This window comes from Pelobates fuscus, chromosome 2 (assembly GCF_036172605.1).
Source record: "Pelobates fuscus isolate aPelFus1 chromosome 2, aPelFus1.pri, whole genome shotgun sequence".
Classification (NCBI taxonomy): domain Eukaryota; kingdom Metazoa; phylum Chordata; class Amphibia; order Anura; family Pelobatidae; genus Pelobates; species Pelobates fuscus.
The window spans coordinates 386,552,689-386,624,777 of NC_086318.1; the positions used below are offsets into that span (position 1 = coordinate 386,552,689).

At 41.8% G+C, this 72,089-nt stretch overlaps 1 protein-coding gene across 1 annotated transcript; it reads left to right on the forward strand.

Moving 5' to 3' along the window:
* Positions 1–8,225: 8,225 nt before the first annotated feature.
* On the forward strand, positions 8,226–55,410 carry HHIPL2 (HHIP like 2). Its single transcript, XM_063441868.1, has 11 exons — positions 8,226–8,369; positions 8,430–8,717; positions 23,158–23,810; positions 28,089–28,232; positions 36,916–37,247; positions 38,812–38,938; positions 43,471–43,616; positions 45,106–45,187; positions 53,061–53,143; positions 54,648–55,177; positions 55,384–55,410. Exons 1-11 carry the CDS (start codon positions 8,226–8,228, stop codon positions 55,408–55,410), a joined length of 2,556 nt encoding a protein of 851 aa, XP_063297938.1.
* Positions 55,411–72,089: the final 16,679 nt, after the last annotated feature.

A 72,089-nucleotide genomic window follows, 5' to 3' on the forward strand; every position in this document is an offset into this window, starting at 1 on the left:
TTGCAAAAACTGCTACCGTACCTGTATGGGCGCCAATTTACAGTGATTACTGATCACAAACCCCTACATTGGTTACATAGGGTGGCTAGGACAAATGGGAAACTCCTCAGGTGGAGTCTAGCTCTCCAGTAATATGAGTTTACCATACAGCACAAGAAAAGAAGTACACATGGCATGGTTTGTCCCGCCAGGGCAAAGATTCCACCTAATACGCAAGGTCGAGGCATAGGATACTCCTACATTTGGAATGTGATAAGCTCCATCTTCTAAACAAGCCCAAACATGACTGGCATAACTTAACCATAGGGGAAGGAATTGTGATGTCTGCTATATTGGGTCACAGGTAAGAAGTCTGACATGTCTATGGAATGGGAAAATAATAACACATTTTGTAGATGCAATTATTATTCTGTGGCAAGCACATAAATGAAGATAGAACCAAATATTTCCATTTGGATTGATGTGGGTCTGGTCACTCAGTGGATCTATAGACACTAGTATACACACAAGCAAGTACGTCCCAAAGATTAAAAGCTGCTCAACACACCAGTGAGGTATCCCCTTCACCTTCACAAATACAGTAATATGATACAACAAAAATAGGTGGAGCAGAATGTAGCAAATATAAATACTTCCCTCTCTTCAAAATTACAGCCAAAACAATGAAACTGAAACAGAAACAGAGGGAGATACAATAGTGTAAAACTGATAAAATGGAGATAGGTCACTGTGTCTTTAAATAGCACACTCACAAAAGTAGAGCCATAAGATAACCTGGCTCTGGTCTGGATAACAATAGGATCCTTAAGGGAGATCCAAATCCCACTCCAGCAGATGAGAAGGATAAAACAGGAACAATAAGTGCTTCTAAAAAATTAATTTATTCCAGAAATAAAAGAACGGCATAAAACAAAGTCCATATAGTCACCAAAGTCACCAAGACGCGTTTCGCCTAATAGGCTTCCTCAGTTGGTGAATACTTGATGTGTACAGTCTCTTTCCTCTTAAATATGTTTGATTTTGGCGCCTTTTTCGTCCGTGGAACGCACAAATTCATCAGTGGAACGCATCACTTCCGGGTCGGTGTTTGCTTCCTGTATTGTCCGATCACGTGATCGGGCTGTTTTCATGCTTCCTGTATTGTCCGGTCACATGGTTAAGCTCTTAGATGTCTGTGGAACGCACATGCGTTCCACTCCTCCCCACATAACATGGGGAGGAACATATCCTCACCATCGTCTGGGAGTAGGGACATACTGAAATAATAATAGACATTGTTGTATACAAATAACTTGTTTATCATATATTGTTATATGCACTGTGACTATTCTTTGTTCATAATAAACATTCATTTATTAAGTTCTGCCTTTGTCTGGTTAAGAATCACATTACCTGAAGAGACTAGTTAGTATTTTTGCAGACAAAAATAAATAATTTGCACCAAGTGCAAAAAAACTCTTTTGGCTACAGAAGAATAAAATATACAAAAATATAAATACCCTTTAAAAAAGGAAGTGCGAAGACTCCTCAAATGTCTTCAATAGCATAAATATAGAATAATAAAAATGCACAACCTTTTTCTCAGAGTCTCAGGCTTAACTGCATCCTCTCTCCCAGTATTTTTGTAATTCCTTAAATATTGTACTAAGTAATATTTGGTGGGTTTTATTGTTGATTTACCTGGGGGACCAAGGCATCCCATTTATAAATTGTCTTGGTGGTGGCAGCGTTAAAATAGTAATAGTTAAATTATTATGTTTAAGTGTGGGTGGTGTTAAAAAAGGGGATTTTGTCATTATTTCCGGTCTAGTGAAGACAAATAGTGTACTTTAACCCTTTCACCACCACAACTACGTCACGCACACTCTTGGAGTAGGGTGCGTTCGTGACAAATTGGTGGCATAGCGGTGGGATAACTAAAATATTTTTCATCTTTTTATACCAGATTTTAGTGTTGCTGGATTTGTTGGTTAATCCAGGCACTAAAAGAAATTGTCTCAATTTCCAAAGGCTGAACTCAGTGCATATATAATATATATATATAATATATATATATATAATCTGTTTTTTCTTTGCTATCTTTTATTTACCAAATGGAGTACCAGGCGCAATCCAAGGCAGCGCTAGACCAGCTTTGCCGGGAGAGATCTATTCCCTGTCGGGGAAAAACAAAAGAGGAACTATTGCAAGCACTGGTGGACTATGATATGCAACAAGAGGTGCAAAGTGATGCCTCAAACTCTGCAGAGGAGATACCTGTAGACTTTGTCCGTGATGTACAGAGATCTGGAGATCCTTTGGATTGTTACTTACAAACGTGTTAAAATATGTGGACTCAGCAGACGCAAACCAAAGACTACAGCTTATCCTTCAATATCAGGAGGCTAAGAGAGAGAGAGAGAGAGAGAGAGGCTGCTGAGCACCAGGCTGAGAGAGAGAGAGAGAGAGAGGCTGCTGAGCGCCAAGCTGAGAGGGAGAGAGAGGCTGCTGAGAGGGAGAGAGAGGCCGCTGAGAGGGAGAGAGAGGCTGCAGAGCGGCAGGCTGAGAGAGAGAGGCTGCGGCGCGACAAGCTGCCAGAGAGCATGAGCTAAAAATGGCTGGAGAGGTTGACTGCCTCCCTTATAAGTATTAATTCCAGAGACTCTTCTGCACCCAAACCACGTGCAGAGAATTTTCCAACTTTGGACAAAGATGGTGATTTGGATGTTTTCCTGCGCAGTTTTGAAAAAGTTTGCAGGCAGTACCAGCTACCAAAGGACCAGTGGGCAAAATACCTCACCCCTGGTCTCAGAGGTCCTGCACTGGAAGCATTTGCTGCGCTTCCAGCAGAATTTGACCAGGACTATGATGTGATTAAGGCTGCCTTGCAAAAACGGTACAACCTTACTCCTGAGGTGTACCGAAAGAAATTCAGGACTTTGCAAAAGCATCCCACAGAAAGTTATGCAGCAGTTGTGGGGCACCTGGCGACAGCATTCCGACAGTGAACTACAGGGCTGGAGATTACCACTTTGGAAAGTTTGCAAGACCTGTTAATAAAAGAACAGTTTTTGCAGCTCTGCCCAGCCGATGTACAGGAATGGTTGCTGGACCGGAACCCCAAAACGGCATTGGAAGCGGGTGCGCTGGCAGATTTCCATACTGCCAATCGAGCAACAGTGGACCGGAGCAGAGGTTCTGCCAAGGGAACATCCAGCTGGAGGACCACACCACCACGACTCCCCATCACCAAGCCTAGCGGGCCATCTTTTGTTTCAGCTCCTACCTCAGGGAGAGGGGGAGCTAGTGCCATGTCTGCGCAAGGAGATAGTCGCAGATGTTTTATTTGCAACCAAGTGGGGCACATTAGTGTTGCTTGCCCTGGGAAACGGCAGCCAGCATCATCAGCTGGGGAGGGACGCTCCTCAGAACCAACTTCCTCTGTGTTGTTTGTAACCAGATCAGAGGGCAGCAACAATGTGAATCTGCAACCTGTGACAGTTGGAAGAGAAGTAACTGTGGGACTCAGGGACACTGGGGCAGATGTGACTCTTGTGCGTCCAGAGCTACTGTGCTCTGAGGACTTAATTCCTGGCAGGACTCTAGCAGTTAAAGGAATTGGGGGGATACGGCTTGTAGTGCCAATGGCACGGGTTTATTTGAATTGGGGAGCGGGGAAGGGTTTCAGAAATGTGGGGGTAGATGAGAATATCCCTGCAAATGTATTACTTGGTACTGACTTAAGTAGATTGTTATCCCAGTATGTGCCTGAAAGTAATGTGTGTTATAAACCCAAACCTCATAGGTGCCCTACTGTGCAGAGGGCAGTATGTACAAGTGTACGTAGACTACCTTGCTGGGAGGGAGGGCAGAATGTGTGTCAATCTGTGCCAGAACCAGGGATGTCCGTGGAAACTTGTGAAAATGTATGCAGACAACTGTGCTGGGAGGGAGGGCAGAATGAGCATGTGTGCAGGTCTGTGCCTGAAGCAGAAGGGTCTGTAATATCATATGAGAATGTGCCAAGACAAAGTTGCTGGGAGGCAGGGCAGAATGAGCATGCGTGCCAGGCTGTGCCAAAACCAGTTGTCTGTGGTACAAGGTGAATATTTGCCAGGGCAACTTTGCTGGGAGGGAGGGCAGAATGTGTGTCAATCTGTGCCAGAACCAGGGGTGTCCGTGGAAACATGTGAAGGTGTATGCCAGCAATTGTGCTGGTAGCGAGGGCAGATTGAGCAAATGTGTGTGTCTGTGCAGGAACTAGGAGTGCCTGCAAAAACATGTGTGATTGGGCAAAAACAACTGCACGGGGAGGCAGGGCTGGATGAGCGTGTGTTCCTATCTGTGTCAGAGCCAGGTTTGTTTGAGATGCCATGTGAAAACACAAGTGGATCAAACCATTGGGAGTCAGGGCAGGATGAGTTGATGTGTTCACCTGTATCTCAGTCAGGAGTATGTCATGTGCCAGAACAAGGAGGAAGTGAGTGGCTATGTGAGATTTTGGGAGGATGGCCTGGCTGGGAGAGGAAATTATGTGAGTGTGTACCACATCCTGTGCCTGACCAAGGGGTGTCAAAGGTGTCATGTGACAATGTGCAGGAAGAAAATTCTCGGGACAGAGGGCTGAATGAATATGTGTGCCAATATGTCCCTGGAGCAAATGTATCAGATGGGTTGTGTGAAAGTGTGGAGGGAAAGCATGGCTGTGAGGGAGGGCAGAGTGCATGTGAGCTTTACTTTGCACCAGACTCTGCCAGTTTCCAAGGTTCTGTATGTGTGAGGACATGGAGTGAAAGTGAGGGAGAGACAGAGGTTCCATCGGTAGAAAGGGGGACCCGTCCACGGCCTGCCCAAAGTGAGGGGCAGGGACAGACTCAGCCTGTGGGCCCAGGGAGAATGGCCGCAGGGGAGCATACTGATGGGGGAATCAGGAACCTTGTCAGCTTATCACAATCACACCTCACCCGTACACCCAAGTCAACTCAGGAGCAGGAGCCTGTCTCTAAGCAACTTTTTGATTCGGAACCAAAGGTTCAGAGTACAAAAGTGCAACGAGCCCAGCAGGCAGACCACAGAATAAAAGAAATAAAGAGTGTGGCTACATCGCAGGTACCCTGGGAGGGTCCTCAGACTCATCTTTTGTGTGCTTACAGGGGAGTTCTGCAGAAATCGGGTCACTGACCCCTCGGAAATTGACTCAGTACTGGCAGCACTTGACCTACCGCAACGACAGGAACAAGGTACAACCGAACAGAGGCCAAAATCCCATCACACCTGGGATGTAGCAAACGTAAGACCGTTTCAACCCGCAACCACCAACGCTGCGCCCTCCACTGCTTATAAGGCGCAACGGGTAAACCGACACCAGGCGGACACTTGAGGGGATAGGTACCCGAACTACACCAAACCCCCCGGCAGGACTAATGAAAAGTTGTATTTGGATTTTTTAATTGCTGACTTACCCCCCACCTCTTATGAACACGATTCCCTGACAAACTTTACAGTGCTCTAATCGCACCGAGAAACCACCACCGGCAGAAGATGGGCACAAGCCAACCGGACGCCCCTCGAACTTAGCAACATTGGAGGGCAGTGGATCGAGGCTAGCCCCGCACCACCCACAATAACTCTACTATTAAGCTTATACAGAAAACCAGTTAGAGTATCTGTCTTCTTGCCCAGGTCTTCGACCTGCGTTGAACCCCTTGTTTTGTTCTGATTTGTTTTATTATGGCACTCATGTAGCCCTAATTAGATGCTAGAGGTATTTTTAAACTTATATGAAGTTGCAGTCTTATACCAGTCAAAAGTGACTGAGCGCCGCACACCCTACTGACTTCGCTAGGACAGATCTGAAGTCAGTAAAGAGGTCTCATACAAACACCCCAATGGCCCATGCTAGCATACACTGACAGGTAAATTTCTGTATTTCGCCACACTGCAAGGTCAACCTGGCCAAAAACACAGTTAAAATGAACAAATGTATTAACCTTGACAAAGAACACGGTATTTAGGTGTAACCCCACCTTAGGTTTAAGACCGAGCAGTGCTTACCACCATGTCAAATTGTGCATTTATGTACACCATTAATGTAAATACCACACTAACCGATGGGCTGGCGCTGTCACCCGCAGACGCGGGCACGACAAGGCGAAACCATCAGCCTATGGGCCTCCATGACATAGGTCTATAGAAAAGGACTCACTCATACCACACGCAGGCGCCGGCCACAACTAAACGATACGCTAAAATAAGAGCACGAAGCAACCAAGCTAGCGTAACCAACCACGGCTACATCACATAACACATACTTACCACTACTCTGAGAAAAATGTATAGACAAGCTTGTCACTTCTATATAACGAAGGGTGCACTCAAACGCCACGACTCACTACTTCAAGGCGACCTCTTTGTGGCATAGGCTGAAATTAGTCTGTCCAGGATGAGACCATAGTGCAGCTAAGTCTGTCCTTTCTCTGTGCCCTTAGCTTAATACCCAGCGGCTACTAAGCTACTGAATAGATTGAGAATTACCTTTTTATATTTACTCACTTAGTGTCAGGCTACAAAGCATGTCCTCATTAACCCTTATGCATATTCTTTTGCTGACACATCTTGAGATCACCTGTTTAAGGTTTCAATAGCATGTTACCTTACTATATTTACTCACTCAGTGTCAGGCTACAAGCATGCCTCCATCAACCCTGATGTATACTCATTCACTGACACATCTTGATTTAACTTGTGAAAAAAAAAAAAATGTGCAGTTATCAATTACATGCCATACTATCCTGTCTCTTGAAATGTTTATGTCTGCCGTTGTGGCATAACAAGCAGGATTGTTAATCTTTTTGCGCAACAAAAATAAAGAATTAAAAAAAAAACATTCCTGGCTGTCTCATTGACATCCAGGTAGGTGATTCTACCCCAATTACAAAAGTTCTTTGTGTGTGTGTGGAGTGTTCCTTTAAATTACGGAGAACCCAGCACGCATACATATTGTTTCTCCATTTGAAAACCTTCATACTTGCGTAGCAACGTAAAAATAAAATAAAATTAATGTTTTATCTACACATGCATAAAATATAGGTAATAAAATGCCATATGAGTGCTCCTATTTTGGCATTTTGAAATAGATCAGGACATTTTGTTAATAGCCTGCTAGACCCTGTAAGAGGCTCCTGTATGTGATTAAAGTTCAATTTAGAGATTGAGATACAATTATTTAACGTAAATTACATCTGTTTGAAAGTGAAACCAGTTTTTTTTTTCATGCAGGCTCTGTCAATCATAGCCAGGGGAGGTGTGGCTAGGGCTGCAAAAACAGAAACAAAGTGATTTAACTCCTAAATGACAGTGAATTGAGCTGTGAAATTGCATGGGGAATGATCTATATACTAAAACTGCTTTATTTAGCTAAAGTAATTTAGGTGACTATAGTGTTCCTTTAAGCTAAAGTTGTTCAGGTTGACTATAGTGTCCCTTTAAGTTTTTTTTGTTTTTTTCGTTTCCATATCTGCACACTATGCTGGCGCGATTCATTACGTGGCTGGTATAGACTTTATTTCCAGGGCTGCTTTTCATTCCCAGTCCGGCCCTGTTTTGATGGTAAAAATCCTATTCGCCATGCAAGCACAACAGACGAGGAGGCAGAAGAGCAAAGAGGATGAGTGCTGTTTAGAGCACTTCGGAATTAAACCATTTGCAAATGTTTTAAGTCCTTAAGGTAAGAACTCCAGGCACCATAACAACTTAATTGAGATCAAGTTGCTGTGGTACACAGTATCTTATTTTAATACAAACACCCTTGCATCCACACACACTGACAATCTATGCTACAGACATGCTGTGAATCAAACACGTTATGGCCAATAACATTTTACTTTTAGGTCTGGCTAGTGGTTTAGGACTGTGTCTAATCATAAATAAAATGTTTTACATGGCAAACTATGTGCCTTTAATACATGCAACAGTTAGGTATTGCTCAGTGTCAGTGGATTGACAGAAGTACAGTAACACGCTCAAACAACTCTTGTTGGTGTTTGCATTTACACTGTGTTTATACTGCATTCTCTTTGCTGCTATAAGACGGTCAGATCGTCTCTCTGGGGATGCTTTCAGTATATTAAAGAAAAACGGTGAGATTTACTCCAGATCCTTTTGTGCTCAGCCTGCAAGCTGGTCGTACAGTGCCAAGAAGCAGGGACAGAAAAGTCTATAAATTATAGAAAAGGAGGGGGGAAGACATGGATGTGCAGAAAACAGAACAACAGCATCGAGAGAAAGAATCAAAAGAGGAGGATCAGAAAGAACATCCTCGCAAGGATTGGATAAGGGCAAAATTTGTGGGAAGTATGAAAAAGAAAGGAGGTCAATGGACAACTGTAAAAGTAGGTGGGGTACAAAAATCTGGGATAAAATCACTGAGCACACATCACTCCATTGCATAGCACAGTAGGACAATATGCCCGCTATGTGCCAGGCTCTCTTTTGTGATTGTTCTGTACCTGCTTATTTCCAAAGCAGGTGTTAGTCTTGGGCACCCTCAATGTTTGGACTATGGACCTCCTTTCAAACCTGCTGCTAACCTGGAGTTTTGTTCTCAGTATGGCACCTTTGGATGCTGCGACCGACAGAAAGACAATACCTTAGCTGATAAATACTGGTCAATCATGGACCACCTTGAGATTCAGGCGCTCGAGCTGTGTGGGGTCTATATCAAAGACATCCTGTGCCAGGTAAGTACGTAACATTTGCATATATAATATTTTCATTACTACTGATGTATACAATTTTTATTTGACTGCAAGTGTATATTAACATTTTTCAGTGACCTGATGCTTTTAATAAAATTTGCAGAACGAGCTAACATTTTATTTGATAGTCAGAAGGATTGAGCAATGGTTTTGTTTCCACTAACTTATTCACATATTACACAAACTTATTCACATGCCTTATACACATAATTCAATATCTTATTGAGATTATGTCTGCTGGTCCCTTTGTTAGCTCTGACTGATACTTTTATGTTGTAATATTTGCCTGGAGATTATACAGAGGGATATGGCAAAATGACCACGTTAAAAGGTCAAAAACCCAGTACAAAATATCTAGCATTGTCTAACTTAAAGGACCACTAATATCACCAGGACCACTTAAAGTGACACTATAGGCACCCAGACCAATTAACCTCATGAAGTGGTCTGCGTGTATTTATCCTGTCATTTTAACTGTTTTGTAGAAACTATAATGTTTACATTGCACGGTCAAATACACCTCTATAGGGATTTTTTTTTCCGACAGCCACTAGAGGCGCTTCCTCCTCCAGGACCGAGTGAAACTCAGTCCTGTAATCAAAATGTTGTAATATTATATTCCTAACGCGAGAGTTCTGAGTTAGGGGGATAAAACATGTAAGTCTAGTTTATTTAGTGTACTATATACCAGATAAAAACAAACATGTTTTTCTTTTCCTAGTGTATATAATTTGTAGGTCAATACATATGGTTTATATTTAGTATATTTTGCCACAGTAGATCTATTGCTCCGTATGTATGTAACTTAATAATATAAAACAAATATAATAATATTATAATATATTAATAATAATAGCGATATATATTATGCAATATAATAATGGAGACTCAAAATTAATTTTATGACAATTTCAAATGGGCTAGCCACATCTATTTGTGAACATTGGAGCCTTGTCATTTAGTTTCCATTTAGCTGAGTAGAATTTTGTTGTTGACTGAACTAGCTTGCATCACTGGTGTAACACTGTAATAATCATTTTAACAGCTTATTGTGAAGGCCGTTTTTGCTTTTGATGCTGAATATACCTGATTTTTAAAGGTTAGCTGGTACCCATAAAGTCCTCAGCATTCCTTCCGATCATACGGGACAACTTTTTTCAGCAGGAATGTGAGACCAAAACGCGTTGCTGTGTAAAGACTGCACATACGTGTCTAGTAAAAATCAATGTTACAGCTTGAAACCACATATGTGGACATCTTTTTATAGCACCATTTTCCAGTGAATCTAAAATCTTTGAAGCTGGAAAAGCACGTAGACAATTATTTTTTTTTTTTTGGGGGGGGGGGAGACATACACATTTATAGCAAAATCTTCTCCAGTTTTCAACATCCTACTTGAAGTTATATAATTGCAGACACAATTAGGATGCTGGGAAACATTTGTTTGAAATGGTATTGCTGACATGGGGGAAAACAAAGTCACTCGGTTGATATTGGCAGGTTCTGCGTCATAGGTCACATGGTTCCAGAAAACTTGACATATGGAAATTTTACATAAAGTATAACATATGCTGAGATACTTACTGGAATACAATGATTAGGGTTCCTGTTCTTGTAGCTTACGTTTAGATATGTATACATTAATCTGTATAGCATATGTCTCTGTTTTGCACATGCAAATATAATATTGAAGTCTCACAACAGAATGAACTGCAGGACCTTTTTTGTGGGATATCCTTTTTATCATACTTAAAGGGACACAACACGCAGAAAGTCACCCTTAATATTGTATGCATTATAAAGGTATTGCATTGAAAAATACACAAATACTATATTAAAAAAAGAAAGAAAAATAAATACTTGCTTTTAAACATCCTGCAATGACAGCAGCTGACAGACCCCTCCGAAACCAGTCATAGTCAGGAGTATCTCCCCCCCCCCCCCCGACAAAAACCCTTTCTGTGTGTGGCAAACCTAGCCACTTCTAGGATACTGAACTTTATATAGCCAAAAGGTTGCCTGTAATTACTGATATGCTGTATGTGTAACTTAGATGCGTATTGGGCTGCCCATAAGATTCGTATGCTAGCAGCCGTAAGCCACTAGCATTCATATAGTTCGTTTCACGAACAGCGGCTGTACGGGCTGTTCGTGAAACGAATGCGGGCCCCCCTGTTAGACCACCCATTGAGGGACGTGTGGCGCTCGTTAACCGATTGCAACATTGTTGCAATCGGTACTTAAAGGCTCTCCTGGGTGGCCGTCGTTCGACTACCGACCACGCGGAGGTCGGCCATCTTGGATCCTTTGTCTCACCAGCGGTGTTTGGTCGTCGAGCGCCTGGAACTGAAAACGGCTACTCGACGGCACGAACACCGCTGGACTTCCAGGCCGTTCGGGAGTTCCGCCCGTAGCACATGGGATCTGAGCGGTATTCTCACGAAATGTGACCCCAGCTATCTATCGAACGTCCATTCGTGCAAATAGAGTGAATTGTATGGAAGTTATGGATTTAAATGTAAAATGCCGGTTCTGCAGCACGGAGGGATAATCCACTTAACGGTATATTCCAGTGGGAGTGTCCCTCTCGTGCAGCAGTGCCTGACGGGAGAAATGCTCTGTAATTTAAGTTTCCCATGTAATGTGATGTGACTCAGGAAACCCCTTACATGGGGAATTGCATAAATATGGAAGCATGTGAATAAAGACCTCAGTTGACTCCCAAAACTGTGTTTCGTCAGGTTACTGGGGGATTTGGGATATTGCCTTACTTTTCAGCGCTTGACTGTGGATTACCCTCTTTACCAGCGGAGATCGTGGATTTTAATACTGCAGCTCCGCTACACGGTGTTTACCTGTTTCCAGCACTGGTCTACCTTGACACTGGGTCGACACTCTGGCTCCTGCGACTACACCCAGTGGCGTCTCTAGGATTCATTTTTAGGGAGGGCACATGGTGGGCCAGGGACAAAAGTAGGGGGGCACATTTAACCCCGCCCTCACTGCAGTTTGAACCTGCCCCTGCCGCATTTTAAGCCCCGCCCCAACACATGTGTTGTTTTTTTGTTTTTTTTTTATAATTCCTGGTAGAGAATTCATTATTTTCCACCAAGGATTATTAAAAAACAAACACATTTCCCTTTATACAGTCCATACACACACACACACACACAGACTGCTGAGTCCTTACACACATAGAGGCACAGACTGCTGACCATATACACACAAACACACACACACACACACAGACTGCTGAGTCCATACACACACACATACACACAGACTGCTGAGTCCATACACAAATACAGACTGCTGAGTCCATACACACACACTGCTGAATCCATACACACATACAGACTGCTAAGTCCATACACACATACTGCTAAGTCCATATACACACACACACACACAGACTGCTGAGTCCATACACACACACAGACTACTGAGTCCATACACACACACTGCTGAATCCATACACACACACATACAGACTGCTGAGTTCATACACAGACACAGACTGCTGAGTCCATACACACACTGCTGAGTCCATACACAGACTTCTGAGTCCATGCACACACACAGACTGCTGAGTCCATGCACACACACAGACTGCTGAGTCCATGCACACACACAGACTGCTGAGTCCATACACACACACACACACACACACACACACAGACTGCTGAGTCCATACACACACACACACACACACACACTGCTGAGTCCATACACACACACACACACACTGCTGAGTCCATACACACACACTGCTGAATCCATACATACACAAACTGCTGAGTACATATACACACACACACAGACTGCTGAGTCCATATACACACAGACTGCTGAGCCAATATATACACAAATTTCTGAGTCCATATACACACAGCCTGCTGAGTCCATACACAGACTGCTGAGTCCATACACACACACTGATGAGTCCATACACACACACACACAGACTGCTGAGTCCATACACACACACACACACTGCTGAGTCCATACACACACACATACAGACTGCTGAGTCCATACACACACACATACAGACTGCTGAGTCCATACACACACACAGACTGCTGAGTCCATAAACACACATACAGACTGCTGAGTCCATACACACACATACAGACTGTTGAGTCCATACACACACATACAGACTGCTGAGTCCATACACACACTGCTGAGTCCATACACACACTGCTGAGTCCATACATACACACACACATACAGACTGCTGAGTCCATACACACACATACAGACTGCTGAGTCCATACACAGACACAGACTGCTGAGTCCATACACAGACATAGACTGCTGAGTCCATACACAGACGCAGACTGCTGAGTCCATACACACACATACAGACTGCTGAGTCCATACACACACATACAGACTGCTGAGTCCATACACAGACACACTGCTGAGTCCATACACACACATACAGACTGCTGAGTCCATACACACAGACTGCTGAGTCCATACACACACACATAGACTGCTGAGTCCATACACACAGACTGCTGAGTCCATACACACAGACTGCTGAGTCCATACACACAGACTGCTGAGTCCATGCACACACACACACACTGCTGAGTCTATACACACACACGCATACAGACTGCTGAGTCCATACACATACAGACTGCTGAGTCCATACACATAGACTGCTGAGTCCATACACAGACACAGACTGCTGAGTCCATACACACAGACTGCTGAGTCTATACACACAGACTGCTGAGTTCATACACAGACACAGACTGCTGAGTCCATACACACACACATAGACTGCTAAGTGTATACACAGATACAGACTGCTGAGTCCATACACACACACATAGACTGCTGAGTCCATACACACAGACTGCTGAGTCCACACACACACACACACACTGCTGAGTCCATACACACACGCACATACAGACTGCTGAGTCCATACACACACACATACAGACTGCTGAGTCCATACACAGACACAGACTGCTGAGTCCATACACATAGACTGCTGAGTCCATACACAGACACAGACTGCTGAGTCCATACACATAGACCGCTGAGTCCGTACACACAGACTGCTGAGTCTATACACACAGACTGCTGAGTTCATACACAGACACAGCCTGCTGAGTCCATACACACACACATATACTGCTGAGTCCATACACAGACACAGACTGCTGAGTCCATACACATAGACCGCTGAGTCCATACACATAGACCGCTGAGTCCATACACACAGACTGCTGAGTCTATACACACAGACTGCTGAGTTCATACACAGACACATACAGACTGCTGAGTTCATACACAGACACAGACTGCTGAGTCCATACACACACTGCTGAGTCCATACACAGACTTCTGAGTCCATGCACACACACAGACTGCTGAGTCCATGCACACACACAGACTGCTGAGTCCATGCACACACACAGACTGCTGAGTCCATACACACACACACACACACACACACACACAGACTGCTGAGTCCATACACACACACACACACACACACACTGCTGAGTCCATACACACACACACACACACTGCTGAGTCCATACACACACACTGCTGAATCCATACATACACAAACTGCTGAGTACATATACACACACACACAGACTGCTGAGTCCATATACACACAGACTGCTGAGCCAATATATACACAAATTTCTGAGTCCATATACACACAGCCTGCTGAGTCCATACACAGACTGCTGAGTCCATACACACACACTGATGAGTCCATACACACACACACACAGACTGCTGAGTCCATACACACACACACACACTGCTGAGTCCATACACACACACATACAGACTGCTGAGTCCATACACACACACATACAGACTGCTGAGTCCATACACACACACAGACTGCTGAGTCCATAAACACACATACAGACTGCTGAGTCCATACACACACATACAGACTGTTGAGTCCATACACACACATACAGACTGCTGAGTCCATACACACACTGCTGAGTCCATACACACACTGCTGAGTCCATACATACACACACACATACAGACTGCTGAGTCCATACACACACATACAGACTGCTGAGTCCATACACAGACACAGACTGCTGAGTCCATACACAGACATAGACTGCTGAGTCCATACACAGACGCAGACTGCTGAGTCCATACACACACATACAGACTGCTGAGTCCATACACACACATACAGACTGCTGAGTCCATACACAGACACACTGCTGAGTCCATACACACACACACATACAGACTGCTGAGTCCATACACACAGACTGCTGAGTCCATACACACACACATAGACTGCTGAGTCCATACACACAGACTGCTGAGTCCATACACACAGACTGCTGAGTCCATACACACAGACTGCTGAGTCCATGCACACACACACACACTGCTGAGTCTATACACACACACGCATACAGACTGCTGAGTCCATACACATACAGACTGCTGAGTCCATACACATAGACTGCTGAGTCCATACACAGACACAGACTGCTGAGTCCATACACACAGACTGCTGAGTCTATACACACAGACTGCTGAGTTCATACACAGACACAGACTGCTGAGTCCATACACACACACATAGACTGCTAAGTGTATACACAGATACAGACTGCTGAGTCCATACACACACACATAGACTGCTGAGTCCATACACACAGACTGCTGAGTCCACACACACACACACACACTGCTGAGTCCATACACACACGCACATACAGACTGCTGAGTCCATACACACACACATACAGACTGCTGAGTCCATACACAGACACAGACTGCTGAGTCCATACACATAGACTGCTGAGTCCATACACAGACACAGACTGCTGAGTCCATACACATAGACCGCTGAGTCCGTACACACAGACTGCTGAGTCTATACACACAGACTGCTGAGTTCATACACAGACACAGCCTGCTGAGTCCATACACACACACATATACTGCTGAGTCCATACACAGACACAGACTGCTGAGTCCATACACATAGACCGCTGAGTCCATACACATAGACCGCTGAGTCCATACACACAGACTGCTGAGTCTATACACACAGACTGCTGAGTTCATACACAGACACAGCCTGCTGAGTCCATACACACACACATAGACTGCTGAGTCCATACACACAGACTGCTGAGTCCATACACACAGACTGCTGAGTCCATACACACACACAAGCTTCCTCACTAGCACACAGACACATTCACACACACAGGCCCATCACTAGCAGGCAGGCAAACCAAGCAATTGCTTGGGGCCCCGAGCTGGCGCGGGGCCCCAAGCAGAGCCGGTGTTTCCTATAAGGCTGCAGCCGCCTGAGCGCTCTATAGAGACTGCAGCACTCCTCTCTCGTCCCCTCCCCTTTCCTGCAGCATGGCCGAGCTCCTCTTCCTCCTGGCTGTCAGTCTGCCGGGTACCGCGCGGTACAGGAGATTCCGTTTTCTGTTCCCGGCTGGACTGACCGGAAGAGCACACTGAGTGTTCACTTCCTTTCAGTCCGGCCGGGAACAGGAAACTGAATCTCCTGTACCGCGCGGTACCCGGCCGGACTGACAGCCAGGAGGAAGAGGAGCTCGGCCATGCTGCAGGAAAGGGGAGGTAACTGAGAAGAACATAGGGGGTGGGTGGTTGTAAAAAGAACATGGGGAAGGAGGTAGGGAGGGAGGGGGTAGTAAAAAGAACATAAGAGGGAGGGGGAGTAAAAAAACATGGGGAGGGAGGGAGGGAGGGGGGTAGTAAAAAGAACATAAGGAGGGGGTGGAGTAAAAAAACATAGGGAGGGGGAGTAAAAAAAAAAAGAACATAGGGAGGGGGAGTAAAAAAAACAGGGAGGCAGAGGGGGGAGTAAAAAAAACATGGGGAGGGAGGGAGGGGGTGGAGTAAAAAGAACATAAGGAGGGGGTGGAGTAAAAAAAACATAGGGAGGGGGAGTAAAAAAAAAAGAACATAGGGAGGGGGAGTAAAAAAACAGGGAGGCAGAGGGGGGAGTAAAAAAAACATGGGGAGGGAGGGGGTAGTAAAAAGAACATAAGGAGGGGTTGGAGTAAAAAAACATAGGGAGGGGGGGCGGAGCCTGACCGCCAAGCTGTGCAGACATGTCTGGCACGAGCTTCGGTCTGACCAGCAAAATCCGGGACAAAAGCGGGGGCTACATGGCCCAAAAACCCTTGAGGGTGCCCCACCCACGTCGGGGGTGCCCCCCTGAACCAATCGATGCCACTCCGGGTCCTGTCAGAGCCAGGAGAGCGGACAACCGAATGCGGCCTACTGGGGAGAAAGCCGGGGAGAGGCGGCCGCTGTCCTCGGCGCAGAGCCCCGTAAGCAACTGCACCACGGCATACCCCCCCCCCCCCCTCTGGACCGGCGGGGGTCATCCCGGTCCCCACTGGACACATCGACCGCAACGGAAAGCAGGCATGCCGACTACGCGGCAAACGAGGGCAACAGGCCACAAAGGCGCACCCAAAATGGCTACCACACGGAGGGCTAAGGAACGAAGCACACTCCACCAACCACCCATGACTAACCTGGGGCTCCTTGATCGGCTCTGCGCTATCTTCCAAGAAGCCGCGGAGTAACCTACCGTCGGGCAGAACTAACGGTAGCCTCCTGGATCCGACCAACGACGCGCCGCCGCTACTACAGGCGAGTGCCCCTGACATCCAGAGAGGCTGTCCGACGGAGCAGGTACCTGAGATCTTCAAGGAGGGAAAAGGCGCCATGTTCCTCCAGTGCACGCTCCCACTCACTGACCGACTACAAGGGAATTGCAAACCGAGCGACACATATGAGCACTTCACCCGGCCAAAACCAAGGCATCCGATATCACAAGATTGATCGCCCTTCAGACAAAGCTACAAAACCTGGGGCTGTGCGGCAGAACCCCCCACAGAGCTCTACCGGAGCTGCAGCCCGACGTAGAGAGACCATGCCCAGGGGCAACACAGGAGGGGAACCCAATGACAGCAACCGGGACTTACCAAGCTTGGGCATAGGCTGAAGCAACCATCATACTGCCGTATAAGGGTATACTTAGCCTGGAAAGTTACCAACCACCATTACGGTTAAATACCCAGAATCTGTTAATGATTGTTGCATGTTTATACTGCTCCTATGCTCATATTAACCCTTACTTGCAATGGTGTATTTCCTGTTAAAATGTTACTCCAGTGGTATATTAAGCCATTTAGTGATACATATGTTGTCACCTCGCTAGTTATTAAATCTTTCCTTTTTCTTCTTTAAACACAGGGCTATACCCTGCCACAGGCCTTCCACAATGCTAGGCCACACAGCAGTACTCGACCAAGCCAGTTTAACTTGCTTACCTCATTGCTTGTAACTTAACACTCCAGTTATTACGCTCCGTTGTTTCTATATTGTTTTATATGGCTCTCTATGATTACTCTATTGTGTTCATTATCACAGATAGTTAAAGCTGGACAATAGGTGTCAGGGAATAGTGCTATAATAATTCTGGTGTGTAACCCCAACACGATCAAACAAGACACTCAACCAGATCTACTGTTTAAAACGATAGCTCAGCTTGTTATGTAAAATGTATCATTTGTTTATCAAGACCTAGCAACCTAAAACCTATGGTCACATATTTGTTACACTGAACCATACCGTTTCCATGTTTTAACACACTCAGCAGGCCTGCATCTAAACGACCAGCGTGCATAACTGTAGAATGTACCCTAGGCTCGCCTAATAATCAGCAAATCTATTTACTGTGCCTTTTAGACCCAAACGACACACTACTGTCTTCTCTTGTATTAACCGGCGGAAAACACACTAACATAAGTAACGCTACAATATAAACCACACTATTAGCACAAACCGTACTATTAATATAATTAATCTAGAACTGTTAAGCGTTGACCGTCCTACTTTATTTTATTTTACTATTGCTAATTTCATTGTTTAGCTATGCTTAAAATTGTAAAAAATGTGCAATTCCTCATGCCACTGTCAAACTCTTGTACATCTTTTATTACGCTGATGTGGCGTATGTCGCTACCATGTAACACCTGGCACAACAAAAATAAAGAATTAAAAAAAAAAACAAAAAAAAACATAGGGAGGGGGAGTAAAAAAAACAGGGAGGCAGAGGGGGGAGTAAAAAAACATAGGGAGGGGGAGGGGGGAGTAAAAAAAACATAGGGAGGGGGAGGGGGGAGTAAAAAAAAACATAGGGAGGGGGAGGGGGGAGTAAAAAAACATAGGGGGAGTAAAAAAAACAGAGAGGGGGAGGGGGAGGGGGGGAGTAAAAAAACATGGGGGAGTAAAAAGGACACAGGGAGGGGGGAGTAAGAAGGACACAGGGAGGGTGGGAGGGGAGTAAGAAGAACATAGGGAGGGGGTAGGAGTAAGAAGAACACAGGGATGGGGAGGAGTAAGAAGAACACAGGGAGGGGGAGGAGTAAGAAGAACACAGGGAGGGGGAGGAGTAATAAGAACACAGGGAGGGGGGGAGTAAGAAGAACACAGGGAGGGGGAGGAGTAAGAAGAACACAGCGAGGGGGGAAGGAGTAAGAAGAACACAGGGAGGGGGGGAAGGAGTAAGAAGAACACAGGGAGGGGGGGAAGGAGTAAGAAGAACACAGGGAGGGGAGGAGTAAGAAGAACACAGGGAGGGGGGGAGTAAGAAGAACACAGGGAGGGGGAGGAGTAAGAAGAACACAGCGAGGGGGAAGGAGTAAGAAAAACACGGGGGGAAGGAGTAAGAAGAACACAGGGAGGGGGGAAGGAGTAAGAAGAACACAGGGAGGGGGGGAAGGAGTAAGAAGAACATAGGGAGGGGGGTGAGGAGAAGCGGAGATGAGGAGAACACGGGGGGGAGGGTGAGAAGAGACTGGTAGGGGATGGTGGGGGGAGAGGAAAGACCACCAAGAGGCAGGGCAGAGCTCTAAGGGACAGAAGAGAGCTCTCTAGGACAGGGGGCAGGACAGGGAGCTCTTTCACACTAAGTGCACAGCAGTTATAGATAATTTGCACATGTTTGTGAGAACTGAAAAACGTGTATGTATGTATGTATGTATGTATGTGTGTGTGTGTGTGTTTTTAGTATGTTGGGATTTAGTTATTGTGCACTTTTTTAATTTATATTTGATTTTATGGTACAGTGGTGTTTTTTGCAAATGTTCAATTGTGAAAAATGTTCAAATTTTATGCACATTATATACAACAGCAGTATTTGCACTGTAAACCTTTTTTATTTATATAAAGTGTGGGTGAACTTAAACTGTATGGCTATGCTGTGGTTCCTGTAGGCTTTGCGTATGTGCGGGGAGTGTTGGGGGGGCCTCCATGTCCATTTTGCTTGGGGCCCCCAAATCCCTTCAAACGGCCCTGCACACACACACACAAGCACATTAAGCCTACCTGTCACTGGAGGATGTTGCTGGGGGTCAGGCAGCCATGTTCCATCCTTTCCAGCAGCAGCATGGTCTGCTGCTTAACGGCGGGGGCGGGGCTTATGTGCGGGAGGCGGGGCTTCATTTGGGGGCGGGGCCTGTGCCGGGGAAGCTGCTGGGTGCTGAAAAACCCAGCACTGTTTCAGCTGCTCTACCCTGCATTCCCTCGGGCAGTAACAGACTGTTACAGTCCTAGCGAATAGAATGTAAGCACATGGCCAGCAAGTAGCTGGCATTTTGGGGGGGCGGGACCCAAGGGGGGGCACAGCATTATGTAGGGGGGCCATGGCCCCCTCTGGCCCATCCCTAGCGACGCCACTGACTACACCTGACAAGGGGTGCTAGGAAAGTATGCTGCAATGCTTTCCTATGAGGGTTTCATTGATGCTGGATATCCTCATGCAGAACGTGAGGATGTCCAGCGTCAGTTGGGCAACCACAAGCCACCTAGCAAGCAGAAAGGGCCTCTACTTGCTGTCTGATTGATAGCCACTAGAGTCAGCCTTAGTCGTCCTGTAATGTAATTGTTGCAGTTTCTCTATAACTGCCATATTTTACATTGCAGGTATCAGGGGGACAGGGATACTGCACTTCAATGAACTTAAGTGGTCTTGGTGCCTTAGTGTCAATTTAAAAGGACAGTCTAGGCACCGTAATCACTTCAACTCATTGAAGTTGTTATGATGTCTATAGACCCCTGAGCTGACAATCTATTGCTGGTATGACATAAGGTGGAGCGTAACTGTGACTTAGCCATTGCACCAGAGGAGGCTGAGCTGCGGATGCCAAGGTACCCTTACTCAGTGTTAAGCTGTCCAATTAGTTGAAGTGGTTATGGTGCCTAAAGAGTCCCTTCAAAGAAGTGCACATATAGATATCAATGCTGATCTAGAACACAGTGTCTTAATACCACAAACGTCACCTATTATCATCACAATGGCTGCCGATAAGCTTCAACCTGTGGTGCAATCATAACTATTGTGTATTGTCTGTCCCAGACAATCCAATGACTGTCCCAGACAATGAATGGGTTCCTGCACTACCCTGCTTACTTCAGTGGAATTGACTGGTTTCTCTTAGAAGGGAGAATCTGGAATCAGAGCGCAGCAGGTACCCAATCGGATCCAGGTACGATTTTAAAACATTCCAAAATGGTTTGGCAAATTACTCTGGGAAGGTGCCAGGATGTTGTAGTGGCCATGGTGCTTAGAGTGTTCCTTTAAAAACTGGCTGACTCAATTAAACCCAAAACAGTCAATCTTGAAAAGGTATCACTAAACGGCTAATGGAGATATTTTTTTTCTAGCTTTTCTATTATGGCCTAAATTTTGCAAGTCAGTTCTTACTTTGCGTCAACTTTTATTTGTTGCTGAATGAACTGTTAGAGTTTGTACAGTGTTAATATATCGCAGAGTAATGTATAGTATCTTGCAGTATTTTGGTCCTTGCAGTGTGCCTGAGGAGTAGGACATTTTCAGTACTAACTGTCAGAACTATTGATTGTTAAAAGACTAAATACACTGATAAGCACTGTGACCAGGAGAAAATAGCAAGGTATAATAACTGAGATCTGATAATGCTTTTAAAAAGCTCTGTCCGTGGTACTGACAAAAATAAGGAAAATGTAAGACAAACTCAAATCTTTTAAAAATATCTTATTTCAGATGTTCTTGATATTGTTTATGTGCTACTGTTAAAACTATTGCTTTACAGGAAGATTTGGGGGTACTCTCTGAATGGCACCTTAAATGCATTTAATCATTTTTAACTTATCCTAGGCTAATTTTTGTGTGTGCGTGTTTTGCCACCAACTACAAACAAACAAAAACACAAACAAACAGAAATACCAAAATGTGCTTCTGAATGGCTAGACTTGGTGTCAGTATGGTGTTTGATAACTGACATTTCTGTTCTTCATATGGATTTTTTTTTTTAGTATGTACTGAATTGCTGTGAATTGTAATTTCTTCTTTTGGCTAAACTCAGATTTTTATCCTAAATTGTCTTTAGTGAATATTCAAATAACAGTTTTTTTTTGTTCAAATTTTGGGGAATTTTACCTGGCTTTTTCACATTAGATTTATATGCAGAGCTAAGTTCACATGATGTGAACTACAAAAGTGAATCTGAATTTTCTTTCACCACTTGGTAACTAAATATACTTAAACACCTCCCTTAAAATAAGATATATTATGACTTGTTTATGTTTATTCCTTATTTAAATGATATGTGGTTGTTCTACAATATTGTATGCTCACATTAAAAGTCTGTCATATTATAGAATTGTGAGTATAATTCCCTTCTATGTATTGTTCTTTTTCTTTAACATATCTATTGTTTAACTGATGTGTTGTGAGTTAAGAAAAAGATGGAGGGCCTAAGCACTTTAATCTATATAATATTTTTGCTATGGATTACCGAGTTTTCAAAAAAAAGGCTTTAAAGAGTACCTGGCATGGTTCACACAGCATACCATTTATGCATTACAGAAATGCTAGAAATATAAAGATTTTAAAGTGATATTTTTCAAAACTTTGGTTCACCCCTCAGCTGTCAATCAATTCTTAGTATAGACCTAAGTGTTAGGAGAGAGCAGGAGAACCCCCTACAGGCAGTTGCATTAAGATCTGTAACTATCTGCAGAGGAGGTAAGTGAGATTATAACAGGTCCTAAAGCAATTTAAAATATAATTTATCTTTTTGATGGCTGATATATTCTCTGTTTTGCGGTCTGATATACTTTGAAATGAACCCATAACGAGAGGTTCCCCTGAAGACTTGCAAACAAATATATATTTTTTTGTACTACATATTATACATATCATAAAAACAAAAATATTATTTACATATCGATTACATGCCAGTCATTATGAAGAGACAAAATATACAACGTAAATAATGGAAAGAATGCTATGATATATTGTTTAGTGTCAATAAGTTCTAGAGTATATTATTACTTTTTCCTCTTGCAGGAATGTTCACCATATGCTGCCCATATATATGATGCCGAGGACCCTTATACACCCCTAAGGACCATTCCAGGCCTCTGTTTTAACTATTGTTCTGAATTCCATCTAAAATGCAATGGTATCATAACTTTTCTTACAGAAGACAAGCACCTACTGGAGACTTCTATGAAGAGTAGAGTCAACTTTTGCAATTTGCTTAGTTTACCAGACCCAGACTATTGTTACCCTGATGTTGTGCAAACGGCAGACTTGAATAATAAACTTGGATCCATGGTGGAGGATCCAGAAGGTTGTCTTAAACTATGTCTTATTGAGGTTGCTAATGGATTGAGGAACCCAGTCCTTATGATTTATGCTAATGACGGAACTCATCGTATGTTTGTGGCTGAGCAAATTGGATTAGTCTGGGTTTACTTGCCCGATGGCACTCAGTTGGATGAGCCTTTTCTAGATTTGCAAGACTTTGTGGTCTCTACTCCTTGGCATGGAGATGAAAGAGGTTTCCTTGGCATGGCCTTCCATCGACAATTTCAAAGGAATGGAAAGTTCTATGTGTACTACAGTATCATTGATGAAGACTATGTTGAGAAGATCAGAATTAGTGAGTTTCATGTTTCATCACAGGATATGAATAAAGCAGATCCACTTTCAGAAAGGTAAATAAGCATTCTTTTTATTTTTCAAATATTCCTGCTTAATCAGTGGTACAGGAAATAAACATTCATTAAGCAGAACAGAGTTCTTATATCACAGAATTTATTATAAGCGATTAATGCAAAGTAATGCAATATAAACTAGAAAAGCTACAATTTCTGGGGAAATTGTGTGAAGTGTTCTTGCATCCAACAGTAGTCTACAACTGGAGTGGGCGGAGTAACTGTTATTATTTATTTATATTGCACATTTAATTGCAATGTTGTTGCCCAAAGTGCTTCACAGTTCCATTAACCCCTTAAGACCGCAGCCAAATGTACAAGTTGTGAACCAAAAAAAATGTAAACAAACCACAGATTTTGACTATATGTCTGTTCAACAATAATTTATCCACACTTATTATATATCATTTTATTCAGTGGAAACAGGGCTTTCATTTAACATCAAATATTTAGGTATGCAACATAACGTAATATGAATACAATATAAAAAAAGAGAGAAAATACGATTTTTTTAAATTTTCTTAGTTCTATGTGACATTCTAACTATGAATGTCATAATACTGTTTGCTTTTACTGCAATAAAATACACATATTTGTATTCAGCGATGTCTCACATGTAAAACAGTACCCCCTATGTACAGGTGTTATGGGGGTTTGGGAAGTTACAGGGTCAAATATAGCATGTTACACTTTTCATTTTTTTCACATTGAAATTTGCCAGTTTGGTTACGTTGCCTTTGAGACTGTATGGTAGCCCAGGAATGAGAATTACCCCCATGATGGCATACCATTTGCAAAAGTAGACAACCCAAAGTATTGCAAATGGGGTATGTCCAGTCTTTTTCAGTAGCCACTTGGTCACAAACACTAGCCAAAGTTAACGTTAATATTTGTTTGTGTGTGAAAAATGCAAAAAACTAATTTGAAAGCCAATTTTGGCCAGTGTTTGTGACTAAGTGGCTACTAAAAAAGACTGAACATACCCCATTTGCAATACCTTGGGTTGTCTACTTTTGCAAATGGTATGCCATTATGGAGGTAATTCTTATTTCTGGGCTACTATACGGTCTCAAAGCCAACGTAACCAATCTGGCGAATTTCATTGTGAAAAAACTGAAACGTAAGCCTTATATTTGACTCTGTAACTTTTGAAAACACCATAAAACCTGTACATGAGGGGTACTGTTATACTCAGGAGACTTTGCTGAACACAAATATTCGTGTTTCAAAACAGTAAAAAGTATTACAGCAAAAATATCGTCAGTGTAAGTGCCGTTTGTGTGCGAAAAATGCGAAAAATTTCACTTTCCCTGATGATATCATTGTTGTAATACATTTTATGGTTTTGAAACACAAATATTTGTGTTCAGCGATGTCTCCCGAGTAACAGTACCCCCCATGTACAGGTTTTATAGTGTCTTGGAAAGTTATAGGGTTAAATATAGTGCTAGCAAATTAAATTCCCTATACTTTCGGCCTGGGTTGTTAGGCAGGTCCCGCAAATTGTAATTAATAAAAGGACCTAATTATGTAAAATTATTACATAAATATATATGTAAAATTATTATATATACACGTGTGTGTATATATATATGTATATATATGTATATAATTTTTTTACAATTATTTTTATTTATATATAGGTATACATATAGTGATGTATACGTATATACTTAGGTATATACATATATATATTATTTCGTTCTACGTGTATTTTGATATCTATATATATCTATTAATATCAAAATACAGTTAGAATGAAATTACTCACATATATATATTTTTAATTATATATTTTTTATTTTTTAACGTATTTACATATTTTTTTATTATAAAATATATATATAATTATAATTATGTATATATTTAATCAATATCCTTCAACGTGTATTTTGATATTAATATATATATATATATATATATATATATATATAATCATATATATATAAATATTAAAATACACTTAGTGTATGTGTAAATGTGTGTGTCATATATATATATATATATATATATATTTGATGTGTAACTGTAATTTATTTTATTTTGTAACATTAAGGGGTTAAGAGGGGAGGAGAGGGGCAGAGACAGTGTCAGCCAGTGATTTTACATCACTGGCTGACACACAGGATCAGTGATCACAGTGACTGGCTGTCACTGTGATCACCTCCTGCAGATCGCGGTAATTGGCCACAGGGGGAGTGCCTGGGTGGCCAGGCATGCCCCCCACCGCGATATGCAGTGGGATCCTGCCTGCAGTTACTATGGGTCAGCCAATAGGCTGACACATAGTAACCTCTGATCGCAGTGACAGGCTGTCACTGCGATCAGATTGCAGGGAGAGGCTGTCTCTGCATTCAGATCGCAGAGACAGCCTCTCCCTGCGATCATACTCTGCAGATCGCGGTCACTGACCGCAGGGGGACTGCCTGGGGGGCCAGGCATGTCCCCCGACCGCAATCTGCAGAGTGAAAATGCGGCCGGCTCCATGTGTCAGCCGATTTTAAAATTGGCTGACACATGGTAAATACCGATCGCAGTGACAGCCTGTCACTGCGATCGGAAGCTGCAGACCGCGGTCACCAGGCACAGGGGGGCTGCCTGGGGGGCCAGGCATGCCCCCCGACCACGATCTGCAGCGGCCATGTGCCGCCGGCCATGTGGGGGGTAAGACCACCCAGGACGTTCTATGCCGTCCTGCGGCGTTTAGAGCCGGCCAATTAAGGACGGCATAGAACGTCCTGCGGTCTTAAGGGGTTAAAACATACATTTATAAAAACATTAGCAGGTGTACAAAAGGCCCTGTCTATGACATCACTTGCTGCTCCAGCCTGGCACAGGTCAGAGTATTTTGGCAACTATACATCCTACAGCGAAGAGCTTTATATTGTGAGAATCGCAAGACCCAAACCTACGTGTTGATGCATAGTATGTCTCTGAAGTATTACAAATGAAGGCACAGTCGCAGTTTAGAAATTGCCCTTCAAATGTGAGCTTTTTTTGCAGAGTGGAGTTTCAATGAATGTCAATGGACGGCGTGAGTTGCAAACAAATGTCATATTGTGAAAACTATTCGGACTATGGCTTTGCCGTGGACATTTTTAGTGGCAGGAGGGATAACTGAACGTTTTGATATAAGATTTGTGTAGGTGGGCTTGAAAATGAGGGAATGGTGGCAGTTTAAAAATCATGTTCTGATTTTTCAGCTTTTGCCAGCTCCCACTCTAGCTTTGCCATTCATTCCTATGGGACAAATTTTGCCACAAGAACGACGATATTCCGTGAACCATTCGGCGAAACGTTCCACAAAGTAATAGTAATCCGATTGGGAACAATCTGCACGTTTTGGTATATTTTTGTCTATGTAGTGTAAAAACTGTGGGAGGAGTTAGGGTGGCAAATTTGGCTATAATAATAATAATAATAATATATATGTGAGATAACATTAAGTGGTCTTGCTATGCAAGAACACTTAATAATATATATGTGAGATAACATTAAGTGCTCTTGCTATGCAAGAACACTTAATAACTAGAAAAGCTACAATTTCTAGGGAAATTGCGTTAAGTGTTCTTCCCTCCACCAGTAGTCTACAACTGGAGTGGGCAGAGTAACTGTTATTATTTATTTATATAGCACATTTAATTGCAACGTTGTTGCCTAAAGTGCTTCACAGTTACATTAAAACATACATTTATAAAAACATTAGCAGGTGTACAAAAGGCCCTGTGGGAGGAGTTAGGGTGGTAAATTTGGCTATAATAAGAAAAAGAATAATATATATGTGAGATAACATTAAGTGGTCTTGCTATGCAAGAACACTTAATAATATATATGTGAGATAACATTAAGTGGTCTTGCTATGCAAGAACACTTAAATATAGCAGAAATCTAGGTTCCTATATATTCCAGTCTGTACCTACTATAGAAACTAATTTCTCTTCCAGGAGTCCAGACAGTCTTCCTGTACTTCGTAATGCTGCCACCTCCCCATCTCTCTCCTTTATCGGGAACATAAGCTTGCTTGTTACAGAAGTGCTGGCTTTCACCTTTCATATCAACTGCTCATGACAACATATATACACCAATCACGGTGGGCTCATGTTTGACCACCAACTAGGAGGAAGAATTCTATGTGTTGGTTATTAATACCATCAATTACTTTTATATCACTAATTGCAACAAAAGTTGGGATTTAACATATTGGATATTATTGCCTCAGAGACGCTTGTTACATATCTATCTGAAATGTAGCACATGTTTTTGTCTCAAATGTTTTAGGATTATTTTGGAGATAGAAGAACCAGCTCCAAATCATAACGGAGGACAACTACTTTTTGGCACCGATGGTTATTTATACATATTCACTGGAGATGGAGGGCAAACTGGAGATCCCTTTGGAGATTTTGGAAATTCACAGAATAAGTAAGTGATGGATGGGTGTAGAGTTATAACTTAATTAACTTTGATGCATTTTGAATGTATTCAGTGTTGGTTGATGCACTCTTCTGTAGTGATGTCCCGAACGGTTCGCTGGCGAATAGTTCCTGGCGAACATCGCATATTCACGTTCGCCACGGACGGCGAACATATGCGATGTTCGGTCTGCCCCCTATTCGTCTTCATTGACTTTGACCCTGTACCTCACAGTCAGCAGACACATTCCAGCCAATCAGCAGCAGACCCTCCCTCCCAGACCCTCCCACCTCCTAGACAGCATACAATTTAGATTAATTCTGAAGCTGCATTCTTTTTTTTTTGTGTTTGTGTTTATTATACATTATACTCCATAGCCAGTAACCTGTGTTTATTATACATTATCCCTCCATAGCCAGTTACCAGTGTTTATTATACATTATCCCCCCCTAGCCAGTAACCTGTGTTTATTATACATTATCCTCCCATAGCCAGTAACCTGTGTTTATTATACATTATCCCCCCATAGCCAGTAACCTGTGCTTATTATACATTATCCTCCCATAGCCAGTAACCTGTGTTTATTATACATTATCTGGTGTAACAGTAGTGTACATTTAAAAAAAATACAGGGGGCTTGTTGTCACCTTTCGGGGACCCTTGGTGTTGTACGTGGCTGGGTGGAGGAAGAGACCTTCAATGAAATCAGTGATGACAAGGAACGGGACATGGCTAGCTTGGTATCCAACCTTGTGCAAATGGGGAGTTTGCGGTTGTGCAAATGGACTGTTTGCGGTTGTTTGCGGTGCGTTAAACAGGGAGTTTGGTCTGTCACTGTCAAGCGGGCGTAACCCTTACACTACCTGATCGATACAACATCATACCTGATGTTTTAAAGCACGTTATTGCAAAAATTTAGGAATGTTAGGTGATTTATGCCCTTTATGGATTAAAACCAGACTCTGCATCAACTATGTAATTTTCCATGGGAGTTTTGCCATGGATCCCCCTCCGGCATGCCACAGTCCAGGTGTTAGTCCCCTTGAAACAACTTTTCCATCACTATTGTGGCCAGAAAGAGTCCCTGTGGGTTTTAAAATTCGCCTGCCTATTGAAGTCTATGGCGGTTCGCCCGGTTCGCCCGTTCGCGAACATTTGCGGAAGTTCGCCGTTCGCGAACGGATAATTTTATGTTCGCGACATCACTACTCTTCTGATATCATTTGCTTTTTATATAGCAAGGAACTTGCATTGCAAATCTCTATCCTGTAGATGTCCTAGAAATCAGTATACATATATAATATTTTGGGTCACTAAAACTCATGTTTGAAATCACTATTTAGTAGTTGGGGTACTCCCTGTGCCAGATCCTTAGCCTGCTATTTTGTCATTCTGACAGAGCGATCAAATGATCTGAAGGGGGATTGGGGGGGGGGGGGGGGGGGCAGTTCTATAATATGAAATGGTATGGCGAGTATTGTAGTCCTTTAATGTCAAAGTATACGAGTTAGCTTGGAGAATTTTTCCAGTATGGTAACTTTGGCCTTATATTTGAAATGTACTTTTAATTCACTCTGAATTCTCAACAAATCTTGTTTTAGTAAGTAACCCTTGGTGTCTGCCTCTTTGTGTCTCTCTTTTATGTTGCTAAACTGTCACAATCCCTTACTAGCCCCAAGTCTGTCTCTTTGTGGGTTATTCACTTGTAAGAGCAATGAAAAATACTGAAAACCAGAATTACAACAATTACAAAGACCAGAATTACAAAAGTTAAAATGTCCGATTTGGAAATATATGAAGATTGATATTGTGAACGTTTGGTTCTTTTAGGCCTGATGTTGCTATTCATTACATAGTTACATAGTTAGATAGCTGAAAAGAGACTTGCGTCCATCAAGTTCAGCCTTCCTCACATTTGTTTTTTGCTGTTGATCCAAAAGGAAAAAACAAAACAAAAAACCCCAGTTTGAAGCACAATTTTGCAACAAGCTAGGACAAAAAAAATTCCTTCTTGACCCCAGAATGGCAGTCAGATTTATCCTTGAATCAAGCAGTTATTACCCTACATTGAAAGATTATATCCTTGAATATTCTGTCTTTGCAAGCATGCATCTAGTAGCTGTTTGAACATCTGTATGGACTCTGATAAAACCACTTCTTCAGGCAGAGAATTCCACATCCTGATTGTTCTTACAGTAAAAAAAACTTTCCTTTGCCTTAGACGAAATCTTCTTTCTTCCAGTCTAAACGCATGGCCTCGTGTCCTATGTAAAGTCCGGTTTGTGAATAGATTTCCACACAATGGTTTGTATTGGCCCCGAATATATTTGTATAATGTTATCATATCCCCTCTCAGGCGACGTTTTTCTAAACTAAATAGGTTTAAATTTGTTAACCTTTCTTCATAGCTGATATGTTCCATTCCTTTTATTAATTTTGTAGCTCGCCTCTGCACTTTTTCTAGTGCCATGATATCCTTCTTTAGAACAGGTGCCCAAAATTGCACAGCATATTCAATATGTGGTCTTACCAGTGATTTATAAAGAGGCAAAATGATATTCTCGTCCCGAGAATGAATGCCCTTTTTCATGCATGACAATACCTTACTGGCCTTGGCCACTGCTGATTGACATTGCACATTGTTGCATAGTTTGTTGTCTATAACAATTCCCAAGTCCTTTTCGTGTGTTGTTATCCCTAATTCACTTCCATTAAGGGTATACGTTGCTTGTGTATTCTTTACGCCGAAGTGCATAACTTTGCATTTTTCAACATTAAATTTCATCTGCCATTTGAGTGCCCAATCCTCCAGTCTATCTAAATCCTTCTGCAGCAAAGTAATATCTTGCTCACATTGTATTATTTTACAAAGTTTTGTGTCATCTGCAAACACTGAAACATGACTTTCAATGCTGTCTTCAAGATCATTTATAAAAATGTTAAATAGAAGGGGTCCCAGAACAGACCCCTGAGGGACACCACTTGCCACCTCTGTCCAGCTTGAAAATGTACCATTAACAACAACTCTTTGTATTCTGTTTTTAAGCCAATGTTCTACCCAAGAACAAGCATTTTCATCGAGACCGATTTCCTTGAGTTTGAACACTAATCTTTTGTGTGGAACTGTATCAAATGCCTTGGCAAAATCCAAATAGATCACATCCACTGCAACACCCTGATCTATACTTCTACTTACTTCCTCGTAGAACGCAATCAAGTTAGTTTGACATGACCTGTGCTTCATAAAACCGTGCTGATTTTTGCTGATAACCATATTCTTCTCAAGGAATTCTTGAATATTATCCCTTAATAACCTTTCAAATATTTTACCAGCCACAGAAGTTAAGCTCACAGGTCTATAATTTCCAGGCAAGGATTTTGAACCCTTTTTGAATATAGGAACCACATCTGCCTTCCTCCAATCCTCCGGAACACTTCCTGAAAGAAAAGAATCTTGAAAGATTAAAAACAGAGGTTCACTTATTTCTACACTTAGTTCCTTAAGTACACGTGGATGGATACCGTCAGGCCCTGGAGCTTTGTTTATATTAACTTTCTTTAGTTGCTGCAGCACATTGTCTTGAGTTATTCAAATGTTGCTTTAATGCATTGTTTTGTGCATAATCCCCAACATGTTTATTGCAATCACTTTCCTCAAATTTGATGCAATATAAAGGTGAAAGGTTATTCTCTGTAAGGCATCATCTTGATCTATAACATTATCTCAGTAGCACCTTAAATGTTAACTGGCTGTGTCTTCATCACATCAGTGGTATGCCACTACCAACACAGAACTTCAGTGATGTCACCCTGCTTCTATGATGTCATGGACCTATAGATTTCTTGCAATGCTCAGGTCTCGGTCAGTCTCTACTTGACGTTTATAGAGCACACACAGAATTCAGAGTTATTGGGGATAAACTGTTACACTGGAATATTCAACATCATGAAATTTTGGAGAAGTGACACAGAAATTTGAAATATTTGACAAAAAAATATTTTTCAAATACTATTCAAAGTATTTAAATTACATTGTGATTATATACATGTCGATTCAGAAGACTGGCACTGTGAAAGCTGGTGTTGAGGCAAACTAATGCAAAAAAATGCAAATTACTTACTGGCATATAACTTATCCATGATACCAGTAAGCAAAAGGTTCTTACTGAAACACGACTACTGTATATGCAGCCATAAAATCATAACTTCATTTGTTATTTCCTTGATGGTATTATAAATTCACAGGCTGAAAATATCTTTTTTTTTTTTTTTTTTTTTTTTAAAAGTAGAATAGGCCTGTATTAGGTAGCATGTAGGTAGACAGTAATCTGCCTATAAGATTGACAGGACACTTAATTAGATGTGTATTAACACGGTTCTGCCTTGCTTTACAGTAGATATTCATCACAAGCTAGATATATGTTACTTAAGCTTAATCCGGACCTACAATTCCGCTATGCAGGCACATTTCACAAGGGTTAAATTAGCATATATAGCATTAAATCAAAAATATAAAAGCGATTTTTGCAAGATGAGCTAGGATATCCGCCGGGTCATTCCTGTGGATAGGATCATATAAGGTCCCGAGAGTTCGAGATTATGAAATATATTCAAATTGGATTGTGCATTAGGGGACCAGCAGTGGTTTGTGTGGCCCCTGCCCGATGTTGTCAGGCTGACTAAACAGCGGCTTGGTGGTGTGTGAGACTTGGCTGTCTGGTCATGAGCTGCCTGGCGTGTGCCTGGCGCCTGGCGAACGGTTCTTTTCCCCTGTGGGGTTGACTCACGATTTCCAGGCTGGGCGCCGCCAGGTGATGCAGCCAAGTCCATCAGTGCTCTAGCGGGATCGGATCATAGATTCCCAGGACAATCCGAGTGTCTCCACAGTGTAGGTTGCCTCAGCAGGGGTTGCTGTCTGGCGAGATCTCCGCCATGCTGCCTGCCGCTTGAGGATTTGGCAAGCCGCCATCTTAGGTGGTTTCTGCGTACCCTGGGAGGTGTGTGTTGCGGGCAGAGTGTCCGACGGTCTCCTCTAGCATGTGGCAGTGTGGTGGGCAGAAGGCAGCTGCCAGTTGTGAATATATACCGCTTAACGCCCTGTGCGTCTGGGCTAGGTGGTAGCTGCAGTCCGACTCAGGTTTTGTATTGCAGGTCCTGTGCACGTGGCCACCGCCATCTTAATCTCGGTGTACTGGTCTGCTTGATGGTGTGACGGTGCCTCAGAGCGTGGCCCCATAGCTTGGACCGGGATCACCCCCCCGGTCCAGAGGGGGGGGGGATCAGGACCGGGTCCGCCGATGGTGCTAGTGTGTCGGGCTCCGTCGGGCAGGATAGTGGTGCGGCGGCCGTCCGCACCACTCACCACCAGGTGAGGTCCCATCTGTTGCCGCGGGCCCTCTCCTCTGAGGGACTGAAACTTCGGGAGCCAGCCTCTCCCCAGCTCGGGCAGCCCGGTCACTGCATGGGCTGTAGGTTTTAGGCGGTGCTTCCCATCAAAATCACGATTTATGATCTTTATTTGCCTTTCCGTGCAGGAGCCGAGCCGTCCTGCGACCGCTCAGCTCGGCGGCCCGGCCCCGCCCCCTGAAAATATCTTTTTATGACAAAAATGCAGTGCCGCGTGAGTAGCTACGCTAGACTAGCTACACCACACCTAATGGGCATTTAAGCAGAGAGATGTACGCTATGATGCACTGCGTGACACTGACAGTAAAATTAAAATTAGTGAAGTCAACCTAATTGTACGTATTATATCTTGTTCCTTTTTAAAAAGAAATGTGCAGCCTACCATGACACGCAGTTTTTGTGCCCCGTACAATGCTCACGTTATTGTCATGTATTATTGCATACCTGTGTTTGTACCAATGCACAACAAAAATAAAGAGTAATAAAAAAAAAAAAATTTGTGAAGTCATAAATGTTGGGGTCTGTGAGAACAGCCAATAAGATAGAGCCTATTGTCTCTCTCTATCATAAATAAATGGGTTTTTTTTTTAGACCCAAATATTACTTAATAGGGCCCCAACAAGTGGGTTTCTCCCCTTTGGATGAAGGGTAAATGCTTAAAGGGACATAGGGTTCCCAGCCACTGGCCTTCTACATCAAAATATGCAAAATAACGCCCTCCCTCTGGTCCTCTATGTATTAGTAGTGCCAAGAGATGCAGAGTCTTCGGACCCTTATACGTTTGTGCCCTCTTCAGTCGATAGATCCATGTGGGACTACAAATGGAAGAGTAGAAACTGGCTCTGCCACTAACGAAGGCAAAGTCAGGACTTTTATTTGTAGAGCAGTTGTCAGATAAGGAAATATCTTTTAATGTCTACAGCCAGCCTATTGTGCTGTACAGTACTCCAACAAGCTGCAGTTAATGTTGACCTTGGTAAGAATATTTCAAAGCTCCGACTTGATGAATACTCTGTGTAATATTAAGTCAATTAACTTCTTGAGAGAAACTATTTTAATAAAGAGAGAAGTATACCTTGCCAAGATTTTAAGTTGGATACTGGACAACAGATCTGTGACATGCCAAAATACTACTTTGCAGAAATGCTAATAGACACCTATTAGAGCGTCCAACTGAAATAATAAAATCCATTGTAAATAAATCCAATCCTGGGCTGGACATGAATCTATCTGGAAGAACAAATAAGTATGGCATTTCGTAATGGACACATTATATCTGCCAATTGATCATTATCTGCTGTCAAATAGTTTTGGCGTCAGAAGATATTTACTCAGACTGATACGTGGTCACCTAGTAGTTTATTCTATGAACCAATTCAATTTATACAGAGTTTTTTTTTCTTTTTTTTTTTCTTTCGAGTTGTGCAAATAAAGTAATGGATAAAATGCAAGAGTGTATTTGTGTGCAATGTTGGTGTTTGAGTGCAACAGTGTTTTGTATGCAGTATTGGTGTTTAAGATACACATATGAACACTGACATGCACTCACTGACGTAGATATGCACACATTCAGATATAAACAGACACACACGTACACATACACACTTAAATACTAACACACATACACCTAGTCACACAGATACACATACACATTTACGCACTGCCACACACAGATACACCTAGACACACAGGTACACACAAACACTTACATACTGACACACACAGATACACCAAGACACACAGGTACACAACACACTTACTCACTGCCACACATAGATATACCTAGACACACGGGTATACATACACACTTACTCACTGCCACACATACACACTGACACAGATATGAACACACACTCAGATACACACTTGCCAACGGACATGTACAAACTGACATACTTGCCTTTTGACCCCCTGGTGTCCAGTGGGAGCTGACTTGCCAATGCTGATTAAAGTCTGAGGTGCCAGGCTTCCTCAGTCTCTCTCCTCCTCCTCTGTGTGTGTGCCAACTCCATGTGCGACTCTCAGCAAGCTGTGAGGAAGTGACCTGAACTCACTTCCTCCCAGCATTGGAATAAATAAAAACTAAAAAGAAAACAAGAAATATAAATAAGTGATAGGAACACACTTGAGCTGCATCCGATAAAAGCTAAGAAGGCAAATTTAAAATAAACAATTTTCAAGAGTCCACCTGAAGTGTGGCGAATGTAAGATCTAAATCTAAAAATAAATAAAAATAAAATAAATTTATGTCGGGAGCAAACCTGGACTATATCAGATAAAAACTAAAAATAAAAGATAAATCCATGCCAGGAGCACATTTGGAATGTTTTATGTAAACAATGAAAAGGGCAATTTAAAAATAAACTAGTAGCAGAAGCAGGGGGGCTGGAACAGTGAAAAGCTAAAATAAAAAAAAATGAAAAATACATCAGTGATAGGAGCCCACCTGGAATTTATCATAGTATTACTGAAATAAATAAATATGGAGAATAAAGTAATTGTAGCTGTATTATTAGTGCTCTAAGGTGTGGGTAATCTATATCATAGCAATATATATCATATATCATATTTTTAATTTCTTTTTGTTCATATTCACTTGCTGATGTAAAATGTCTCTATTTATGAATAAATATGTTACATTGCAGTCATCATGTCTTTTGATAAACTCTCACATTACTAGTGCTGTGTGTGTGCTGTTTTCACTGTTTTTTTGCCATACATATGTCTAAATAAAAAAAACATCTTGTTCTATTTTATTATTTTTGGAGGCAATTCCGGTACTGGAGTCCACCTTTATTTGGATTACATTTTTAGTAAATTTATCTTGATTTAATGCAGGTATTGCCTGAATGGTTAAGTAGAGCCTCTTTTTAGGACACCTTTTACTTTCCTATATAATTATTTATACTCTGTATATTTACCAGTGTTTTCTTTTTTTGGTCTTAATTGCACATTGCTCTGAATAAGAGCCTTATATTAGAACTGTTAAATAAATAAATACATTAATTAATACCTTAATCATGCAAGTGATCCAATAGCAGAGCTAGACTCTGGCTAGATATTTTTTATAATTATTTATTATTGCATTGATTAATTATTATACTTTTTTTTTATAATGTGCCATTACATTCAGCATCACATATGAATTGTGTCACAAATAATTTGCAATCTGACACCATGCAGTGATAATTTTGTGCATGAATGCCTTCTTCTCTGTAATATCCACTGAACTAGATTGTCCCATAATACAATGACTGTTTTTCCTTACATATATCTTGAATAACAGAAGTTCATTACTGGGTAAGGTACTACGTCTAGATGTAGACACGAAGAACATCAATGGAAAGCCTTATGGAATACCACCAGACAACCCATTTATATTTGACCGTGGTGCAAGTCCAGAGGTTTATGCTTATGGTGTTAGAAACATGTGGAGATGTTCTGTAGACCGAGGAGACCCTGTCACTGGAAAAGGACGAGGGAGAATCTTTTGCGGAGATGTTGGCCAAAGCAGATATGAAGAAGTTGATATCATCTATAAAGGAGGAAATTATGGCTGGAGAGCCAAAGAAGGGTTTGAATGCTTTGATATAATGCTGTGCTACAATTCCTCTTTAGGTATGTGTAATCTACCATCAAACTCGGCACATATGATCCAAATATCCAAATCTCAATGTGTTTGCATTTTGTAAATGATAATCTGTACCTTTTATGCTTAAGTGTTGATCAAAGTTTTAAATTGAAACATTGCAGCTTTGCCAATAGTTCAAATACTCTCCTTAAAAATAAGCCATCTCTTCATTTACCCTCCTGAAAAATTACAAAAATCGTCTCATCAAACAGCTGTTAAACCTCATGAAATGCTTATATTATACACATTGTATCTGAGGCACCTGAATATAAATGATGTAGAATTTTGTATTTATCAGTTGAAATATAGTTTATTAGTCAAGTTTTCTCTGAGGGTTTGACTTTACAGTCTTGATGGCCAGAAAGACACCTGTAGCCTACTACTGATTTTACACATTTAAAGGGTTACCTACTAAAGTGAGAACTGAAAAAAAGAGTAAAACCAATACATTTACTGCTTACTTAGTTTACTAAGCTTACTTAGATGCTCGTGTCCTACGCTGTCCCATTAGGGAGAACAAACAGTCTTTATGACATAGTATAATAAAAAGATCTATCAAAGTAGAAACAAAGACTCAAAGGGAGATGTCTTCATAGCTTATACCAAAGGCAGATCCCATGGGGAAGCAATTTTAATTAATTAGGACTACAGTAATAATTTGCCCAGGTTGATAACAAATAACCACTTAGAGTATTGAGGGCCTAAAGGCTGAGACATGAACCCTCAGAGTATTGAAACTCAGGCCTAGACTTTTCAGATTGGAGGAATACCAATGTGGCCTTAGTAGAAGGATAATGATTATTCCCCTGACTAGGAAGAGACCATAGAGAAAAAAACATACCATCCTGAAAAAGTGATTTAAAAAGAGGTATCTATAATTGCAGAAATCTTACGATTTCCATGTCTTCAGGATGAGAAAGAGTGGATCTGTGTAAAGAACTGGTCCTCGGTAAAGAAGGGCTGAAACGCTCTGGAGATAAATTTTGATGCTTAAAAAGCACACTAGTATGTCATAGATGATGTCATTATGCTCAGGAGGAGAAAAACTGCAGCAGCACATGCGTGCAATGGGACATTCACGCATGCACGAATCAGCATAACGCTCTCATCTGTTCACACATGCACTACTGCCAGCAACATGGGGGTTCCTCTATTACAAAAAAAATAGCTTGAAAATGCACAGGAATGACACAAACTGCTACCTCTTGGGTCATTACAGAAGGGAGAAATAATGACATATAATACTTGACACCCGTAGCGTCACTGCAAGCTATCCCCTGGTCACTAAAGGGGATTCTTCAGGGGAAGACCTTTGCACAGGACTTCACAAGGAAGAGAAGCTGCAGTCCCTTGGGATTTGGGACTGATATATGTACATTGAACAATTAGAACTGATTTTTATTTTTGGCGCTTTGCCTGTAGGTACTATTACCTCTCAAGATAAAATTTAAGAAGTTTATGGTGAAAATAATAAAGAAGCAGAGAAAACATTTAGAATATATTTATTGGAAAGTTTCAATTAAAATTCCATGTTGTATTTTTCATTAACAGTTGATGTTCTGCCCATATTTGCTTATGGCCATAATGTTGGTAAATCTGTTACTGGCGGTTATGTCTACAGAGGATGTGAATTTCCGAATTTAAATGGTCTCTACATTTTTGGAGATTTTATGAATGGGTAAGAATCTGTTAAATATTAAATAAGAATTTGTTAATTCAGATACAAAAGGTGGCCAACTGAAAACTGAATTGCACTTTAGGCCAAATTTAAGATGGGGAAAAAAATCAGCAATTTTGCTGTATTCCAAGTTTTTAATTTTTTCCTAAATTTAGTAATGTAGTGAATACATCCCACATCCACATATTAGTTTCACTTTTGTGCCTTGGCGACACTGTCAATAACAGCAATATTCAGACATCTTTTTTTTGGCAATCTTTATTCTATTTTCATTTTCAGAGAATTTTTCTTTCTGTATCGAATAGAATAGACAAGAAAGACATAAGAAATTGCAGGAAGATATTGAATAACCGTGAGGTATCCAACACAGTTAGTTGCGATAAATGCACAGGAGTTCTTCGTAAAATAGTGTAATCCGTAACTCCCAGAACCCTTGTGTCACTAATCGGGAAAGCTGGGAAGTCCAGTGAGTGGGTAACCAAGGAATTGGGTAACTGTCGAGTTTCATAGAGGGTAACGAAGGGATTATGGCATGTTTGAATCAAAAGGATGGTGAGCCTTCATGGTGTAGATCTGTGATGAATGGCTAACAATAGAATGTTGGTAACAAGGTAACATCCTCTGTAGAGGTATGTATAGTGTAATGTAACGTAATGCAGTTATTTAACAGGAATGACAAGGAAGTTAGGAAAGTGAGAGAGAGGGACTAGAGTGGAAAGTGAGGGAAAGAGGGAGAAAAAAGGAAAAAAACACACAACATACCTTACATGATTCTGACATATTTTGTATGAAATATAAGAGAGTTTAAAACAAATATTTACTCCAGGTCAAAACAAATATTTATTTGTTTGAGGTGAAATTTGACTTGAATATCAGATCTGTGCTCATAGGTGGAACCTTTTGAATATGCCATAGATTTAGAATACAGCCTTCTATAATGGCATAAGTGACCTAAACTGCACTATTTACAAGTATCGAAAACAAATTATGCTTTATAAAAAATATTATACAAGTGATAAGGCCTCTGAATTATCTTGCTCATTACTGCACTATAAAACCGATATGTATCAATGAATGTTATTGCCCAGTTGAAGAGTATTAGCAGAAATGGGATATCTATATGTTTTTAAAGACTCAATTGAGTTCCCAACCCATGCAGCTATCATAGGAATGGTGAAATATGTACCCATGGCTGTATCACATGTCTAGAGATATGAAGCCCCATAAACACAATTAATATTATATATTAATTAATATACATAATTCAATATTCATTTATTATATACAAGCCTATTATATATATATAAATTTAACAAACAAGGAAGTGCACTCACAGGATTTGCTGTAGAAAAATCTTCATTGCTTTAGTTAATGAAAAAGCAGGCTAAAGCATACATATAAACGTTTCAGTCTCAGATACAAGACTTTATAAGATAGATAGATAGATAGATATATATATATATACTGAACAAAATTATAAATGCAACACTTTTGTTTTTGTCCCCATTTTTCATGAGTTGAACTCAAAGATCTAAAACGTTTTCTATGTACACAACACAGAAGGCCTATTTCTCTCAAATATTGTTCACAAATCTGTCTAGATCTGTGTTAGTGAGAACTTTGCTGAGATAATCCATCCACCTCACATGTGTGGCATATCAAGATGCTGATTGGGCAGCACGATTATTGCACAGGTGTGCCTTAGGCTGGCCACATAAAAGGCCACTCTAAAATGTGCAGTTTTATCACACAGCACAATGCCAGAGAAGTTGCAAGTTTTGAGGGAGCGTGCAATTGGCATGTTGACTACAGGAATGTATACCAGAGCTGTTGCCCATGAATTGAATGTTAATTTCTCTACCATATGCCATCTTCAAAGGGGTTTCAGAGAATTTGGCAGTACATCCAACCGGCCTTAAAACCGCAGAACACGTGTTACCACACCAGCCCACCAGTTACCACACCAGCCCAGGACCTCCACATCCAGTAGTTTCACCTCCAAGATCATCTGAGACCAGCCACCCGGACAACTGATGCAACAATCGGTTTGCATAAGCAAAGAATTTCTGCACTAACTGTCAGAAACCATCTCAGGGAAGCTCATCTGCATGCTCGTTGTCCCTATAGGGGTCTCGACAAGACTGCAGTTCGTCGTCGTAACCGACTTGAGTGGGCAAATGCTCAAATTCAATGGCGTCTGGCACTTTGGAGAGGTGTTCTCTTCACGGAGGAATCCTGGTTTTCACTGTACAGGGCAGATGGCAGACAGCGTGCATAGCGTTGTGTGGGTGAGTGGTTTGCTGATGTCAACGTTGTGGATTGAGTGGCCCATGGTGACAGTGAGGTTATGGTATGGGCAGGTGTATGTGATGGACAATGAACCAAGGTGCATTTTATTGATGGCATTTTGAATGCACAGAGTTACCATGACGAGATCCTGAGGCCCATTGTTGTGCCATTCATCCACAACCATTACCTCATGCTGCAGCATGATAATGCATGGCCCTATGTTGCAAGGATCTGTACACAATTCTTGGAAGCTGAAAACATCCCAGTTCTTGCATGGCCAGCATACTCACCTGACATGTCTCTCATTGAGCATGTTTGGGATGCTCTGGATCGGCGTGTTCCAGCTCCTGCCAATATCCAGCAACTTCCCACAGTCATTGAAGAGGAGTGGACCAACATTCCACAGACCACAATCAACAACCTGATCAACTCTATGCGAAGGAGATGTGTTGCACTGCATGAGGCAAATAGTGGTCACACCAGATACTGACTGGTTTTTGGGACCTCCCCTCCTCCCCCTCCCCTTCCCCCCCCCCACACCAGACCCTCACAATACAGTAAAACTGCACATTTTAGAGTGGCTATTTATTGTGTTTTATTGCCAGCCTAAGTCACACCTGTGCAATAATCATGCTGTCTATTTAGCATCTTGATATGCCACACTTGTGAGGTGGATGGATTATCTCGGCAAAGGAGAAGTGCTCACTAACACAGATTTAGACAGATTTGTGAACAATATTTGAAAGAAATATGCCTTTTGAGTACATAGAAAAAGTCTTAGATCTTTGAGTTCAACTAATGAAAAATGGGGGCAAAAACCAAAGTGTTGCGTTTATAATTTTGTTCAATGTATCATCAGCCACAACATTAAAACCACCTGCCTAACATTGTGTGAAGGCATGGACTCCACAAGACCTCTGAACGTGTCATGTGGTATCTGGCAGCAGATCCTCTAAAGGGACACTTCAGATCCCTAAAGCACTTTAACTTGCTGGGGAAGAAGAGGAGAGCTTGCAAAGACAATAGACAAGAGATCTGTAGCAATTGCAAAATATTTTTGGATATATCCCAATAAATGCTTGCATCTTTTCATTTGCAGTATATCTACTAAACAGTTATTTTTATATATTTCTTTGGGCAGTGAAGTGTACATTAAGTCCTAAAAGTTGTGAAGTGGTGCCTCCAAGGGTTGGATTTTGGAATTTGGAGGCCAAGGCAACACCTTGAACTTTTTGTCATGTTCCTCAAACCATTCCTGAACATTTTTTGCAATGTGGCAGGGTGCATTATCCTGCATAAAGAGGCCGCAGCCATCAGGGAACAACATTCCAATGAATTGCTGTACATGGTCTGCAAAATTCTCATGTTTAAGTAACATCCCCATAAATACCAGGACCCAAAGTTTCCCAGCAGAACATTGCCCAGAGCATAACACTAACTCTGCCGACCTGCTTTCTTCTCATTGTGCATCCTGATGCCATCTCTTTCCCAGGTAAATGATGCACATGCACCCGGTCATCCACCCAATCTAAAAGAAAACATGATTCAACAGACCAGGCAACCTTCTTCCATTGTTCCATGCTCCAACTCTGATGCTCTCGATACCATTGAAGGTGCTTTCGGGTGGGGACAGAGGTCCTCATGGGCACTCTGACCAGTGTGAGGCTACACAGCTCAATGCGCAGGAAACTGTGATACACTGTGTGCTCTGACACCTTTCTAACATGGTCAACATTATTTTTTTCAGCAATTTGAGCTACAGTAGCTCTTGGTAGTGTGATTGGACCAGAGTGGCTAGCCTTTGCTCCCCACTTGCAGCAATGAGCCTTAGGCCCCCATGACCATAATGCTGGTTCACTGGTTGTCCTTCCCCGCACCACATTTGGTACTAACTACTGCACCCGACAAGACTTGCCATTTTGGAGATTCTCTGACCTAGCATCTAGCCATTACTATTTGGCCCTTGTCAAAGTCACTCAGATCTTTTCACTTGCCCATTTTTCCTGCTTCCAATACATAACATTTAAGAACTGACTGTTCACTTGCTGTTTAATACATCCCACCCGTTGGCAGAAGTCATTGGAATGATATAATCAATATTATTCACTTCACATGTCAGAGCTTTTAACTTTGTGGCTGATTAATATATACATATATATAATGTTCATTTATTCATTTTACAAAAAAATACATCCCAACAAATATATTAAATTGCACGTTTTCTTTATTTTTTTTTTATGTAGCCGGCTCATGGCTTTGCAGGAAGATGAAAAAACAAAAGAATGGAAGAAGCAAGACATTTGTATGGGCGATTCTACAACTTGTGCTTTTCCAGGCCTTATCAACACACACAGCAATTTTATTATATCTTTTGCAGAGAATGAAGCAGGTATGGCCTGTAAATTAGGATTCTGAAGAATGTAAAAGCTACAAGACTGATCATGATAGCCCCGAAAGGCATGGCAAATTGAAAACCAGATTAAAAAGTACAGCATAGCCTTTCTGGAAAGAGAAGAGAATTATCATATTGTGTTGTTCCTTATCCAATGCTGCTTTAAATGCTTGAGAAGGTTTTGGCAGAACTGACCTTGAAAGAATGTGAATTGACCTTGAAAGAATGTGAATTGACCTTGAAAGAATTTAAAATGGTCTTCCTGTTTTAGCTATCACACTTAGATCTGTGGCACCAGCTACTAGAATCATGGAAATCTATCAATACTCATTTAGAATGAGGGCAGTATATTTTATGGAACTGACAACCTACAAAAGTAGCTGATGTGGATTCCAATCATAAAGTTATGTTCTAGATGAGTGAGGACATTTATGACACAATATTTACATGGAATTTTTTTTTTTTTATTAAAAACCAAAGAAAAACAAGTTACCTGCGCTCTCTCCTTAATCCCTATGTATATTTATACAAACGGAGGTCATTTAGTTACTCTAATGGCCATTGGAGGGAATGCCCGCTTGCCAACGTCAAGACAGACCCCCTAAGCGGGTCCTAACACTGACCCTTCAGCTTGCTTCCTTGAGCTTCTGGCAAAGATATCTCTAAAGAGACAGAGGGGTATTTTTCATATACACCCCTATATATTTATTAACCCTTAATAGGGAACACATGGGATGGGCGGCAGCATTGTAACAAAGCTGTGTGAATTTTTAAAAAAAAAATTGTATTACCTATTCATTTTCCTATCATCAAACCTTAAATGGCCAAAGAAGAGGTTTTTATTTGCATTTACTGGCATAAACACAAACAGGAATATCTTATATTATTATATACATGATAAGACAACATTTTTTTTACAGCTGCAGTTATTATATCCTAAAGCAATGACAGGTGGCAAAGTTTAAAGGTGGTGGGATGCTAGACTCTACTCTATAGACACACGCACACACACACACATTTTCAAATTCCCAAAAAAGTAAAGTTAATTTTACATTATTTTGCCCATATTTGTGGACTATCTGCACATTTTAGAGTTGCCTTTTATTGTGGCCAGCCTAATGCACACCTTTGCAATAATCATGCTGTCTAATCATCATCTTGACATGCCACACCTGTGAGGTGGATGGATTATCTCGGCAAAGGAGAAGTGCGCACTAACACAGATTTAGACAGATTTGTGAACAATATTTGAGAGAAATAGGCCTTTTGTGTACATAGAAAAAGTGTTAGATCTTTAAGTTCAGCTCATGAAAAATGGGGGGAAAAACAAAAGTGTTGCGTTTATAATTTTGTTCAGTGTATTACCCCTTTAATTATTATAGATCATTTTAGAGGAGGAGCTTTATGACACTGTAATTATGAGAAGCTGAATGGCTGCTGAAATACTTTATCTTATGTTAATTTCAATTTCTTATTTTGTGTCAAGGTGAACTGTTTTTCTTGTCCACATCCCAGCCAAGTTCACTGGACCCACGAGGAACAATATACAAACTTGTAGATCCTTCAAGGTTAGTTATTTATAAACTGAGTACTTTGTAAATCCTACTTATTTTAGTTAGGGCTATGTTGTGCCTAATCATTAAATTCATGAAGCACCAATATCCAAAAAGTAATAATCAATCACCTAATAAGGCTTATAACGATACTGGCGGGCACACAACCCACTTCGGAATGAGTATATTGAGCTATAGGAAACAGAAATCACACAGAGACCATGTTGCAGATAATAATTCACATCACACTTTATTGTCCATAAAGGGACCCAAGACAAAGTAAGCTTAATTCTCATTAAGTAGTTGCATGCATTTACATCAAAACAGCTTAGTATCTAGATATATCAACTTAAGTATACATCACCATTTAGAGGGGGCTTGGTTACGTCCTCGCTGCACGACCGGGGGAACTCAGACAGTCAGGCTTGGAGGGACCCTCTCTGGGAACAGCAGAGACCAGCAACACGCGTCCGCATTACAGGTGGGTAGTTCTCCAAGTGAGTGCCAAGTTTCCCCGTCTTTTATACTTTTTACCAAGTTTGTATTTCTTATCAGTGCAGCCCAGCATGTATCTTGTCACGCACGTTAGGTAGTCAGTACGGTTGATCAGGCCGGTCATGACCCCCAAGGCCCATGCCAGACACATGCGGCATCTTATCTATCTATGTCCCTACTCTTTATCTTTCTAGTACCAAGTCCCTCTCTTACACACAAGGGCCTTTTTGGATATTGGCCAGACACGCTATGGAATATTTTATGCAATGTCATCTTACACAGTCTAAGTATTTTATGCAATGTCAGCTTAGTTGAATTTCTTAGTGCGACACAGTTACAGACAAGTGCCATCTTAACTATCTATAATAGATTAATTTGCTCATTAGTGATCAATCAATCATACCTAATTAGTTAATTGGAATTTTATCACAATTATCACATTCCATCCCTTGATCACTCAGTGAGCAAAACCTCACACATTTACGCATGCCATTCAGGTTATCAGCAGGGGGCAAGCCCATTAACCCACTGATCCCCATATTGTTCCATTCACACCTGGAACCAATTCATGCACTAAAGCTCTCCGAGTCGAGGGTCACCCGTAGGACATGCCTCTTCCCGCTTAACATTCTCTATCTCTAAACAACATTTATCACACTTCTAACATTTGCTTTTTAAATGTAGTTACTCTTTGAATGCAGCAAATAACAATTTTGTAGCATAGATAAATACAGAGTATAATAAAAACACACCACACAATTCCCTTTAATATTTTCATCCCAAGTCCTCCTATCCATGATCCTATACCAAATGTCCAGTCAAAGTCTTGTGTAGCATTAGCTAGCCAGTGTTCCAAGTCATCTGTGGTCAGTGGTTTTCTAAAGCGTTTCTGTATCTCTTCTAAGTGATGAAGCTCATGTTTAACTTTCCCTGATTTATCTTCTATCCACACACAACATGCTTTGCCTCCTATTCTTTTGCATACCCCCCCCTCTGCTGCAAGCAAATAATCTAAGGCTATTCTATTTTGCAAAGCTACCTGTCTAATCTGTTCTTGCTCATAAGTAAGTAAGCTAATAGCAAGTCCTGTGCTATTAAAGGCATCATCAAGGGAATCAATTAAAAGGTTTAAATTAGTTATCATCATTCCCACCCCCACCATTGGAAAAAGAGAGACCCAAAACTGTGCGTTTCTATCCATTTTAAACCCTGATAACCCGGTGTCTCGTTTCCTCCAATGATGATGGGCGCTTTCAGGTAAAGTTTTAGTAGGGTAAATGGCGGGCATCACCATTCCCAAGGTACAATCAATTTGCATTTTACATGGGAGTTTTTTATAAGCCCATCTCCCACAGAGCCAATAGAATCCTTTTGAAAGGATAGGGTGATTTATACAACTTACATCAGAACGTTTAAAGGTAAAATAAGTGCTAAACACTCCTGTTCCTACTATTCTATGCCACCATCGACTAAATGTCACTGCCTCACCTTCTCCTAAGACATATTTCCATCTGTCCTCTGTTCTTTTCTCTTCATTTTCTGTCCCATTAAAATAGTCAAAACTCCATCCTGTGTAATAAGGAGATAATGCCATGGTATTTACATAACTGCCAGGTCTGTTACTTATCTGGTAGTTACGGTCAGTGTAGTATTGTTGATAAACATTAATAGTCACTATCTCTTCTCGGTCGTCAGGGAATTCCCATTCCCCCATGCGCAGCTTAACTGCACCTGGCCTGTTTGTCGTATCTTCACTTAAGAAGATCTTGGGGGTCTCACTTGTGTCGTTTCTCACTAGAAAGTAAAAACCCACGTTATGTCGAATGATATACAACAAGTCTTTCTTCGTCAATATTTTAGGGAAGTAGGGGTACCCTTTGTCATGAGCATGTGGAGTATGGCCACACACCCAACATGGTTCACATAAATTCAAGCTCTTATATACATTAGCTGCTGCCTTAACAAAATGATTGTGTTCTTCCCAAGGAGAGGGGTGTCTGTCTGATTTAGTGGTGTCAGAACAAGTTGTCACAGAAGTCCTTTGAATTTTTAAAAGCAAATACCAAAAGGTATCAGGGGTGCTGTTAGTGCAGCAGTAGGTTGCACCACTATTCTCTATAACAGTGTATGTCCGCTTTGTGCTTTGCTCATTTGCGTAACCCACCCAATATTGGGTAAGTTCCTCTGAAGTAATATTAAAGTCAACATGTGTATATAGTATATGGCAGCCAAAGGGTGTTGTAGATTCTAACGTTAACATATCAAATGATCCGTGCGGCAGCTTAATATAGTTCATCTTCTCAGTGTCGTTGTGGCTGAAATAGCCTTCTCCATACAGGCTTGCCCTCATGTTTGGACAGTCATAAGTCCGGCAGGTTACTCGCATCTCGATCTCTTTCCACTTCATTTCTGCGGAATCACTCCGGTCCCAACCTCCAATCTCGTTGTTGGTATCTGATTCGACCAAAAGGGGTAGAGTAAGCGCAACCATCACAATAACAGCCGGACCAATGAGCTTTGCCTGTAAAGATATGACTCATCTTATTCTCTCAAATAACATTTGCCCGAGGGCACGTATTCCCATTTGTCTTGTCCTGACTTGGAGAGTATCACAGTGTTGTCAAGGATGTCAATACCAATTATGTATTCAGGTATGGGGACAATTAAAACTGAATACTTCTTTTTGGGCAACTGTCCAATTTTCAGTTCTACCCAGGTCTGGACTGCTTCTGTCCTTTTACCTCCCAGACCTGTGATCACATAGGGTGATCCAGAAAATTTCTTAGGGTTACCATAAATTAAGGTGGCTTCGGCTCCAGTGTCCACAAGGGCAGTAACCCTTTCAACATTTTTATGTTTCCAGTGAATTTCTATATTTACATGGGGTCTGTGGTCTTTTACTGAAAAGTCAATCACTGGAGCCTGCCTCACTAGTCAATCCTTTTGGTCAGAGTCAGTCACCTCCAGGTCTCCCAGGTCTCCTAACAGGTTTCCCAGGTCTCCCAGGTCTGGCAAGTCTTTGGGTGCCTCAGGCACCTCCCTGTGTGCTGTACCCAATTGTCGGTGTGCATACGCATCAAGTGCTTTAAGGAGCTCGTAATGTGCCATTTCCTGCGGCAAGTTGGGGTATATTAGGCGCGATGTGGGAGGGGGTGCACTATTTACTTTTCTCTCCTGCCTCTCCCCTCCTGCCTCTAGCCTTGCCAACCAGTCCTGTGCCTGTTTACTGAGTTCGCCTAGTCTTTTGAAATTCTTTTCCAATTCCTCCCCCAGCTTACCTGGCAGGCTAGCTATCTCTCCTACCTCTGGTAAAAGGGGTGCGGTGGGGATCAAAGCGGGTAGCTTTGGTGGTTCCTGCACCGGAGAAAGGGATGGGGCTTTGTCGGGCCATCCCCAAGGATTTTGGGCACCTGTCTGTAGGTTATTTACCTTAACTCCTTTCTTGTGAAGTCCTTTCTGCTTGTACAACCTCCAGAGTGTAGGGGTATCTTTCCCATCAATCTGCTCTCTACTTACCCCTTCTTTGAGGAGAGCCATGAACATTTCTTTTCTACTTACCCTGTTTTCATTGTGTCCCTCGTTTGGGGTCCCAGACGGTCTGAACGTCGGTGGTCCTGATCTGAAGGAACCTCCCTCGCCAGGATTCTTGGGAGTCTGGGTCTTGGGGGCCCAGTCTCCCAATTCCCCCAATTGCATAATGGCTTCAGTAACCAATTGCAATGAGTTTCCTGTTTGATTTATAAGCAGTGTCATTATTACCTGCTTATATGCTGGAGGGGCGGTCTTTATAATCTTATTTCTCATTTGAACTGTCACAGGCATTTCCATCAGTCTATCCAGCTGTTGGGAATTCTGGATAGCCTGTCTGACCATCTCCTGTTTCAGTTTCCTTACTGCATCTGTCAGCCCGTACCAAGGTTTGTCATTATCTGGCCAGTCACTGACAGATGGATACCTCAGTTTTAACCCTATCTGGACAAGCTCAAGGAGGGTGAGTGAAGCCGGATTCCCCTCTATGGCAGGGGGTCCGTTTAATAGCATCCTCCTGACATTCTCATCCTCTGAGATAGTGGCTAACTTTGGCAAGTCCATGGCATCAAGATTGATGCCTCCCGCCCCTGTCTCGGCTAGTCTCACAACCCACTCATCCAGTGGTTCCTTTGGCCGCTGCCTGAAGGTTGAAAGAATGTCAGCCATCTCCTGTTGAGTATAGTCTTCCATGGAGGTCTTGCTAATTTGCCCCAGGTCAGTGTACTCCAATTTTCTTCTGACCACAGGCAAAGCATTTACTCCACCAGACTCATCATCTGAACTCCAGATGTTGCCATCCCAAGTGTCAGGATCCCAATTGGATCCTACCTGAGCCAAGCACACCTGCATCTTCCTCTTGCTAATCTTACGAGTTCCAACCTTACCCTTAGCCTTGGTCACATTCATTACAGATTTTTGCAATAACATTTCATACAAACGCTTTTCTTTTTCCATAAGACATTTAGCTTTGTGTGTTTGTCTATAGGCATTCAGTATTACCCAACCTCTTTTCTGCCACTTATCTTTTGGGATTCTTGTCAGGCAATCAAGAAGGTTAGTAGGCATGTCAATTTCACTTTTTTCACAGTCATTGTTACCCTTGCCAGCTGAACGGGCCCATTCACTGGCAATCACCGCATATGGCTCATCCTCCCATCCGGGAATGATGGCATCATCACCTTGTTTCTTATTCTTTTTAAACATTGTGCAAAGTCCCTATGATTGATTTAGAATATACTTGCACTCCTTGGGGGATGTGTGTACTATGTGTTTTAGTTAATTTCACTTGAATATGTACTAATCCAGACACCTAGTGTCTGGCTTATTGTTTTATGCTTCACTCAAGCCTGCCCAAATGACTAATTTGGCTGCAGGTTTGCGCTTCCCGACCACACTGGCTTTCTACACACTCTGTAAAGTGCATAGGGGCGTCTATGGATCGAGCCAACAGTCTCGCACTTTCAGGAACAGCCGTTTCATTCACTTCCTTAGTCAGCACTGGCTTCCAGCACCTGTTAAGGCGCGTAGGGGCACTTGTTAACTGACCAAGCACAATCACCCATTCGTGTCAGAATCACCCCAAACAATCTCGTGGTTTTGGTGACCTTATCTCAATACCTGGTATTGAGCTTATTAAATTAGCAGCAATTCAGCCTCATCCAGGACGCTAGCCTGTTTGAGGGTATCTCTCCCCAGCGGCACTGGCGTTCTACACACCGTTAAGATGTATAGGGGCGTCTACCAACTGAGCACAACTTGCATTCTTCAATCAATCTTCTGAAACACTCCTCAATCTTGTTAGATCGAGCATTCACTCACCAATTTTGCTCTTGCAAAGTCATGCAAACATTTTCAGGTTTACACAATGTTCAAAAGAAACTTTAGAAACTGTAGTGTTTGTTTCCTAAACTTAAAATCTCTATAACATATTTTACTGCAACGCACGGAAGAAACTGACAGCTTGCAAATGTCTTTTCTTTCCTCCGTGACGCAGCAAAAATTAAACCTTATACAATGTTAGTTTCACTTTAACTGTCCTTACAATTCGCCTAAGCAGTCCTAACAATTTCTAACCACAATATCCTTATCTACATACACAGTTCTAACAAGTCCTAAACACAATTTTCTTATCTTACGCAAACAGTTCCAGCAAATTCTAAACAAAACAGTTCTAACAAATTCTAACAACTTTTCAAAACTATTTTCAAAAATTGATTTCAAGTTTCCTAGCCCAATTAATACTCATCCTGCCGACTACGCCAAAATGTTGTGCCTAATCATTAAATTCATGAAGCACCAATATCCAAAAAGTAATAATCAATCACCTAATAAGGCTTATAACGATACTGGCGGGCACACAACCCACTTCGGAATGAGTATATTGAGCTATAGGAAACAGAAATCACACAGAGACCATGTTGCAGATAATAATTCACATCACACTTTATTGTCCATAAAGGGACCCAAGACAAAGTAAGCTTAATTCTCATTAAGTAGTTGCATGCATTTACATCAAAACAGCTTAGTATCTAGATATATCAACTTAAGTATACATCACCATTTAGAGGGGGCTTGGTTACGTCCTCGCTGCACGACCGGGGGAACTCAGACAGTCAGGCTTGGAGGGACCCTCTCTGGGAACAGCAGAGACCAGCAACACGCGTCCGCATTACAGGTGGGTAGTTCTCCAAGTGAGTGCCAAGTTTCCCCGTCTTTTATACTTTTTACCAAGTTTGTATTTCTTATCAGTGCAGCCCAGCATGTATCTTGTCACGCACGTTAGGTAGTCAGTACGGTTGATCAGGCCGGTCATGACCCCCAAGGCCCATGCCAGACACATGCGGCATCTTATCTATCTATGTCCCTACTCTTTATCTTTCTAGTACCAAGTCCCTCTCTTACACACAAGGGCCTTTTTGGATATTGGCCAGACACGCTATGGAATATTTTATGCAATGTCATCTTACACAGTCTAAGTATTTTATGCAATGTCAGCTTAGTTGAATTTCTTAGTGCGACACAGTTACAGACAAGTGCCATCTTAACTATCTATAATAGATTAATTTGCTCATTAGTGATCAATCAATCATACCTAATTAGTTAATTGGAATTTTATCACAATTATCACAGGCTAGATTTGCATCTGTCTTATGCCAGCACTCCTAACACCACACCTGGGTGCAGGTTCCCAATACATCCTCCCGAACTTTCAAATTATATAATAGAAAGTACTAATGGAGCTGCAACTTCAAGTAGTTTGCAAATGGATATCTTTTATTTACCATATTAGTGGGTTTGGCAATGTTTTGATCCACATCCAGGCACTTTGTCAATCCAAGCCAAGGCTTGACAAAGACCCTGTTTTTTTTGGGTCGAAACGTTGTTGAGTCCTATCGAGTGGTGAAATAAAGATTTCCATCTGCAAACTACTTGGTGGTGTGGCTCCATTATTACTTCCAATTCTATCTGTCTTAGGTCAGCGCCCAGTTAACCAAAGTTTTGAGGGAAATCACACTCCCAAGCAGAAGGTTTTAATCACATTTACTGATATTAATTCAGCCCCAACTCTGTTGCCGGTATTTTTCTGCAAGAAGGGAGAGAGACTTTGTCAGCTTTTTATTATTATGTTTTGTGCTTTAGAATTAATGATTAATAGTGAGCGAAAAATTATGTTAAACCTGTAAATGCATTCATCATCTTTCAGTCTGTCTATATAGTGTACAAACGCTGTAAAGTTATATTTGTTGATAAATCTGCTCCTTGATCTGTGACCCTCAGTAAAACAAATCTCGGTTTTCAGAATTGATCATCTACTTTTTACATTTTATCTGTACAGTTTGTTCTCTTTGTGATCAATTTGCAGAAGAGCTCCACCTGGAAAGTGTCAATTCAAACCTATTCCAGTGAAAGTAGAATCTAAGCTCCTTCCATTTGTTCCACAAGAAAGTAAGTATTCTTCTTGAGTATATTACCTATGATATCAATTTTTACACTTAGGAGGAAATTCAGCCTATTACAGCTTATGGAAAAAATTTAAGCAAAAAAATTACCAAACAATATAAAACAAGCAAAGCATAAAAAGTGACCAAATAATACCATTTAATCCAAGGTAGAAGAAAAAGATCCAGACACTTCAAATATCATCGAGGTACATTTATTTAGAGCAAAGTATTCCAGCGATGTTTCAACCCTATACTGCATCTTTGGGTTTTTTGACAAATACACAATGTAGGGTCGAAACGTTGCTGGGATACTTTGTTCTAAATAAGTGTGCTTCACTGAGCTTTGAAGTGCCTGGACCTGTTTCTTCTACCCTGGATTAACCAGTTTGGGGTTTTGTGCTAGCCCCTGGCCTGGTTGCACCCAATTTTTGCTCAAATGAAATGAGTGCAGTTCCTTTTGAATTTTGTTTGTATCCAAGTAATACAACTTGACCAAGCAATATAATTTTAATTTCCTTCTTTATGTAATTCAAATTCTACTCTTAAGTAACATGGTGGTGATGAGTGGGCAGGAAAGACTGAGCGGGTAGTCATGAAAAAAGAAAAAAAAAAGAAAAAAAGAAAAGCAGACAAAGGGTTTAGGGTTTTAAGAGTGAATTTGAATGCTTTAAATTGTAAGCGTGTTTCGGCAGGGTGCTCGATAATCTCTAGTTTCCTGTAACATTTGTAATAGGTTTTATCTTATTGGCTGTTATAGTCTTACATAATAATTAAAGTGAGATGCTTGAAAAGAAAGAGGCATTGCAGATGGAATACAAGTTGCTGAGTGGGAGACAGGACACTGGAAGAGGAGCTGGGATAAGAGACATGTGGCATGGTAAAATAATAGTGGAAAGAAGTTGGAATGGGAAAATGTAACAAAGAAATGGGAACTGAAGTTAGAGCATTTCAGAAAAAGAGGGGACTTATTGAATATTAGCTGAAATTATAGAGGTAAAAAAACAGGAATACAAGCTGGGATCAGATAATTTTCGGAATTTGTAGTAGAGGTTTGACGATGGTGAGGGCTACCATAGAAGAATAAAAGCTGGAGTGATAAATTAGACTGGGTGGTGGTAATAAATACTTACCAAATTGCTCAGCTGTCTGTGTGTACATATTCCTATCAATATGAAAAATTTAAAATTTAAATAAGGAAGACTTCACACTTTTGAAGTCAACTTCGCAAGATATAAAATTGCAGTACAATTACAAGAAAACAAATAAGTGCATACAGCAATAACATTTATATAGCAAGTTGTTGTAAAGATATAAATTGCTTGAACTATACTTTTTTTTTATATATATTCTTATATTCTCTTTTTATACTGTCCTTATATATGCTAAATTAAGCTGTTGAACCAAACTATTTGTATAGCAAAGAAATTTAGCAGATCTAGAGCTAGATTATTTAGGTCTTTTTTGATGATATATCATTTTAATTTCAATTTTCTTTTTCATGATTTCAGGAACGGTCATTGAAATTCTCAGTAAAAAAATTACACCATCCAAGATTATACCAAAATCCACCATAGCTTCAACAACTACATTGATGCCCAGAACCTCTAAACCATCCAAGCAAAAACCCAAGACATTACCAAAATCTTCTAAAACTAAAACTAAATCTTCATTACTGAAAACTGCTACAAAAAAAACCACGACTACTAAAAAACCTAAGCCACCACCTAAGATATTGAAATCCTCTACAAAGAAACCAACGACTACTAAGAAACCCAAACCACCACCTAAGATACTACTAAAATCCCCTAAAACTGCAATCAAATCAATAAAGGTTAAGCCTACAAAGAAGCCCTCACCGACTACTCATGCAAAAATGCAAATTACTTCACCTGGTTATTTAAAAACAAAGAATTACATCTTAAAGTCAAAAGCAAAACAAACCAACCTCAAGGACACAGTCAAGAAGACAGCTGAAGAACTGCCATTCAAATCTGCATTAAAGGAAAAGAAGAAAGACAAAATACCAAAGTTGAAGAAGGTGACCTCCACAGCCTCTACCTCTACCATAAAAAACAAAACAAAACAGATTCCATGAAATAAAATAAAACAGATTTTAAGTAAAGGAAAAACACAGGAGGACATAGAGAAAAAGCAAACACAAAACCTACTCTAGAATTATTTAGAAGTCTTTCATTTTTTTGAAAAGTGTAGAACTTTTTTTGTGTAAAAATATTGAATTTCCAGTTATTGCAAGGAATCATCATAAACTAGAGTAAATGTCCACATAAAAAAATGGACAAATTGACTGATGATTCTCGCTCTGCTTCTTGTGATACCATACAATTCTCGTAATACCTCTGCTACCCAATGGCGATAAACATTAATGGACAGTGTAATAAAATACATATAGTAAATTCTTACACATTGAATGAAGAAGTGAGCCTTAGAGACCAAATTAAGTACTTTTACTTCTTCTCATGCAAGATTTACAAAAAAAAATCTTATAATACCTCCAGTCTTTAAAAATGTGCTCTCCTTCCTCAAAGGAATAAATATAATTCTTGTCAAATGTATTGTCATATTCTTCATATATTATAAAATACCAATCCAGGAACTTTGAGAGAGGTGGAGAGAATGCACCTTCATATAGTTAGACATTCTAATAATGGACAAAGTGTTCCCAGTTCTCAGAACTGTCTTAGACATGTCTTGGCCACCTAATAGCTATATGGTAAAAGGTCTCCAAAGTCCTGGTCACCTAACTGACAAATAACCCCTTCCTTCCAATCCAATGCCCAAAATATTAATACTCGTATCCAAATTGGTATAATGCCATATATTTATTATTATACTATCTAACACTTTGATAGACAGATTTGCATTGAAATTAAAGGGACACTATAGTCCCTACAGCTTATTGAGAAAATGCAGTGTTTACATTACAGCCTAGTGATTACAGCCAACTTCACTGGCCACTCCTCAGATAGCTGTTAGAGATCCTTCCTGGGTCATGGCTGCCTAAAATGCATCCTGTGATTCAGTGTCTCCTCCCTCTGCATGCAAACACTGAACTTTCCTCTCAGAGATTCATTGATTCAATTCATCTCTATGAGGAGATGCTGATTGGCCAGGGCTGTGTTTGAATCATGCTGGCTCTGCCCCTGATCTGCCTCTTTGTCAGTCTCAGCCAATCCTATGGGGAAACATTGTGATTGGATCAGGCTATCACTTCTGATGTCAGCAGACAGCTTTTTTTCCCGAGGCAAACAGCATGCAGATCTACAGCTTCAGGCTTGAATACAATAAGATGTTGCTATATTTATGAAGGCATGAGGGGCCCTCGGGGGCTAGATGGTGGTTTTAACACTATAGGGTCAGGAATACATGTTTGTGTTCCTGTCCCCATAGTGATCCTTTAAATATTTTTTTCTATTTAATATATTTACAGTTTTATATACAGTTTTACAACAAATGCTATCGAGGTATATGAAGTTGTATAATCATATGTCTCATACACATCTCACAAACATATCAAAGGGACAATGTAGACAGTGTAACTGCTTCATCTCATTGAAATTATTAGTGTTTGGAGTCCACTGGTGCTGTCCTTCCATTAAGTGTTAAACCGTTTTTAATGGTTTAATGCTAAATGAGAGTCCCTAACAACCCATTACCTTTGAGTTGCTTGGAATGAGGAATCCTAATGAGGGAGCATTAGCCTGAGCAGCATCGCGTCGCTGGTATGAATTTGTATGACTAAGGAAATGTGTAGTCTCTGCCGTGGACACACCTCCAATGGGGGCTGTGCTATGGGAATCCAGGTATCTTCATTCAGTGTTAAAGGACCACTATTGTGCCAGGAAAACATACTCGGTCCCCCCACCCTCAGGGCCCCCCTCCCGCCGGGCTCTAGAGGTGGAAGGGGTTAAATCTTACCTGTTTTCCCCCGCCGGGCTCCCTCAGTGCGGGGAACTCTCCTTCTCCTTTTCACCGTCATGGCTGAATGCGCATGCGCAGCAAGAGCCGCACGCGCATTCAGCCAGTCCATAGGAAAGCATTCTCAATGCTTTCCTATGGACGCTGGCATCATCTCACTGTGAAAATCACAGTGAGAAGCGCGGAATCGCCTCTAGCAGCTGTCAATGAGACAGCCACTAGAGGCTGGATTAACCCATAGGTAAACATAGCAGTTTCTCTGAAACTGCTATGTTTACAGCAGAAAGTGTTAATCCTAGATGGACCTGGCACCCAGACCACTTCATTAAGCTGAAGTAGTCTGGGTGCCTATAGTGGTCCTTTAAACTGCTTAAAAATTATTTAAAAGTGCATGGCAAAACAGCACCAGTGTACAAGCACTAAAACAATTCAGTGAGATGAAATGGTTTTGTGTCTAGAGTGTCCCACTAAAGGAGAAGAAGCCCTACTGTGAATCTCTTGAGATTAAAAAGTATTCATAGAAGAATCAGTTAAGGATACATTGTGGAAAAAACACGGAAATGGGTGGTTAAATGACGGGTCAGCAAGAGAGCCAGATACATAATTAGGTTTCTGTTTGTTAAAGGACCTGCAGGTACATATATACTTCATCTTCCTCACAGGTCTATTTAATTTGCAGTGTCTATACGTGTGTGTGTGTGACGTTATGCCATGTTTGGGAAATATAGTGATTTTACGTACCTTTTCTCCCATGCTCCGTTAGTCTTACTGGCCCTGACTGGCTCCGCCTCCATTGCTGAGATCATCTTTATGAACTCAGCCAATCTAATGCTTTCCCATAGGAAACCATTGAGAGGCTATTGCACATGTGCGGCAAAACGCCACACTGTGCAATCAGCATCTCCTAATAGAGATGCATTGAATCAATACATCTCTATGGGGAATGTTCAGCATCTCCATGCAGAGCGTGGAGATGCTGAACGTCGCAGCACTTAACTAGGAAGCACCTTTAGTGGCCATCTGAATGATTGCCACTAGAGGTGCAACGAGGGAGCAATGCAAACACTGGCTTTTCTCTGAATAGGCAGCTTTTACATTGAAAAGCCTGCAGGAACAGGCTATAGACCCCAGGATCACTACATTAAGCTGTTATGGTTCCAGTGACTATAGAGTCTTTTTAAGCTTCACCAGTTACCAAAGATTGCCAGTGTAAGCCTACTTTTTGTCATGTATAATTAAAAAATCTAAAGTGAATTTAAAAAATAAAACAAGTGGCAATAAAAGGACAAAGAATGAGAACTTTAAAAACAAAACCTGCAAAGTGACAGCGCCACTTTAATTACTTGGAATAGTTTTTTTTTTCTTCTTATTTTTCCACATTTAAATTGACAATAAATAAAATTATTTCTGAAGTTTGCAGTTTTCTCAAAACATTTAGTAAAAAACGTGTTCTGTATCTCATTAATGTGTGATACCATCTATACACACACAAGCTAATATTCATATTTTTATATATTTATCCCGTAAATCAGGTTTAATGCAAATACACATAGGCTTTGTGAACAGTATTAAAAAATTATTATTTTTTTCTGGTTTTTCCTAATTTCCACTTGCTTCATACCACCAAACGGAACAGATTAAATTTTTGGATTTATGTAAGGCTTGTTTTCTATTTTCTCTTAATGCCTGTATTACCCCTTTTGTTTGTAAGGATCACAATTTAAGTAAATAGCATTGAAACTGTTGTAGAATTATTAACCTCTTATAACTTATATCCATTATTAGGCCCCTTATAAACTATATAATCCTTACTGGGCCCCTTTTAATACTATATTCTCATATTCAGCTCTCATGCCTCGTAGTTTAAACTTTACAAGATTCCTTTGTTCGTAGAAACAGCATGTCAGCAGAAAATGCTAGAATCTTCTGATTCAAAGAACACACTGTAGCAGATAGTATTGATAGAGTGTATAATTGCCAAAGAGGCCTTGAGAATACTGAGGATACTAACCTTGAAAGACTAAAGGTACCAGCTACTCTTTATGGATAGCTGCCAAAATGCCCCCTCCCATCGAAAGAACTCCTCGTGCTAGCAAGATGGCGCTGAAATCTGGAGGAGAACTTTATGACGTCAGTTATGATGTAAGACGTAACACCCAACAGGGAGGGCATTTAACTAACCACTTCTTCTCTTAGCCAATTGACAATGTTTCCTCACTTTTTATCTTGATTTTACAATGATGTAATTTTATCTTTAAAAAGGACTTGCAAGCCTGCTTTGTTCAGATGCTAATAAATTTCCTGAAGTTCTTTCATTTAACCTGAACCTTGTGTCAGTGTGAACTTACTTCTGCGTATACGCAATTTAAACATCTCTAATTTGGACAGGAACAGATAGTCATTCAAACTTCTTTGTTTGCTTAAAAGATTCCCATATCAGCTGGCGCCCAACGTGGGGCCTGGGTTATGCCCTGCTAGAGCAGCCGTCCGAGAAAGACGTGGAGCGGATGAATCCTGGGGGACGGAAGGAGATTGATCACCTCTGATTACACGGTTGAGTCTGCAGCACCCCGGTATGTTCCAGCCCCTGGGATTGACCTGCCCCAGTCTGTGATCGGCTCCCTAGAGGTCATCAAAGTCAGGTAATATCTTGCCCAGAGACCCCACACCTTACTTGTTGATATTTACTTTTACCTGCACATACTGACTATCTGTTACCTGGGAGTGCTCTTACTGATTTGTCCTTATTTTTAGTGCCCGGGTAGGTTTATTTGTTTATTTGCCTGTTTACCCCTTTTAGGTACCACGTGGCTGTGGTAGTAAGGAAAAAGGGGGGTGGATCTGTGGAAGTTTTCCTGGGGATCTTCTGTTTGCCTGTTTTCCTCTTTTAGGTGCCGAGTAGCTACGGCAGTAAGGAAAAAGAGGGGGGAACCTGTGGAGGGGTGTAGACTCACTGCCTCCTGGGGGTTTCCCATAAGTGTCACTTTGACTGCTAGCCTCATTGGACATCACTTTACTCTGCTTGTTGTGTGCAGAGAGGTGGAACACTGCAGCCTCGAGCGCTGACGCTGGGTGTTCCAGTTTAACTTTTGTGGCAGGTGGATTCAGGCTGGTATTGCTGTCTCCATCACCACGTGGTAGTGGTACTTGCGGGAGGGTCTGCAGGTGTACTACGGGATTGAGTTAGGTGGCTTTTGCCACACGTGTAAAGAAAGGGATTTTTGTTAACCCTGTTTGAACTGTTGAACTTATTTGAACTGTGATGCGTGCACTGTATTTTACTTGAAATGTCTTAAATTGTCTGTCACACAGATTCCTGTGTTTACTTTTGTCTTACTCTCTGTACTATTTACACTTTCCCCTCCTGTCTCTCTCTCTCTGTCTCTCTCTATATCTGGGATGCCTCATATAGAGGATCTGGGACAGAAATTAGGAAAGCCCAGTAAGGGGTGGCTTGCGTGTGATTTGGTAGAGGATAGAGAAGGGGAAGAGATGGTTAAGAAGGTTGATAAGATTGCTAAAGTGTGTGGAATTGCTGTACCTTCATGTGGTAGATTACAGCCAGAGAGCTGGCGCAGACTACTGACAGAGAAGAGTAGCAAGAGTTATTCAGCAGGAAGGTTGGGTTGAGGAAGAGATTGATTTTTGTGTCTCTTTGCTTGCAATAATTGTAACGTAACTGTCCTTCCAGCGCTGACATGGTTAAAAAACTTCATGCTGGCTCTCTCCTCACCCCTCCCTCCTTGCCTTCTGTGAGACGCGAGAGGGGGAGAGGGAGGGGTGACATTCCTGGTTTTTCAGTTCTGCGTTTATTCAGAACTACTGATAAGACTTAGCAATGGAATTTTTGCTAGAAAATATTCTAATTGTGTATTTTGTTATTTCAATTGAAGTTGATAGGATCGTGTGGGAGACTAGCTCACAAGAATACATTCCACCTTTCTGAGGCTGTATTTCCTTTCGCGGTGCAAAGTATTTTCTCCAAGACTGGTGTATAAGATAGGGAGTCGGGGATGTAGCTCAGTGTTGATTACGAAGGTTAGGAAAGTGAATCTGATGCAGGAATAGAGAATTATTTGGACGAGTTAAAAATGTAAAGGCAAGTGTGATTTGTTGCAATACTATGCAATGTGGATAGAGGGAATATGCAAAGTTGTTAAGTTAGATTGTGAAGAGGAAAAGTGATTAATGGCTGTAGGTAAATTGTTTGAATTCCGTGAGTCTATTTTTTCGTCAAGCTATCTTAAAGTACATGTTTCTAGAGAGTCTGTCCATAGTTTAGTATTTCATTTTGCCGGACAGAATGTTGCTTCTCTGATTTTAAAGTTGAAACACCCTAAAAGAAAGTACGTCAGCCTAGCACAAAAGGAGGTTGGCACAGCCAGTCCCGTGACCTCCACCTAATTACCATAATCTACAGTCACGTACGCTCCCAAACTGACGTCACTTCTGCCCTATTCATCCATCTCCCCTGTGCCTCCCGTAGTCACGCAGCCAGCCCCTTTTACACCTGCCCACACTATGCCCACATCCAACATGGCCGCCATTTCCTCACTGAACCCAAACCAGTAAGCTTACAGATTTAGCAGCAGGCCTTAATGACATTATTCAGGAGAAAGGTGGAACTGTAGAAAGATTTCATGCTAGACTTTTTCAAGTGTTCACTGACCTAGGGTTTGAGCTCAGTAATAAAATACACGCTCAGATGCTTTCCGGTGCCTTTGTCCAAGGCATCAAGGACTCTATACGTAAGGGTATTATTGCTGCCCGCCCAGAGTATAGAGTGGTTCCCCTTGATAAGCTGCTCCTAGTTGCCAGAGGCTTAGAAGCCGCACAGGTTCCAAGGAGACCCCATCCCACTCCCCTTATGGTTTCACGTCCACCCATCCCCAAAGGTACTAAGCCGCAGATGGGATCTGCTTCAACTGTGGAGAAAAAGGCCATTTTAGGAGTGACTGTCCTGCACCCCTTAAGCCCCAAAGATCAAACAGGCCTAAATCTGTCATAAAAGCCCCAGCACCTCCTTCACCTGATTCAGCCCAGGAAGACTAGGATATTGGCAAACCTGTATCATTAACCCCTGTTATGGCAGTATCTGCAGGGGAACAAGGGGGGCCATTAGCCACTGTTACTTTACCCATTGAAGGCCACCCCACCACATTCTTTGCTGATACAGGTGCAGCCCGAAGTGTTCTGCGAGAACAAGACCTGCCTGATTCTTCCTTTTTGTCCAATATTGATGTCTCCTGTGTGGGCGTGGATGGTCTTCCAAGACAAAGCCCATTAACTACTCCTTTGCGGGTTGGCAGCTGCCCTAGTCTGCTTGCCCGTTTTGTGGTGTCATCCACATGTCCCATTAACCTGTTAGGTGCTGATGTACTTTCCCGCCTACAGGCATCAATCACTTTCACACCTGATGGCCAAGTGGAATTATCTTCAGCCCTCTCTGATTCAGATACCTCAGCCTTGTGTTCCTTACCTCTGATGCTTCACCTAGAGACTCCACAGGGCTATGCAGAAGGCATGAGAGACAATTTCCCTGCATCTCTAATGAACACTGTCCCTAAGACCTTGTGGTCATCAGGCCCAGAAGATATTGGCCATCTGAAAGTCCCACCAGTGGTGGTCAAACTTATCCCAGGGGCAAAGCTACCAAGAAAGTCTCAATATCCATTGAAACCTGCCCAAGCAGCAGCCATTACCAAGCAAGTCCAAGCACTGCTGGAGAAAGGGGCTCTTGTTAAATGTGAATCTCCATGTAATACTCCTTTATTTCCTGTGAAAAAGAAGACACCCAAGGGTGAACCAGAGAAATACCGAATGGTCCAGGACCTCAGAGCAGTAAATGAGGCAACAGTCCTGGACACCCCAAATTGTGCCAAATCCGCACACACTCCTCTCTGGCGTTCCACCTTCTGCCAAATACTTCACGGTGATTGACCTAGCCAATGCATTCTTCAGTGTTCCCCTGGAACAAAGCTGTCAATACCTCTTTGCCTTCACACGAGAAAAAACAATATACATGGACTGTTATGCCCCAAGGGGCACAGAATTCCCCAAGCCAGTTTGCAAAAGCAATGAGTATCATCCTTGACCCCTGGCAGTCTGACCATCCAGAGGTTGTCCTACTCCAATATGTAGATGACTTGCTCCTTTGTGGAGATGATGTTCCCACAATAGAAAAATGCTCTCTGGATCTCCTCTGTTATCTTGCAGATCAAGGATGTAAAGCGTCTCTCATCAAACTTCAATTCTGCCAGCCTACTGTGATCTTCCTAGGCCACTGCCTGTCACATGGCACCAGACACCTCACACGTGACCGTGTCAGGGCAGTGTTGGCCATTCCACCTCCAAAGAGCACAAAATCCCTACATGCTTTTCTAGGCCTCATCTCATACTGCAGAGCCTGGATCCCTGAGGCCTCTCTGCTCATGCAACCCTTGTATGATGCTCTCAAATCGGACCCCTTCTGCCTGTCACCAGAGGCACTTGACAACTTTTATACTCTTCAGCGAGCAATTGCCTCTGCCCCTGCTCTTGGCCTACCAAATTGTGACAAACCTTTCAAGTTGTTTGTGTCTGAAAGACAAGGCCATGCTACAGGCGTCCTCACTCAACCACATGGTCCTGGCGGACGTCAGAGGCCTATTGGGTTCTTCTCCTGCCCGCCAGGTTCTCAACCCGTCCACTCTTCTGCCACTCCCTGAGGGGGGTACCTATTATGGATTCATCATGGACAAAGGATATGTCCTACTTCTTACACACACCCTGGCAAAACTGCTACCCAACTTGCCTCCCTGTGACGGGCCTGAATATGCTTTTTGCACCATGTGGTACAAGCCAACCATCAACCCTGAACCTCGCTATGAGGATGAACTTTTCCAGTTGGTTGAGATAACACTCACCTTACAGGACTTCTACTATGATACTGAAGGTAACAGCATGGCTTTAGTCCAACTGCCACATGAACTTGAACATCTGTACCATCATTGGGACAAAGCCATTCCACATGTCCCTGTAACCAAGTCAAAGACTAAGTCATGGGGTGATCTTGGGCCCATGGCAAAATTATGGGCCACCATGAATGATTCACAACTTCAAGAAATAGGCGTTGCCAAGTATCCATCAACTGAACGTGAACATATAAGAGCATGGCCACGTTACTTTCTGGAAGAAGAATTTGAAGACCTGGTCATACAGCATGACTATGACCCAGAAACCCCCCATGACTGCTTTGAACAGATGAAAGTGGAAACCACACATCTACCAACTGTGCATGAGGATCCACTAACAGACCCTGACATCACCCTGTTTGTGGACGGCTCCAGATATGCTGATGAAGAAGGAAAATATCATACAGGATATGCCGTCACCACAACAGATGAAATTATTGAATCATCATCACTACCATCAACAAAGTCTGCACAAGAAGCTGAATTACAAGCTCTAACTTCAGCATGCAAAATTTCAGAAGGAAAGCGCGCCAATATCTATACAGACTCAAGATATGCACTGGGCGTGGCTCATGACTTCGGAGTGATTTGGAAAACAAGAGGATTTCTTACTACTGCCGGTACACCAGTCAAGCACAGTTTTGCGATCAAGGAGCTGATGGATGCCCTCCTACTTCCAGAAGAAGTGGCTGTTTTGAAGATAAAAGCACATGGGAAGTTGGACTCAGATGAAGCAAAGGGCAACCATCTAGCTGATCAAGCTGCAAAGCAAGTTGCAAGAGGACCACAGGAAGTAGAAAGAAGAGTGTCCGGAAATGAAGAAATTCCAAGAAAAGAAGAAATTCCAAGAAAAGAAGAAATTCCAAGAAAAGAAGAAATTCCAAGAAAAGAAGAAACTCCAAGAAAAGAAGAAATTCCAAGAAAAGAAGAAACTCCAATATTCACTCTGCAAACCCTTCCAACTGACCTAAAGATCTTACGAGAACAACAGGCTGCAGTAGCCCCTGAGGAAATACAGAAATGGAAGAAGAAAGGAGCAGTCCTAAAAGATGGAGTATATTACAACAACCTCAGATTCTGTCTCCCTAAGAGTTTGTACCCAGCAGTTGTTCAATGGGCACATGGCCCTGCACACTTATCAAAAGATCTGATGAATGCTCTTGTACAAAAGTACTACGAAGCTCCTGGAATTACCACGCTAACCAATAACTACTGTAAAGCTTGTGTCATCTGTGCCAAATGTAATCCTGGGAAAACAGCTAAAGTCCCCTCGAAGCACCTGGCTAAGCCCATGTATCCATTCCAAAGAATCCAGATAGATCATATCCAGATGCCAAAGAGCGGCAATTACGAATATGCACTAGTGATAGTGGACATGTTCTCAGGCTGGCCAGAAGCCTACCCAGTGATTAACATTACCGCCAAAACAACAGCACGACGTCTACTTACAGAAATTGTGTGTAGATTCGGATTGCCAGAAGTCATTGAAAGTGACCAAGGTCCGGCCTTCACAGCATCAGTTACCAAAGAAATTGGACTGCTCTAGGAGTAACTCTTGCTTTTCACACCCCTTACCACCCACAGAGTAGTGGTAAGGTGGAGCGTATGAATGGTACCTTGAAAACTAGAATGCTAAAAATGTCACAAGAGACAAAAATGCCCTGGCCAGAAAGCTTGTCAATAGCCCTGTTCAGTGTCAGACATACACCCAGGGGAAAGCCCTCATTGTCCCCGTATGAGATTCTATTTGGTACTGCACCCAGGCTAGGTTGCTATTTTCCCCAACAACTACAGCTTCAGACTGATGTTTTGGTAGATTATGTGACTGAACTTGCAGGTGCCTTAAACAAAATCCATGCCCAAGTTTTCTCTTCAATTCCAGATCCTGATTCTGACACAGGCAACCACAGTCTGCTACCCGGTGATTGGGTCCTAGTCAAGAAATTTGTGCGAAAACACACTCTGGAACCAAGATTTGAGGGACCATTCCAAGTTCTCCTGATCACCGCTACCTCTGTCAAGCTGGCTGGTAGGCCACATTGGATTCACGCCTCTCACTGCAAAAAGACACCTGCTCCAGAAGAAGCTGATTCCGCACAACCATGTACTTCTGGTACCTAATCCCCTTGATTGGCCTTCTTAAAGCCCAGCTAAAAAGCCATAACTAAAGATGCTAGTGGGTACACCTTCTGGTATAATTCATCATGTACCCGTGTGGCCACCTTTACCTTTGATTACTGTGATATTGTAGATTGCCCATTCCCTAAATCACAGATTCAAGCCATTTATAAAGACATACCGCAAGCAAAAGACCCCTACATTTGTGTAGTTGATAACCAATGGGGGCATAATTGTGATCATTGGGGGGCGGCGGGATGGAATACCGGGCCTGCCTGGGGTTACAAACCAAAAAGTGCTTTATCAAAAGTAGATGATCATGGTAGATCCCTCCTCCAAAGAATGACTTTAAGAAAGCCTGGAGGAAGTACACCTATGAAATTAGTATTAAATATTGAACATCCTGGCCCAGAGGATGCTGGCCAATATGTAATGGGAATGTACTGGAGAAGGGGTTCCTACAATAAACTAGGACATTTCTACCTCAATGATATGTGTCACTCTCCAGAGTGGCAAGGGGCTGTACATATGGTCCCAAATCCGCTGAAACCACACATCCAGTCCTTTAGAGACATGATGGCCATTGCTAACCCTACCTTTGAAGATACCATGGCCGCTGAAACTGGATTTAATGACATTAATTTGTGGTTATAGTGGATGAGATATAATGCCAATAAGCATAATCGAACCGCATGTTATGTATGTGGTGGTGCCCGACCTCACCTTGGCACCGTTCCCCTAATCCTCCCTTTAGAAATAGAAGAGTGTTTCTTGAGTCTTTTCGCCTACCGCTATGATTTTAACAGATCCCTCTGCGAAACATGGACAGCAGAGTACCCTATCCTAGTAGGAGGTGTTAAACCCCCAGATGGAATTACAATCTATAAAGGTAATTACACTTGCTACACCATGTATGATGGGATCGGTAAATTTATGGGTAACTTTTCCAAAGGTTATTGTGCTACCTACAGAACTGTTCCTGTGCACCTGTTACAACACCATACTAGGTCACTAGGAGATATTTACTGGTTGTGTGGGGATTTACAATTAAGGTCTAGACTGGAGTCTGAGTGGTGGGGAGAGTGTACCCATCCACATTATTTCTGATAATCATCCTGACACTCATAGTCCGGCACACACATCAGCCAGAGCCAAACGGGAAACCCCAGTAAAAGGCAGTTTTGACCCACATGTTTACATAGATGCCATTGGGGTACCTAGGGGGGTACCTAATGAATTTAAAGCTAGAGATGAAGTTGCAGTGGGGTTTGAATCACTGTTCACTATAGTCACTGCCAATAAGAACCTTAACTGGATAAATTATATCTATTACAACCAACAGCGCTTTGTTAATTATACCAGGGATGCCCTCCAGGGTTTAGCCGAACAATTACAAGCCACATCCCAAATGACCTTCCAAAACAGACTGGCCTTAGACATGATTTTGGCTGAGAAGGGGGGTGTATGTAAAATACTACCCGACACCATGACTTGTTGCACTTACATTCCATAAAACACAGGCCCTAATGGTAAGGTCACTTTGGCCATAGAAAAATTAAATAAACTCTCAGAAGAGTTAAAAAAGAATTCTGGGGTGACAGATCCCTGGGAAAAATGGTTTGGTTGGATGACTGGTTGGCAAAAAGCTTTAGTTCATATTGGTATGGCTCTACTAATTTTTCTTTTTGTTCTCGCTCTTCTCGTTTGTTGTGTCCTCCCATGCCTCAGAAAATTCCTACAGAAGACTGTAGACCAAACGACACCAACCTTTACTCATCTGGAAATTGGTGATCAAGATCTCACATCGCCCTGCATTCCGCTACAAACTCTTCCCTATGACGATGAAGTGCAGAAATTCTAGGGAGGGACCAGCTTAGGGACAGCATCTGTCAGTGAATGGTAAAGACCCCGTGTGGAGAAGTGGTGGACAAGCCACCATGGGCCACCCATGGGAGTGAAGTGTTCGAGAGCCATGCTGACGATGAGTTAGCCTACTAGGGTCAGATTAGGGACAGAATTGCACTTTGCACTAACACCAAAGTAGCGGACATGGGGTTTTTATGTGTCTTTGGGCTAACAAATTTTCTGATACTAACAAATAAAGTTTATCCTTTTTAGCAATTAACACTCTATAGGGGGGACTGTTGTAGAATTATTAACCCCTTATAACTTATATCCATTATTAGGCCCCTTATAAACTATATAATCCTTACTGGGCCCCTTTTAATACTATATTCTCATATTCAGCTCTCATGCCTCGTAGTTTAAACTTTACAAGATTCCTTTGTTCGTAGAAACAGCATGTCAGCAGAAAATGCTAGAATCTTCTGATTCAAAGAACACACTGTAGCAGATAGTATTGATAGAGTGTATAATTGCCAAAGAGGCCTTGAGAATACTGAGGATACTAACCTTGAAAGACTAAAGGTACCAGCTACTCTTTATGGATAGCTGCCAAAATGCCCCCTCCCATCGAAAGAACTCCTCGTGCTAGCAAGATGGCGCTGAAATCTGGAGGAGAACTTTATGACGTCAGTTATGATGTAAGACGTAACACCCAACAGGGAGGGCATTTAACTAACCACTTCTTCTCTTAGACAATGTTTCCTCACTTTTTATCTTGATTTTACAATGATGTAATTTTATCTTTAAAAAGGACTTGCAAGCCTGCTTTGTTCAGATGCTAATAAATTTCCTGAAGTTCTTTCATTTAACCTGAACCTTGTGTCAGTGTGAATTTACTTCTGCGTATACGCAATTTAAACATCTCTAATTTGGACAGGAACAGATAGTCATTCAAACTTCGTTGTTTGTTTAAAAGATTCCCATATCAAAACCATACATTTTTTTTTTTTTTTTTTTATTCTTTATTTTTGTTGTGCACGGAATAACAAAAAACAGTTTACAATGCCACGATAGCAATTACAGGCGATTTAAAAACAGGTATCTGGTAACAGTTGCATGGCATTTGGAAAAGGGCACAATTTTTATGATGTGTAAATAAGCTTAATATACGCTAACTTTGTATGTCTGTTGTAGCGGCTCACGTTATGATCATCAGGCTTAAGACTGCAAACATACAGAGAGTATTTACTAATAATTAATAATTGTTAAACATTGCTTAGCTAGCTAGAGTGCCGTTTTAATGGCTTAACCCAAGTTTAAACTGAACGGTATACATAGAAAGACATCAGTATGGCATTGGTAGCATTGCACAGTTTTAAATTAAGTAGTCAGGAGGAACAAATATGGCATGACACGCAGTAAATAATTAACCTAGGCAAGTTGCTTATAACAGTACATACTGGTTATTTGCTATGTTATCTGCATTTGACAAGAGTTAAGTAGACATGTATAGCACTGTACTTATAATTAAGACCAAGAGTTACTATCTAAGCATGCTGGGCTCTACAGGATAAGAGGTGTGTTTTGAAAGGCAGAGAGGGGGTTAGACACGATAGCAAGATAACATGAGAATGATTATTGCTAGATGGAATATAATTGAGTTGTACGGCTACTGGGTTATTCCACTGAATTAGATCTTATAAAGTCCTGAATTTTCAAGATTATGGCAGAGATCTTAGAGTCATTGCATATAGTATGCACCTTCACAATCATGTAATATATTTAAACTAGACTGTGCATTAGGTGACCTACATGGGTTTGTTTAGCCAATACCCAGTGCTGGCAGGCTGCTTGCTCTGCAGGATACATGTCCACCTTTCTGCATGCGAGGGGGCCACCTTTCTCTAGTGTGGATGCGTTCCCACGCCTTGCTAGTGGTACAGGGGCATGCTCCATGTGTTGGGTCAGGGCTTCTCAGAGCACAGGTGCTTGTCTGTCGACCCGCTGGTCTGTGAGCTTGGGTTAGACTCTCCTCATATCGCCCCCAGTGATTACCGCGAGGAGGTAAGGTGGGTGATTGTGGTCCTCTTGCAGGTTTCTCTCGTGCCAGGAAGTTTTTAGTGCGCTGAGAGGGAGCCTTGTGGAGTCTTGGACGGTGTGCTCGGGGGCCTCTCAAGCCGTTCCGAACCTTACCGTGTCGTCGGGGGTTTGGTCGGGCCCAGAGTGCCTGCCTCTGCTTTCCCTCCTTTGCCTCTGTATCAGGGCTCCCAGTGGGTTTCGTTGTGGCTTTGCCTCTCGATGCGTAGGGCTGGGGCAGTGTTGCCGTGACCGGCCTCCGCTGACTGCGATGGTCTTGGGCAGGTGAGACACTGATCCTGGGCCTGCTGTTTATGCGGTCCCAGAAATCACGGCAGATCCTGTTGAATCTGGCCTCAAAGCCCCGCATCCAGTCCCGAGTCTCTTTGTCCGTCTGCTGCAGTGAGGGCTTCTGCGTGTCGGCCATCTTGGGACCGCCACGCGGTTTAAGGCTCAGGTAGTTGCGGGCTATAAAGGGTGGTGCCATGCCCAGTGGGGACCGGGATAACCCCCACCGGTCCAAAGGGGGGTGGGGGTAGCAGGGCGAGTGCGGCTACCTTTGGACAGCGTGTTCTCTCACGGGGGATCGGCCGCCTCCTCCCGTAGTCGAGCCCGCCGTCCTGGTAGGCCTCAAGGCCTCAGAGCAGATCAAGCCTCTTGGATCGGAAAGTGTGGGATCCTGTGAGTCCCTGTCATAGGGGATGCCTGCTGTGCTGTTTCTGAGCTTTTGGTGCTTGTTAAATGCTGGTTCTTAGTCGATTTTAGAGCTGTTTTTCCAATAATTTGCAGGAGCTCTCAGAAGCACGTCTGGCCAGCTTGCCAGTCAGGCCCCGCCCCCCAAAACCATACATTTTTAACCATTCGCCTTGCTCCAAGTCACACAATCCATTGTATACAGTTTATACACTTACAGTACATTTCTTTAAATGTATACCATATGTTAATTTAACAAAACAATTGTTCTTTATATGGATAATTACAAACTGCAGATCAGATTTATTTTTTATCAGAAAAATAAATTTTTCAGCTTAAACTATAGTAAAAAAAACCCACAAACGACGTTAGATATATTCAAACAAACAATGCTATCCTAAATTTAACAGAAATAGGAATTTGATATGTAGACGGCTATTGATGGATACTCAAAGAATATAAATTATGTAAATTTCATAAATGTATGAGTTTGGGGAGAGGTTAAAAAACTTTAGAGAATACATAGTGGCTTGATTGTTCTTTCTTAATAAATATATAATAAACAGTCCAGGAAGTTGTGTTAGGGGGGCATCTAAGCTAGATTTAAATACCACATGCACAAAATTGGACATCTGTACATGTGGGTTGATGGCTTCAACCATGGGATTCTAGTATAAATACTATATTTTGTGCATTTTATTTGTGATTAAGCACTGGTGTGCTGTTTTTCTTATAACCGAGCCAACAGGAGATTGTTTTTGACGTGGTTCTGCTGCTTAACCCAAAGTAGCTAATAAATGTCCTGTATGTGCTGACCAAGTCTAGGTCTGGTTGTTGATTCCAGAACATTTCTGCAGAAAGAACCTGTGAGATGTCACTTAATATCAAAATAAATAGTTTACAGGCTCCATTATTGAAGGCTTATGAGTAATACATTTAAAGCACCAGAAAGTGTATTGTTTGAATTTAGGGGTTCCTGCGATATAAACGTATGTCAGAAAGTTTCAAACGGTGGGATTCACTTTGATTCTTGCTTCATACTGAATGGATCTCTTAGTTTTCCTCTGTAACCAGGGACACATTTCATCTCAAAAAAGGTATGAAGAGGCCCCTCCATCCTGCCAAACACAGAGTATCACTACCACTATGGGGCTCTCCACTCCCCATTAGTGTCCCTAAATTGGAAAGGTGAGAATAGCATAATTTAGGATTACTTGCTTACAAACTTAAGACATTTAAATGTGTACCGTTTTTTACCAAATTTTACTGGGAGAAATGTCACAGACGGATGGATTTGCATGTAGGCAGAGTAGGCAGCTGCTTACAGGT

What these genes read in the sequence shown, in the direction of transcription:
- HHIPL2 (XM_063441868.1), top strand. Translation starts at nt 8,226, where the DNA reads ATGGATGTGCAGAAAACAGAACAACAGCATCGAGAGAAAGAATCAAAA. An exon ending in GCAGATCCACTTTCAGAAAG is followed by an intron (nt 23,811 to 28,088) that starts GTAAATAAGCAT and finishes CAAATGTTTTAG; the next exon opens with GATTATTTTGGAGATAGAAG. An exon ending in TCCATTTGTTCCACAAGAAA is followed by an intron (nt 53,144 to 54,647) that starts GTAAGTATTCTT and finishes TCATGATTTCAG; the next exon opens with GAACGGTCATTGAAATTCTC.